Genomic DNA, 72,089 nt, shown 5'->3' with positions numbered 1-72,089 from the left:
CGTAAAGATATCGGGCTTTGTTTTTGCAACCATCGGGTCAAGGAGTTAAATGACTTGTGGCGGAAGCGGGTAATGGTAAAAGATGCTTCAAAAAGGAGATGTATTTAAAATGTGTGCTATTTTGATGTGGACAATACATGACCTTCCCCGCACGAAACATCTCCGGGTTGTAAGACTAAGGGGAAATTTGGTTGTCCAGTTTGTGGTCCAAATACTTCTTCTTTTTGGCTTCAGAATGGAGGTAAACATGTGTACATGAGAAGTAGATGTTGGCTGCCTTTGACGGATGAAGCCAGAAATGATACAAGAGAAAACACCTTTGATAAAAGTTGAAAGCTAGAGTAGCCACCAGCAAGGCTAACGGGGATTGAGGTTGATATCATGACGAAGAATTTGAAAGTTTAAAAATTGGAAAAAAGGCAAACAGAAATAGAATGTTACCGAGTGTGATAATGACCAAGAAAATGATGGTGGCTTGTGTTTTACCAATAGTTCCATATTCTTCAAGTTGGATTATTGGAAGTACATTGAAGTTCGTCACAATCTTGATGTCATGCATATCGAGAAGAACTTTTGTGAAATCTTGATTGCAATGATGATGAATAAAAAAGATAAAACGAAGGATAATGTCAAGGCACGCAAAGATTTGAAGCGTTTGAAGATTAAAAAGAGGTATTGGCTATCCCAGGTGAATGGAAAAACAGTTATGAAGCCAGGTATTTTTTGGCTTAACAAAGTGGAGAAGAAATGTTTTCTTGATACTTTGCGTAATCTGAGTGTGCCTGTTAGTTTTAGTGGCAATTGGTCTAATATTGTCAAAGTTGATTTAGTGGATTTAAAGGGGTTGAAGTCTCATGACTACCACATTTTGATGCAACACTTGCTCCTAGTGTTGATTCAGCATGCCTATAGAGATAGCAGAAAGAAGGAAGCTCGATCCATCATCAATGGCATTTGTACTTTTTTTGTTGCTTTGTGTTCTAGAAGAATAGACATTGAAACTCTCAATGTACTTGAAAGAAATATGATCAAATGTTATAATGCCAGCTTTTGAGAAGCACTGCCCCCCCATCACTTTTTGTTATCATGATGCATTTGCCCATTCACCTTGCCCACCCAGGCTCGTGGAATGTGGGCCTGTTTGGGCTAGATGGATGTATACATTTGAAAGGTACTCATTTTGTACTTATTATCTTTCAATTTTGTTTCTTTACTTTTCGTTACTTCTTAATGCACTATTTGTCGCTTAAACTTTAAAGGATGATGAAGACTTATATGATTATGACTCAAACAAAGCACATCCCGAGGGTTGCATTCTTTGGCTACTTGAAAGAAGAGACCCTTTATTCATTGTGCAGTATATAAAGGAGGGGTGGTATTCTAGAGAAACTTGATAGGTGATAATTGATTTTAACGATTCTAACTATCTATGTGTGAACACAAATAATCAAATTACGTAAATACGTGTTTATATCAATATTCCTACTCTCAATAATGAAGTAATATCGAGAGTCGATTCGCTCCACTCTTAAACCCTCAAGACTTAAATTGAATTCAACTAATCAAACCCAAAAGGAACAATAGTGAGAGTAATGATTTGATGTGAATTTTCTATTCTACCATTCCCAACAATTGAATCTAAACAAGACATAATATAAAGATTTGAACTTTATTTGTTTAAACTCAATTTGAAACTACTCATGCAATAATTGAATTAAACTAATAATGACAAATAAGTAAATCTAAAGATTTAAGCTAATAAATAAATGAAAATGAAACTAGATTATGGAGAACTAATTAACTTTATTTATCTAATAGAACAATAAGAACAAGATATGATTGAATGAATAACAACTATTTTATTTATCTAATGAATGATATTCAATGATTTAAATAACTAAGCTAAAACAAAGAATGAAACTAATTAATGGAATGAAAACTCAAGAATTAACTAATCTAGATCTAACTTTTTCTAACCCTAAACTCCATTAACATTAGCTTCCTAACCTAACTGCCATTAACAAAGAGTCAAGCTTTTGTTTTATACTTCCAGATCCAAAAATCGTGCATGGGCTTGGAGCCATGTTTTGGGCCGAAAATCGGGCCCAAAACCCAATTTCTTTAGTCCAAAATGGGCTCTTCAGCTGCAGTTGGCTTCGACAGATGTTTCGTCCACTTTTGCTCCTTTGATTGGGCCAAGGCTTGGACCATTGGAAAGCTTCTTTTTCGAGCCGGTCATTTTGACATAAGCTACTCCCAATTCGGAGATCCGAGTCCAAAGATACGGCCTTTGGAAGTTCTAGCGACTTGTAATCGCTTTTACGCCCGTGTTGACTTTTTCAGCTTTTGACCGGGCTTTACAAAGGCTTTGTCTCCTTGAATCTTGGCCTTTATTCACAGAACTCCTTAGCAAACCCACCTTTGCTCCTTTATCTCGCTAAAGTGGCACATTTCTCGCACATAATAGACTTTGAAGCCTGAAATGCATAAAAACACGAATCGATTAACTCTTAATTATTACTCACATAATTGGTCTAAAAGTATGATTGTTAAGGGGTTAAAACTACAGTTTTGGGCTCTTATCAATAGGGTAGTAGAAAATGAAGCAACCGGTTTTGCCTTTATTTGGTTGATAGTATTCCTAATCACATAGTCGGCACAGATTGGGGCCGCTTTGGTGTGGGCCATGGCTGGGTTGGAAGGGGTTGAGTATGAACAAGCACGTGGTTGGGTTTTAAAAAGCCATGTCAAATATGATTATTGGCATAGGTACGTATACCTTCACATTGATTGAAATTACACGTTAGCTAAAATGAATGCAATTTCTGATTTATTGAATAATTTGTAGGAAGTACACCAAATTCATTGAGGACAGTAGACAAACTGGAAGGAGGAGGGCAGGCCAGTCCAGGGTACCCTTGTCTAATGATTTCAAGACATGGTTGAAAAAATAGCCTGAGTTTTTAGAATCAAATGATGTCCAATTCAAAGACATTGTTAGAGGACCTACAAGATTTGCAACAACGTACGCAAAATATTGTGTGAATGGTTTTCTCTTTGTCACCAAAGACCATGAACGAATGCAAAGAAACCAAAACAGTGGTGTTAGCACAAAGTGCATGACTACTCTTCAGTCTAGTTCTAAGGACAAAAATCCAGTTGAGGACGATGTTGAATACTATGGTGTTCTTAGGCAAATTGTTCAGTTACGATATCGAGAGGGGTACAAGACTATTTTGTTCAAGTGTGATTGGGTTAAATGCACTCAAACTGGTGTGAAAATGGATTTAGAAGCAAACCTTAAGTTGGTGAACTTGTCTAACTTGATTAGTTCAGACCGCATGGCTGATAAACCATTTATTTTTGCAGAGCGTGCTGTACAAGTTTTTTATTCGGGCGATCCTATGGATCCTGACTGGCATGTAGTCTTAGAGGTTCCAAAAAAGATGTATTCAGATCAAGATGAAATGTGTCTCCTATCAGATGATAGACCGGTGAATATTAATATAGATGTATGCCCTTCCAATACCATGGAGGGATGAGGTAGTACCAACTGACCCAGAAGATATGTTTGTGGTTGTGGAGAACAAGAAAACTAAGAAGAGAAAGAGATTTAGTAGACCATGACTTAGTAGAGTTCTTTTTGTACTGTTTTTTTCCCATGCTATATATTTTGTTGAATGGTCGCCATGCCTTACAGAATTTTAAGTGGTTATGTCCTTATATATAAATGAACTACTTAGCTTGAACTATGTATTGATTATTTAGTTGAATGGATGCATCCCTTGCACTGATTTATTCTCGTCTTCATTGGTTATTTATTATTTTGTTATTTGCTTCATGGAATGTCTATTTGCTTTAGTGAACATGGACTCTCACTACTCAACACCAAGTGATTCAAACTCACTGGACGATAGTCAGCTTATGAAGGAATGGGTAATGACTTTCAGTTTTACATTTAACATTCTTCTTAATATTTTTCGCAATGGACAGACTTAATTGAATATTGTTTGTTTGTGCAGATGATGATGCGCCAATATCAGGTTCATCAGCTGCTTCTAAAAAGAGAGGCCCTTCAATTGGCATTGAAGAAGTTGAGGGTCAGCCACGTCCGAAACTCATAATGCAGACTAATAGAAAAGGCCAACCAGTCACGCCCATAGAAAATGTCACTAAATTTGGCACAAGATTGGGATATATTGCTCGCCGAGACATTCCAATATGTCATAGTGATTGGCAAAATATTGATAAGGAACTCATCAAGAAAGTAGTTAGTACTTTGGGACGCCAATTTGAGTTTGAATATGAGAAGACAATTGATATTGATTACACATGGCAAAAACTGAATGAAGCATGGAGGAATTACAAGCAACGCGTTGTATGAAGATTTTGTCAAGATGAGGATCCTTCCTTGGTGAAGGAAGTCGACCTTATAATATTCCATTGGAGGATTGACACCAATTTGTTGATTATTGCAATACGGATAAGTTTAAGGTATGTGTCCGTGTTTATAAATATTGTTTTATGTATTGTCATAGTTGGTTAATTATTTCTTTTCAATGTAACGTGCTCTTGGTTTTAGTAATTTTCAGTTTTTGATGATTTGTCATTACATTAAAATATGAAGGCCATGAGTGAAAGGAATAAAAAGAATCATGAAAGCAACAAATTATGCCTTCATGTCTGGGAAGAACTCATTGGCTATAGCTTGACTGAATTGGCTTTTGGGGAAAGGTATTCTGAATCAGAAATTACTAGGACTGAATCATATATGCTTATTCACAAACCAAAGGAAATGACTCACGGAGACAAGAATTAATGGTTAGTGTGTTATACTAGTTTTAATTTTTTTAGTACATAGTTAATTCTTTTTTAGTACATAGTACATAGTTTTTTAACCGATTTTGTTAATCTTAATAGAATTCAATTAAGAATCATGTCATGGAGCATCTCGAGTCCCAAAATGATTTGGCTAGAGATGCTGTTGCCAAGGTATAGTTATTGGCATTTCATGGTAACTTGTTATTTGAGTTTGTCTACTTTCTCAATGTTGTTCAATCAAAACAAGTTGTTGGGCGAGATTGCGGTGGGTCGCTTTGGGCCTGATGGGGGTTTGTAAACTGTGTTGTGAAAGGGGACTCTTTGATGAAAAAAGAATGATGGTTTGATGATGGCAAACTCTCAAACTTGAGAGGAGGATTGAGGCCATGGAGGTGAATATGGATGCTAGAATGATGAGGCAGATGGAAGAGGTTAGAGCCATGTTCATGAGCCAAAGAGGAACTTGTAATCGACAATGTTACATCACCTCATTCTCGTGCTAGTCATCAAAGCCCAAGTGCTCGGGTAAATATTTAAGTTGTCATCATTTTATTGAAAGTAGGTAGTTGGAAGGGAAATGTGGTATGAGACCATAAGCACAAAGTATATGAGTGAGTGTCTAGTTTGAGGATGTGGTATGAGTTTGTAAGTACAAAGTCTGTGAAATTGACATAGGGTCTTAGGAACACTTAGAAGGAGCCGACATAGACCTAGTTTCCTTTGGCTCCCCCATTTGTACTCGTCCGAGCGCAGGTGGCATCCATTTACATTGTCAGGGTGGTTGGTTCTCTTGGACGACTTTTACCAATGCGTGAATATCAAAGGGATATTTCCGACCGCGCTTATAGTTAAATTTTTTTTCTCGTGATTTGCATGCGCTAGGATATTTTGATTGTAGTGCTTGTAGTTAAATTTTGATTTTCTGAATTTGCATGAGGCAGACCTATCTCGAACCATGTTTTCCTACCCTCTTACTTTCATCGGGATCATAACTTTACACCTTTAGTTCTTATTGTCATGGAGGCATTGCCGATAGTTGGAAGTGTTAAAAATTGAATAATATCCAACACATAGAGGGAGTAGACTAATAACACGCAGCCGGTCTTATACATTAATATCTTGTTTAATTCCTATTCAGGTAGTACAAGCTAACCGAAATGAAACATTTTTGAAAAAACCTCTCATTTCAACTCTTTGGGATTTCAAAGTCGTTTTTCAAGCTTGATATAATGGAGTCTTTCCTATTTACATCCGAACTGCGGAGCGAGGGACACCCGCATGCTTTGTGGACTAGATTTTGATGTAGTTCTTGATGCTTTGTCTTGAACAAGACCCGACAAAGAAGGTGGCTTGTGACCTTAAGAGGTGGAAATGGAAGGTTTTAGAAGATAGCAACTCTTGTTACAAGGCCGCTATGGCTTGACTAAGCCTACTTCTAGATAGTGGAGTTTAGGGGAGGCTGGTTGAGCTAGTCTCGCCGCTTCCTCTGCCTTTGGTGCTGATTCAACAAGATCAACGAAACAACGTAATCAACAAATGAATCGACCGCCTACCTAACGTCAACTCTAATGGTACTAACCTTTAGTTTGCCGTAAATAGTCAAAGTAGTCACCGAGGGCGAGGGCAAGAGGAGATATGATCCTTGGTTACCGCAGAATAGTCCCACCCTGTGCTTCTAGCTTTACTTAGGTTTTTTAAGTCAGGTCTCTCGAGCCTAACAAGTTGCTGAGTTCGGCTTTCGGGCTACCTACTTGAATATTGCTTCTTCTTTTTTTCTGGTGGGGAAAGTCACTCCGCGGTACCCTTTGAGGAATGAATCATGACCTCAACTATAAAGCTTCCCACCAATTGGGCAAGAGCGAGGAAGGACATGAATGAGGTAGTAGAAGCAAAGGTATATCGCCCTATCGGCTTTCTCCCTCCCTCCACGTGGTAAAGGCTGAGTTTGAGGGGTTCGCGCATTACCTCTCCAAGTTAATGTCCGGAGCAGCCTATGGTCATTTTGGTAGGGATGAGGCTGATTTCACATGGGAAGTTGTTAAGCCCTCAAGTGGACAAAACCACCAAGCCTAACTATCGGGGAACTTGATGGTAGCTGTCTACGCTGCAGTTCTCTTGTCATGAATAATGTGTTTGCAACTTGTCGCTATTTAGATACTATCTTTTGTCTTTATTTGACAACTTTTACTTTCTTTTCTTTTGTTTTATGTTGCATGTAATACCAGCTAGTGAAATTATTTGGATTGCCTCGAGTATAAACTAGATAAATACTGCATTTGTATGGCATGTGGTACAAGGTTCTATGGCTTTATGTATCACGGTTTAAACTTGAAATCCAGATTTTAATTAAAATGTTTTCTTTGCAGCTGGGAAATGCGCAATACATTGGCAAAGATTGTGGAATTGCGCGTGGAGGTTGGCCGCTTTGATATTGTTGCTAGAGGTGTTGTACAAGACGCCGATCCTAAACATGTAGTATGGGGAAAGGACTTTGGAAGAAGGGAACTTCAAAATTTTTGTCCAAGTTGCGGCGTGACCATAACGTTAACACGCGCATGCCATCATAATGGATGGGTAAGGACTCTTGGTCGTTAGGCAAGGAGGTGTTATATGGCCCAAGGAGTTGTTGGTGTTTGCATCCCATAGTTCGTCCTCTTGAACTGTTTATTGAATGAACTTTTTGTCTAAAACAATATGTGCTCTTAGGCTTTTTGCATGGTTAGTCTGTTGGGTGGATGTATGGCTAGCTTGGTCGGGGATGTGATGTGAATATTTGGTAATTTCAAGATGAAGTGAATATGTTTTTGCCAAAATGAATGTTACTTGAGATATATGATTTGTGTTTGCAGATTTTGTAAGTTGGTTTGTGGTTTGGTGTTACATAGGATCTCGTATCAACAGGAAAACTCTTTTCAATTTTCATGATACAATTTGAATTATGCAAATATATATAGAAAAAAAAAATTAAAAAAAAAAAATTATTGTAAACCGACGGACATTATCTTTAGCTGATCTCATATTTACAAAATGGACATCGTCGGTCCATCCTTGGGGACATTTACCTGTAGGTAGGTAACCAATGCCTACGCAGACAAAATCCCAAACCAAACCGTCGGTATAGCCAGATAGGTAACCAATGCCAACAGATATTAACCCATATAAAACCGTCGGCCAGAAGTTAACCAATCTTGGACGGATAAGATCCCTAATTAAACCGATCCCAATAGATAACCCGGCCGACAGACGGTGCCCGGCGCCGGATGTTATCCATGCCATAGGCTATGCCGACGTAACAAATTAGGACGGCTCGTGTTATTCGATGAAGTTCAGAGGCTTAGATCTAAGGCTACGGCTTTTGTCCCAGGTATATATCAATTATTTTGTTGAATGTTGTGGTAACCTTCTAATGTGGACATTAAATTCTCTGATGACATTTGTGAATATTGAGGTGGATCAAGAACTCAATTTGCTCTAAAAGGATATAATTTGAAGCAACATATATTAATTATTAGCCATTTGCTCACTCATTTGAAACCCACCTTGCAAATGTAGCAACTTCCTAGTGTTTATTAATTTTGTATTTCTGATTTAAAAATGAATTGGCGATATCATACATGAAGTTATAATGCAAAGTTATTCTCCATTCAATCACCTTTTAAATTTCATATCAAGAATTCAAGACAAAGAAATTTGATGATTTAAGATGTTTATTTATATTACAAGGAAATGAAATATGCATTGATAATTATTATGTACTAGCATTTGTTATGAATGTTTTGCAGTTTTTCGTTGGGTCATTGCGATTTTCGGTTTTTGAAGTGGATGATTTCGATCAAAGGGAAGTAGCCCTCAATTTCCTATAATGCTTATAGTCATCTAAATTTATCCCTAATAATATTCATCCAGGATTGTTGAAGTACAAAGCATTATGTAAATATGAAGAGAACAAAATGAGTTTGGGTTTTTCTTTATTTCTTTTTCTTTCATGCATGTTTGCTTTTTCCAATCAATCGGACTTTGAATGTACACAAGATCGCACAATAACACATACAAATAGTGAGAGAGAGATGGTTGAAAAGATAAAGAGAGAGAGAGAGAGAGATGTGGGTTTGATCGAGGCACGGAAGAGTACAGTTGTTGAGGGGTAACCTTTACTATAAGAGTCAAGTTTTAATGGACTCCATGGTGGTCTCTCTCTCAGGCTTCTCTTTCTCATTAATTCTGACATTTCCTACAAAGATCACCTGCCCAAGCCTTACTAGTTACAAATAGGATTCCCTGTTACTACAAGAAGTCCCTTCTTTTTGTTGGAACCAACTAGAGTAATTCAATCACAGTGGTTGGAGTTAAAATTTCCTCAGATCTCTGTTTGTTCAGAGACCTTTGGGAGTTTACGAGGTTGTGTTTGGTTAGGTTTACACACCAAGAAAAACGCAACTCTTCAAAGAAGTAGAGGCTTTGGAGCCATTGTTGTGAGTGGAGTAGAAATGTTCCTCCACCGTGAAATGGGCGATTCAATCTTTTCCTTTGGATGAAAAGGTGGAGCTTAGAATCTACCTCTAGTTATTTTAAAAGCACATAAATACTCAGAAGTTTAGATTGATACTTGCTCATTAGCCCAAGATTCCTAGCTAAAAGTTATTAGCAATATGTCCGCGCACTGTGCCAAATAATTTTTCCGATATATGTTCATGTTCAATATTGCATTATGTGAACTTAATATCTAACATAATCTTATATCTATGTTTGCAAATACTGCATCTAATTTCCACAAAGGGAAATTATTCTTCGCGGTTCGATTTAATGAAACAAGAAAAATGTTGTTTCATATATCTTAATAATTGTAAAACTCGTTTTTATCGGTCTGAAATCGCACCTTTAATTGAAATCGATTATTTTTATACAAAGCTTCCTTTGGTTACATTTCATGTATATTCACAAATCATTCTTTCTACTTATATAAGAGGCGCAGCCTTGGTTTTGTTCTTATAGGTCCTCTATTTTGTCACATTTTTTCTTTCCTAATATCTAGCTTGGCCCCACTGCCAAACAAAACCTTCGGGCTACTATTTTTTCCCTTTTAATTTTTTAAATGTTATATATACTACCACGGGAAAAAACATAAGTGCTTTGTTATTAATTATTGTCATTAGTTTTTCTTAGCAATATTTGGTTTAATTAATTTTGAAACTCTTGCATGTAAAAATCAACTAAAAATTGTTGATTCCTAACAAGACGCTTATAACTTTGGGAAATGCTAGAATGTCACTTAATTAAAATCATAAAACATACAATTTGGAAAATAATCACAAATTAGAGTATGATGTTATTACTTATCACATGTTATTATATTATTTCAAGGTATTTTTGAGATCCCCATGGGTTAGAAATCAAACCGGATGCAACCGCTAAACGACAAAAAGAATAATTAATCTAAAAAATCAAGAAATTGGATGCAAATGCATTAACTTAATCAGAAATCGATGCAAATCCATCGTACTAACCTCAAAGAATAAATGGCTAAAATCGAAAAATTGGATGCAAATGCATAATTAACGAAATCAAAAAATAGATGCAAAATGTATTGAACTAATCTCAAATAATAATTAACATAAAATCGGAAACTAGATGCAATTACATTGAACTAACATAAAAGAATAATTAAATCTAATAATTAACGATGGGAATCGTAAACTATATGCAAATATATTGTAACTTTTAAAAAATAATAATTAACGGGAAATCGAAAACTGGATGCAAATGCAAAGGAACTAACCTCAAAAAGAATAATAATTAACGGAGATCAAAACTGGATAACAAATGTACTTAAATAACATCAAGAATAATTAACGAAAAAATTGATAATTGGATGGAAATGCATTGAACTAACCTTTAAAGAAATAATAACTAATAGAAATCAGGAACCGGATACAAATACATTTTAACTAACCTTAAAGAATAATTAACTAAAAAGTAAAAAAACTAGATGCAAATATATTGAACTATCTAACCTCAAAGAATAATTAACTAAAAATAAAAACTGGATGTGCAAAATGCATTGAACCAACCTCAAAAAAATTAACGAAATCCGAAACTGGATTTGCAAATGCATCAACCAACCTCAAAAATAATTAACGAGAAATCTAAATTGGATTTTGCAAATGCATTGAACTAAACTTAAAGAATACTTAACGGGAAATCAGAAACTAGATGCAAATGCATTGAACCAACCTAAAAAAAAATTAACATGAAATTGAAAACCTAATGGAAATGCATTGAACTAGCCTCAAAAACATAGTTGTATTGGGGAATGTCCGACAAGTATAGTTTTACAGCTTAAAATTTAGTTTATCATATCTATTTTTTGTATGATTGAGAATGACTTGCTATTCAAGTAGCTTCAATATGATTTTTGCCTTATTGGGCATTCTTATAGAACTTTAATCAAACTTATTTTATTAAACAACTATTAAACAACAAAACAAGTCGAAATGTTTTGGGGCTGGGGTTTTTTTTTATCGAGAGTGGGGTTTTAACGTTACAAAAAATTTAGATGAATGATTAATATAATATTCATATTTTATAATTTTTGCATAGTTGAAAATTTTTTCAAAATAATTTAATATAATGACAATCTGCTCAGGGATCGGTTCGAAAACTGATAAACATAATGAGTAGTTTACCTACTTAAATGAACTATGAATTCAAAACGAAGTAAACTAAAACCTAAATTTACTGGCTATTATCAAAGATTCTACCGGATGTAATTGCACTAAGTGGAGTAGGAAGTTCGCTCCACCCTTAGTTCTGTTAACGGATTGTTCTCTAAGTCTAAGAAACAGCCTTAAGTCAAATGAGAGTTTTATTTAGGGGTGATTATACTAATGCATGCATACTTAAAAAGCAATATGTTGAATGTCACTATTTAACTATATGGAAATACTAATGTTCTTGAATCTAGATAAAGAATTAGAGGGGAATTGAATCCACCCTCTAATCCAACTTAACAACCTAGCATGATTGTCGTGATCTCATTCCACGCTTTCACTCGCTAAAGAAATTTCGAAGTCTAATCCCTGTTCATGGCATTTCTCAACGTGGATACTAATCCAGCATGTGAGGTCAGCTCCACCCATTCTCATGGCTTAAACACCTAATTTAGAGTGGGAATAGATTCTACAACCAATTCTATACTAACCACTAAGTTTTCATCAAGGCTTCATCAACCCCTCTAATGGAGGAGGTTTTAGCCTTGATTCATCAAACTAACATTTCCCATTGAATCTAAACTAAACATAATGTTAGAATTTGAGGTTTACTTACTTAAACAATAATAATGAATCTAATTTAATGACTGAATGAATTAAGGACAAGAATTTAAATTAGATCTAGAAATGGAAATGACAAAATTTAAAATGGACAACTAACTATTTTATTTATCTAATCAATCAAGAACAATGATTCAAAGATTTAATCTAAAAACAAGAATTGAAATAGAACTAAACTTAATTTAATTAATAAAACTAGATCTAGAATTCTATATATTAATTTAGGGTCTAACTAGCTACCATTAACAAAGAGCCAAGCTTTGTTTTTATACATCCAGATCTAAAAATCGTGCATGGGCTTGAGCCACGTTTTGGGCCGCAGAATCAGCCCAAAACCCAATTCTTTTCGGGTCCAAAAAGGCCTCTTCAGCTGCAGTTCGCTTCAACAGGTCTTTCGTCCACTTCTGCTCCTCTGATTGGTCATACTCGGACCATTGGAAAGCTCTCTTTTCCGATCCGTCGTTTTGACATAGCGTAGCCCAATTCGGTGGTCCGGAGTCCAAAGATATGGCATTCGGAAGTTCTGGCTGACTGTTGCTCCCTTTATCTCGCTTAAAGTGGCAATACCGCATTACAATGACTCGAAGCCCGAAATGCATAAAACACGTAATCAGTATTAACTCTTACTTATTATTCACATAATTGGTCTAACAAGATGATTATTAAGGGTTAAAACTACAGTTTTGGGCTCTTATCAAAAACTAGTTTAGTTGAATAGTACTATATGCAAACATGTGCCTATTTTGTATCTGACAAGTTTTATTATTCCTTATGATGATGAGCTAATCCCCACCGAGGGTTATCTTCGCTCGTGAAAAATCAGGATTGACTAAATTTAATATTCTAGAATCACTACTTAGGAATTAGGCATAGAATTAACATCCGGTCCCAAAAGGCGAGGTACAAAGTTAGATTGTCGATGCTTTCCGACAATTGATGTAGCGACCAAAATGTCTGTGGCGACCTCTTTGGTGTCGAACAAACTCTCCGGTCGTCCAGTGAACTTGTGCAGGAGCTGAAATAATATACCGAGATGAGGTATTATCGAAACTCCTTATGCTAGTGAAATGCGACCTAGAGATGTGGGCATGCACTGGGATCAATTTCGGCGTCGTCTCCTAAGCGAGCCGCGAATTAGAGATGTAGTGATTTGGTAATAAAATTGTTGAAAAATGATTCTTGCATGAACATGATTAACTCTCTCCCTGTTTCTCTACTTTTGTTTACCTATATATAATCACCGTAGTAATTTATTTTATTTGCATTACCGTTATTTTAATTAAAACCAACTAAAAGAAACCTAAAAATCCTACTCACTTAAAGTGTAACTCGGTTGTGAACTATCCGAGCCTAAGGTTTGGGCCGATCCCTTACTTTCGACCTATCCTACCAATCCCACGTGAGTAAGGTAACTTGACTAAAACGCACGACTATCACGGACGTTGGACTTTGGACTTTGGACTTGACTGTGGACCCGGACTTTGGACTGCGGACCGCCGGACTTAAGGAAATAAATGGCGAAAACCAATAAGCGTGTGTAAATATGTGTTTTTTATCAAATATTTCGGCCGCATCCGAAGGACTCGACTTAACGTAATAACCGGAATACATCCATAAAACCCCCCCCTTACCTCCTCATCTTTTTTAATTTTCATTTTACATCGCTACAATACTAACTCTCTACCGTAATTTTTTCTACTAACAAATATCGCGGAGCCAAGTTTTGTTTATTTTCATTAGCACGATCCTAAATACTCCGTAGGAATTTGCACTAAACGGACAAAAGAGTCGGGCCGAGACCTAATTAGTAACGCCGAAACTAACACAGATATCAACACTCGGTTTTAGTCTGAGCCACTTTCCTTTTCGGTACTTTTTGGGCTTTTGGTCCTGTTTTTTCTAGTAAGATAAGCTTGGGAGTAGTCGACCGCTATCACGAGGAATCGCGGGGCCTTGGTTTCAAACTCTTAAACTCCTCAAACTTTGTCGGGGATATTATTTGCTATAACCTGTTTTTACCTCGTATATTTGTATGTTGGCATGAGAACTATGTGCATGTAAATGTGGTTAGTCATCACATATTCCGCGTAACACAATTAATATGATTCGAATATATTTTGATATATCGCGTGGCGTCAAACCACCCTACTTAGAATATTTTTGTATGTGTATGTTACATCAATTCACGACGGTATTCAATTGCATGAGTTCGTTCTTGACATCCCTCTAGCTCACATATAACTTACATATAGTTGCGCACGTATAGGTAATATAGATTTGCATGGGTAGAATGTCTGCGTAAATTAGTATATGATTTGTTAGTTCTATTTTGGCATCTATCATTTTTTAATTGCATATTTAAGTAACGTCTCCATAATACACTAATTCACGTAAATTAAAATTAAAAAAAAAAATTTAAAAAAAAATTAAAAAAAAAAAAAATTAAAAAATAAAAAATCATAGTCATCTTAATAACACCCCCATAATACACCATCATAAATCATCATCCTATTCCATCGATTACCTAGGAAACTTGAGAAAAAATTGAGGTTGCCTAATTAAGGACGCGTGCTAGCACGAACAACCTCCATCAATTCTCTCGGGTAACTTTGGGCTGGCTGGAATATTCACACGTTATCCTAGCTTCCCCTCGCCGAGCTAGCATTTCGGGGAAGGCGTGCTTCAACTCCCCCTCCTTCCTAACTTCTAAAAACTCCGGTCATTATTCGTTCCTTATGAGCACTAAATTAAAATTTATATTTGTATGAGATCACGGTCCGTAAACATAAGGAATTAGAACTTACATATCATCGTCGAAAATACAAGAAACAAACCGTTTATGTTATCTCCTAGGCATAGTTCCTCCTCCGTAAATCAACCTCGTCAAACATCTCCGTTTTCCATTATCTCCTTTAATTATGGCTGAAGAAAATCTCCGCGGTCGAGAAACCCTTTCGATTTCTATCTTGCGGCCTTTACGGGGAAGGACTCCGCTTCTGCATTAAACTCGATGCGATTGTAGGTGATTTTTCGTATTCCGCCAAACATTTTCGGTTTGTTACATTTTACCATGGTTTAGACCATGAAAAACCGTCAATCATCTTCGCCGGATGCAACAAGTAGTCACCACTTTCCGCCATCCGACGTTACCCAACGAACAAGTCTTGCTTAGGTTGTTTCCCTTCACCTTAGGCCGATAAAGCTTCGGTTTGGCTCATAGGGACAAGCGCGCGAATCCATTGACACATGGGCCAAACTTGTTCAAGCATTCATGATAAAGTTCTATACTCGAAGAAAACTACGAAATGCTTCAAAAGATTCAATTCTTTCGCCAAACACCCCAGGAATCCTTTTCGAGGCGTGGAGCGATTTCTTGATCTACTTCTCGAATGTCCCCATCATCAACTCGACACCGATGTATTAGTCCGTTCATTCTTTAATGGTCTCTCGACCATCAAAAGGAAACATTAGATATCATGAACGGCGGTTGTTTCATGGACAAGGAAATTTCTTGAAGCATACACTTTTCTTGAGAAGAAAGGCCTCACAAAGCACCCATCGGGGAAACACCGATTCTTCTAGGTCTTCTAAAGACATTCCTACCAAAGTTACGCTCTATGTTCGAGGTCAAACCCGATCCGAATTAAAACTCTAATCGAGTCCCTAAACAAAAGGTTGATGCTCTTTCGGTACAAGTAAATGAACAAAACCCAAGCAGTCATGGCCGCCAACGCTTCCCCATGCCCTCTTTGTTTAAGTCCCGAAACACGCCGATTCTTATTGTCCTTTGGTATACGAAGTGTCCTCCCCAACCTTCAAGAGGTTTGTGCTTTCAATATCCCTAACACCTTGGCTTAATAACATCCGAATTTAAAGCGGGCACCCCCTTCAGCAACAACAAGCTACTTCAGTGGCAACAACGCGTTCTGTCACGACCACCCGCGAACTACAATTCCTATCGTCAAGGAAATCCTCCACAATTTCAGCAAAGGGCAAAGTAATTTTCCCAACAACGCAAATATGGGATACCAAACAACCACAACCTTGTTCCCGCTAACCAAGGATATGGCTACCAAAATCAACCCGCGTGAATAATAACCGTGAACTAGTTCCCTTTGCTCCTTAGCATAATCCACCGCCGATAAAGCGGGTGAAACTTTCCCCGACATACATGAATCAACAGAATCAAATCCTAGCTTCTATCCAATCTCTCTCTTCACATTGTTAGCTCCGGGATAAAAGTCAAAAGTGGGCGTGTTCCCCGCCAAGCAGGTTCCAAACCCTAAGCCTACAAAACACGCCTTTGAACTCAACAATGCACGGGGACCTAGTAATCCAAGCGCGGGGTGAGGTAAATGCCATTACCACTCTTCGTTTCCGGCGAACCATCGACAATAATGTACGTATGCCGTGACGAGGAATCGACGGAAGTCACGACTAACGTCCTTCCAACTCCTACCTCGCCAACCTATAGCGGACGAAGTTGTACCATCAAAATCTACACCCACGCCCCTAGAAAAGATACCCTTGATCCTTATCTGCGATTTAGGCCAAAAGCTCCGTTCCCCGCCCGTTTGGTAAAGAACAAACATGACCTAACATTTTGATGAGATCCGTGAAACCTTCAAAATTTGACCATAAACTTACCTTTCCTAGATGCGCTAAAGCATTTGCCCAAGCATGCTAAGTTTTTTGAAGGACATGTGCACCACCAAGCGGCGCATTTAATGTACCTCTCAAAAGCGTTCCTCCTCGAGCGGTTTCCTCGATTACCACTACTAATGGTGTGGTAAAGCACAAGGACCAGTCGACCAAACTAACTGTACCATGCGTTAGGCGACAAGTATACCGCCATTGCACTTTTAGACCTAGGTGCGGTGTTAACCTACTTCCCTACTACTTATTTAAGCGGTTAGGTCTTCATGAATTGAAACCTACCAATATGACTCTGCAACTTCGCGGATCGCTTCCATCAAGTACCCAAAAGGCATAGTAAGAAGCGTTGTAGTAAAGGTCCAAGATTTTTTACTATCCGGTTGATTTTGTCATTCTAGATCTTGAAGTAGCCCGTGACTCCATCCCTATCATCTTGGGACGTCCTTTCCTTGCGTAACCGCCAACGCCTCATAAATTGTCGGGACGGTTCAATGACATTGTCTTTCGGGAACCTTTCTGTCGAACTCAATGTGTTCAAATTAATGAAACAGTTTCCCGATCCTATAATGGAGGGCGAGATTAGCTTGGTTGATAGTCTGGAACATGATTATTTCGCAAACTCTTTTCCCCCAGACGAGATACACCAATTTCTTTCTTTTGATAATCCGGAGTTTGACGATGACTTCGCACATAAAGGGATGTCCATGCATTATTAGAGTCGGTACCACTATTGACCACCCTTATTCACGGTGCAAACTAATTGGAAGAACCGGATTCGCTCTTTTCCATTGAAGAGATGATCCCTCCACGAATCCTTGATCCCCAATCCTCCAACTCGGATTTAAAACCTTTACCCCTGATTTGAAGTCACGTGCATCTCGATCCCGATGGTAGTCACCCTATAATAATTTCTGCTCCTTGACTCTGAGACGAAGAGGCACGTTTGATTCATGTCATTCGTGAACACCGCTCCGCTTATCGGATGGTCCTTAGATGATATCAAGGGAATAGACCCTAGCATATGCACGCGATCGTATAGATCTTGATGGCGGCACAAAGACATCACGAGAACCCTGTACCCCGCCTTAATCCCGCCATGAAGGAAGTAGTGAGAGAGGAAGTTTCGTTTACTTGATGCGGGTATCATATACCCTATCTCAGATAGTGACGGGTTAGTCCCGGTCCACGTTGTTCCCAAAAGTCCGGCATTCAAGTTGTGCAAAATGAAAGTGGGTGAGTGCATCTCCACTCGCGTTCCTTTGAAATGGAGAATTTGCATTGACTATCGCGAAACTTAATGCGAACCCGTAAAGATCACTTCCCTCTCCCATTCATTGACCGGATGCTAGAACGTTTAGCGGTCATGCCTACTCTTGTTTTCTTGATGGCTATTCGGATACTTCCAAATTGTCATCGATCCCCGATCAAGAAAAGACAACTTTCCGTGTCCCTTTGGAACCTTTGCATCTGCATGAATGCCTTTTGGTCTTTGTAATGCCCCAGGCACTTTCCAACGTATTGCATGCTTCACATTTTAGTGATATGGTGGAACGTTATATGGAAGTCTTCATGGGCGGACTTTTCCATTTACGGAAATTTCTTTGACGATTGTTTATCCAACCTTTCTAAAGTATTAGCGGCGAAGAAGAAAAACGGTACTCAATTGGGAGAAGTGTCATTTCATGGTTACCAAAGGACTTGTTCTAGGTCATATTGTTTCAAAAAGCGGGATAGAGGTTGATAAAGCTAAAATTGTTAAAATTTCTTCGCTACCCTTTCCATACGGTTCGGGATATCCGTGCCTTTTAGGCCTTTATTTGGGTTTTACAGAGATTCATTAGATTTTTCTAAAGTTGCTTTCGACCCTTAACCAATCTCCGGCTTAAGGATGCGATTATTCGACTTCAATTTCAATTGCAAACAAGCTTTTGATACTCTAAAACCGCTCGACTACCGCTCCTATCATTGACCCCCGATTGGTCTCAACCATTCGAATCGATGTGACGCCAAGCGACTTTGCTATTGGTCCGTGCTAGGCCAACGGCGTGACAACAAACCCGTTGTCATTTACTACGCTAGTAAAACTCTTAACGACGCTCAACGTAATTATACCACAAGCGAGAAAGAGTTCCTAGTTGTTGTCTATGCTTTGGATAAGTTTTAGCTTACCTAGTTGGAACATCGACCATAGTATATCTTGACCATGCCCGATTCGGTACTTACTTTCTGAAAAAGGACTTAAAACAACGATTGTTCATTTGGATCCTTCTCTTACAAGAATTCACCCGGAAATCAAAGACAAGAAAGGAACGAAAATGTCGTAGCCGACCATTTATCAAGGCTGGTTGGTGACATCGATAGTGATTCGGCTATCGGTGATTCCTTCCCGCAGCGAATACTTGTACTCTATTTTCTCCCCATGGCGGCGGATATCGTTAACTACCTAATTCTTGAGGAAGTCCCCTCCTTTTGGTCACGCCCCGATCATAAAAGTTCTTATCCACTGAAAATATTATTTCGGGATGAACCCTACCTCTTTAAGTATTGTTTCGGACCAACTCATTCGTCATTTGCATTCGATTGGGAACACACCGACGTATTATCCTTTGCCATGAACAATCTTTATGGAGGTCATTTCAGTGGAAAGAAAACTGCGGCCAAGGTGTTACAATGTGGTTTTCTTCGCCTACCTTTTTCGCGATGCACCACCTAACATTCGCGTAGCTTGCATTCGTTGTCAACACCTAGGTCGAATTACCAAACGAAATATGATGCCCCTAAATCCTATCTTGATTGTGGAAATTTTTGATGTTTGGGGCATTGATTTTATGGGACCCTTCCCTATTTCTCAAGGTTTTCTATACATTTTAGTCCCCCGTAGACTATGTGTCCAAATGGATTGAGGCACTTTCGCGATGTCGCTCAAATGACCATAAGACGCCGTGAGATTTGTAAAGAAAACATTTTTTCTCGTTTTTGGTGTTCCCAAAGCTATCATCGATGATGGGGGTACACATTTTTGTAACAAAATTTTTGGGTTTTAATGAAAAATATGGAGTTACTCCACAAGGTTGCTACTCCATACCACCCACAAACGAAGTGGCCAAGTGGAAGTCTCCAACAGAGAGATAAAGTCTATTCGAGAAAACCGCCAACCCATCAAGAAAGGATCGGTCTCTCCGCTTATCGGATGCCTTGTGGGCATACCGAGCGGCATTTAAGACACCTATAGGGATGTCTCCTTACCGCATTGTTTTGGAAAACCTTGTCATCCGCTAGATTCAACTTGAGCACCGCGCTTTTGGGCCATCAAAAGCCCAATTACAATATCATCGAGGCAGCGAGAAGCCAAAACCGCAATTAAATGAGCTAGAGGAGATTCGAGTGATGCTTATGATCTCGAAATCCTACAAAGCTAATATGAAAAGAGTGCGCGACAAGCACATTTTGCTTAAGGATTTCAAAATTGGCCAAAGTTTTTCTTGCACAACTCCGGATTACACATCTTTCCCCGGTAAATTGAAAACACGATGGTCTGGTCCTTTCATTGTGTCAGCTGTGAAACATTATGGGGCAATCTCTTTGCTTAATCCAAAAGATAACAGTGAATTTCAAGTCAATGGGCAACGCCTAAAACATTACCACGAATTACGCTCACCAGATGTTGAACAGACTCTTCTTCAGAATCCAGTATACACTGACTAGATGTTTCGTCTGGCGTACTCGATCCTGTTTCTATAGAGGGTACGCCATTTTGGTAGCCGGGCCATCTTCTATCTTATGATCTCCAAAGTTCTTTGAGGTGTGTGGTTGCAAGCGCCGGAACCTTAGTCCACGAAAACTCTTTTACAGAACTGAGTATAAATGTCTTCTGCACCACGAGCAAACGTGCTTTTCGGTAAACGATGGGTACCTAAAATTTCACCTCCTTCCTTCTCTTCCCTTTTCTACTCTCTACCTCGTGAACTTCAGCTAATCATTTGGTGTAAGTCTCACTCATTACCTAATAGAAAATGGTCGTAGTTCTTTTGCTCGTAAACGGCGAAGCGCTGAAGGATGGGCTGGTGTATGCATTGCCAAACACCCCTTCATCTAGGCCGGACTTCCTATCCGATACTAGCCGGTTTAAGGTATACTTTTGTCTAACACCACCGCGGGATAATCTTCGCCGCGCCGTTTCTCCCACAGGATGGGATTCGTCTTGAGAATCTGACATTAAAAGACTCGATTCGTCTTGAGGATCTGACGTTAAAAGACTCACCTTGTAAATATGTTTATTTTGTTACCTTTTCCCTTTGCATTAAGTTTTGCACAAGGGATTCGTGTAAAACCTCAGATGTTGCATACTTGGAACACAAACGGGCAATAGATTCCACCAGACCAACCCTATAATTGGTTACTTTGAGTCCCTTGGGGCGGTTTGAGGATAGCCGTATGTAAAAAGGGCAATTCTATTAGACCGTAGCGCGCACGGTCCAGGATGGTACCGTCCTGCCCCTAACCCCATAATACATAGAGGTGAAGCCACAGTCTGGCTGGATTGGGTTCGCTCCAGAGCCGACATGACAGTTGTCTATGATTTAAGATGGTGACTCCCCTGGACATCCAGTGTTTTTCACGTATATCTCCCTTGTATGTAAATAAAACCCTTTAAAAAAAATAAAAATAAAAAATTGTGACTTTCAAGAATGACTCATACAATTGGATAGAATTTTTTGTGCCGATCGTTTCGATATCTCATTCGTCCAATTCGGAGTCCAAACGAGTCATGGGTACGCATTTAGATTTTTAGGTTTAAATCAGGCTTTAGGCTTGATTTGGGCTTCGAGAAAATTTTTGGCCCAACCCAAATATCGATTTCTCGACCCATTTAAACCCAAACAACCCGATAACACGCGTCACTATTCCACGATTCGTCTTCCTAAAAACCGGATCTTGCCCCTCTCGAATCCGCCTCGCCGCGAGACAGCCCACACTAAAACGGTCTCAGCGAGACCCTCACAGCTCCGATCAAGATTTCCTTCCGTCAGATCATCCCAATTCTTCCCCTCATCAATAATCAATAGCCATCCTCCCTCTTAGATCAGCAATGGCTGGAAACAGACGGATTTGTGTGGAAATTTTTTTTGGAAATTTGTTTGAAAACGGGATGTTTGCTCCATTCTTTGATCCGCGAAATTCACTCTCAGAGGATGGGAGAGTTTGTTATATACCAATGGAGGCTTTATTCTAAGGATTTGGTGATGAAATTCTACGACAATGGAAGCTTTAATGGCGACCATTTTTTTGGATCACCGTCGAGGGTGTGTTTACCGAAGTCACACGGTGTTGCTCTCCCGGGATCACGGGCATTCCACTAGTCGACCCACGGATCGACTTCAACAGCGGTCCAGGTGTACCCACAGACTTCACGACCTAATGCTCGACACGCTTATCGAGGGAGAGTACAACATCGACGGAAATGCAGCAGATCGGTGCTTCGGTCGCGATGGAACCAGCTAGCAAGTGACTCAATGGTGGGGACCGAACGTCATTGGCACCTCGAAGCCTTCCGACATCAACAAGACCTTCCTCCACCTTCTCTCGATCCTTCAGGCGAAAGGGTAACTTCGCGATCGTTACCTTTCTTTTTTGATATTATCACACATGCCACTCTTAGGTCAGCCCCCTTTGCCGTTCTAGTAACGCAAGTCATGATTAATCCGGGCTTTGGTCCGCCACCCCACTACTCCCTATACCACAATATGAGAATATCTTTGGTCTTTAAGAAATGCATACAAGACCCTTTTTTTTTGGGAACCCACAGCACCTAGGGCTGCCGAAAGCACGCTTAGCGTAGGATCCTCTCACCCACCATACTTTGATGAGACGCCATGAGTAAGATCACCCAACCCATAGAGGCCCTACGATGCGCGGGAAGCGATGGTCCGAGAGACATGTACACTCGCCGGTATCGATGAGGCGTACCTTGGGCGAAGTTAAGGACCGATATGACCACTCGCCACGAAGTCGATGACATAAATAAAGATGGGTGAATTCTAGCAGGAAATGAGAGCCTCCATGACTACATTTCAGACGGTATGCTTACCGCGCCCGGAACCCGTTTCAGCGAATGTTCATGGCGAGCCAAAGATCGATTCAGTTCGGGTGATGGATACTCTTGGTGATATCCAGAGAGATTAGCCTCCACGGGGAGCTCAGTCTTGACGGCGTCGCAGGACTCCCCGGTTCTTACGCAGAGCCCCGAGGACTCTACTACGGCGCGAGGATCATCGTAGCTAGTTTTATTTTTTCTGGTCTTGTATAATATTTATATCATATATTTTATTTACGTATTTGCACTTTCTAGCTTAATAGTAGATGGTTCCTAAATATTTTTATCTTGATATATTAGCTATATCTAATAGTATATAGGTAGGAACATATATTGCTAATAATAAATTATATACATATATATATAAATATATAAATATGTCATACTTAAACAACAAATTTTAACGTAACTAACACGTTTAGAAACCGATAATGAAAACGCATCAAAAAAACGGTCAGAAAACGGTCATGAACCACATCTAAAAACGGTCATGAACAACAACTAAAAAACGGTCAGAAAACGGTCATGACCACATCTAGAAAACGGTCAGAAAACGGTCAGAAAACGGCAATTTTCTTTCTATAAATAAGTTCAACTCTTCCTCCATATTCACTCATTTCTTATTCTTTCCTCTACACTTCTTATTCTAAAAAACGTTTTTAGATCACTCCAAGTTCAAGATTCATGGATGCACTAGAAAAGTTTGAGCAGCAGCAGCTTGAATATGCTACTCAAGTTTTCATGCTCGGTTGTTTTGTTATAGTCATGTTGTTAATGTGGCATATAATTCTATCTAATATTTAGGTTTGTAGTTAAGTCATCGTATCATTATGTTGTGTTTCCATACCATTGTACGTTCTTACATCCTATTGTGATAGTATATCTACATTTTCCTTGTCCTTCTACTTATGTTTTAAAAAAAAAAAAAAAAAAAAAACACTCCTTGTCACATGCCCCATTCTTCTCATCCACACTTCATCCACTCTTGCGCATATCTTAGAAGATACACGTGGTCTAACTACCCTGTGACACCTCGAAACGTATCTTTTACATTTTCGGATGGGTGGCTATTTATACCAAGGATAGACACCTCAAAATATTTAACTTCCTTTTTTTTTTCCCAAAATAATTTTTCACCACTCCATCTTTAATGGCCCTCACTCGAAGTTTCGTGCCTGAGCAAAATTTTATGGAAAATTTTCAAAATGGTCTTTTTCATCCTTTTTGACACCTGAAATATTACGCCGAGGATGGTACCCTCTGCTACACCATAACCAAACATTTTATTCCGAGAATTGGTCTTGTTATTCTATAAAGCGGTTATTTCCAAAACGGACAATTCTTTGTCCGTACTAACGGATGCGAAAGCATGAATTGACTATGGAAATCATCTCCGAGGTACTTCAAATTCCTATTACAAACCAAGGAGTTCACCTTCGAGGATTCACCTTTCGATAATATCCGCATCCGATGTTTGCAACTATCCTTCATGGCGAATACAACCGAAAACCGTATTGTTTATCGGGAGATCTTTACAAAAGAACCAATTATCCAGGATCCAATGGGTAGCTCATAATGTCCTAGGCACATCTAAGACTTCGAAATAACCAAACCACTCCTCCATTTACTTCCGGGTGTTGCGGACTAACTGCAATGATTTTTGCATTATAAAATTTCTCGGAATGCGATCGCGACGTGCTAGGAAAAAGGCGGCCCCTTTACCAACCATTGTGACACTTATCATGATACATTGGGGTTTTTCTAGTACTTCTCCTCATACACCTCTTGAACAGCTAACATTCTTACCATTCACTCAAGATGTAGGAACGGATTCGGAACCCGACGTTGTAAAGAACCATGTCGGTGCAGAACCAACGAAGATTGTTCCACCGACAACATCTTTAATGAAAATGCCTTATGCAACGTATTTAATCCCATGGAAGGGCTTCGCTTTGATTCAACAAGGATCGATGACATTATTCAAACGTCGAACATTATTATCACCGGCCTTCTTGAATTTCGGGACAAGGACAATAAACGAAGAGGAACAAGCACAATTCTTGCACTGCCCACAACCAATTCTTGGCAAATCACACTCTCATAATGGAGAACCACGCCGAGATTTTACTGCATTTAAAGCAAAAATGCAACCAAGTTACTGTTACACGGATTGACGGCATAGAGAATCTTATAAACGGATTCCTCCCACATAAGGATCCTCGCCGTTACTTGGGCCAATAAAACAATTTAAATTTTGCAATTTTATATTATTTATCATTTTCTTTTTAGTTTTTAATTTTCATATGGTAATTTGTTTTTACTTAATTATTCTCATCATGCTCTACTATTTGTTTATCCTTGTCTAAACAGTCACATTTTTTCACGAATGGAAGCTCCAAAGATGATTCGAAACAATCTTTTCATTCCTTACTAAATTCTCCGGCAAGATATGGACATCTTTTCGGAGACTACATCACTCAAGTTGGATGGAACTCTCTCATTCTACACCCGGAGCGGACATACTCCCTGTGTTTGGCGGCTTACTTTTATAATAACATGGAAGATCTACCACCGTCGGGGTTTCCGTTGAATGGGTTTACACTACGTATTGGTAACACCCAACACGCTTTTATGAGCCAACGGTGGCTATGGCTCGACCTTCCTCCTCTTCAGCGGATCTCCCCATCCAATACATGATAGAGAATGACCTTAATGACTACTCTAGGGAAGATTTTGTCGCCCGCTATGGCGATGGCCTTGCCCACGCCAAAGAACGTGCGAAGCCGGCGATGGCCGAATTCACTATTCCACTAGCCAAGATGACCATGAATGTGGGAACCGCCATGCTATTTATTCTTCCGAACATCATGGGAGATTGGCATTTTTCCACGGCATCAAAGGAAGCGTGTAAGACATTCCATGCATTGGCCAAAGAACGAACCACCTTCGACATTCTGGAACTAGTAATTGAGAATCTTAAGAAGGCTCGGTCTTTTCGGCAAGATTACATCACCCCGCCAGCATAAAGATGCGGGATAGTGAGGACATATTTCCTCGAGTTTGCGACCACCTTTCAAAGGCGGGTAAAGGTCGACTCTATGTGTCCAACAAACAAGATAATTCGTTCCTTGCGATTTCGGACATGGACATGGCCCGCAAGGTATCTTAAGAAAGTTCGTTTCTTTCCCTAATGATGATAAAATGATAGCTCATCTAGACAATGCAAAGAAAAGGAAGTGGAGTGAAGTCCGGAAAGCTATGATAGATTGGCGGGATCTTGAAGGAATGACATTTCTACTGAGGGACGAGGCAAGGAAGGACTATCCCCAAATTTGGGGTCAGCAATGTGAGTTGATGCATGTACATATTTGTTTTATGTTTTGATGTGAAATAAATAAGTGACCTAACGGTGTGCTCCTCTAACGATTGCTTCTACTTTTATGATGTATAATATATAGTGTGTTACAATAAATTTCGTGGAAGATGTCGACTTTATTTTTGCTCAAAGCCTCCGTGTATACTCTTTCTTCCTCTTAACACTTTGAGGACACAGTGTCCGACTGTTTGGGGGTGGTGAGAACCTTTTGCAAAAATTAGGCATGCATAGTTGTACATAGTTACTTAATGTCTAAATAAACGTATTTAGTGACAAATTCTCGTTTCTCTTTATATGATGAAAAATATTTAGAAATCTCACCCTAGTATCAAAATTAGGACTTGTTCTTAGAAACTTAATTTAATACGTATGCAATAGTTTTTACATCTTTTCATGAGCATTCACGCACTGACTATCATTAAATGTACACATGATAAGTTTTCGGGACCCACGGTTAGACAACTTAGTTTCCATATTCTCGTAAGAATCTAACCAAAAGCCTCAAAATGTATGATATATGAGTAATGACACGTAGAGGAGTAGTTCTTCCGAATAGAGAAGTTCACACGCCTACTTACTTGATCACTACCCAAATCCTAAAGTAGAATTTAGGCATTCTTTGGATCGATATAGCCAAAAATTCGCGACTGTAAAATTTTTTACCGCTAGTTGCCAATCGAACCTTTCATTAATCCTTTCTACTTCACCAATAAAATCATTACCCATCTAGTAACCACAAATAAATAAGCCTACCTAGATGATGAGTATGAGAAATAGGATGAAGTGCAGAAAAATGAAGAGAAAAACCTATGCACAAATCAAAATCAGTTACCTGTTTCAGAAGAAAAGAAAAAAAAAAAATAGAAATAGGTTTCCAAAAATCAAAAGAAATATCAAGGTTAGAATTTCCCCCAAAGATCAAATCAAAAGGGAATACAAAAGCTTGAAAAATCCAAGTATGGAAACCATGTTGGAAGCAGGAAAGAAAAAAGGATTTCTCTAGTATAAATATCTCGAAGACCTTATTCTCTCATAATTATCATTTTTTTTCCATTCCATTTTCTTCTACACTACCACCTAAGCCCCATAACACCTAATAAAGACCTCTAGCTCAATTAGGAATAGGATAGTGTGATAATAAGTAGTAGTTGTGACTTCTCGACCTCGGCTCCTCTGACTGTCATTGAGTATGTGAGGAAACGCGGTGCCCATTTGACACCGGAGATAGCAAAGCTGAGTGGAAAAATAAGAGAGAAATTGTGTTTCACGGATACCGCGGAGAACCTACTTTAAGGACGCTATCCAAAGGATCCAGAAACGGCCCTGCTCGTACATTTCATTATTAGATCACTGCATGCATGCTCATACATAGATGTTTCGATTATTGTATGTATATTAACTTGAATTTCGAAAGAATAAAATCCTTGTTTCCCTAAGCTAGTGAGATGTCTAGATATCCGAGATTAATTAAGGAAACAAGCATTTGTTAATCGAAGTCGTTGTAGTATAAATGAAGTTTATGAGTATCTTCTCGAAAACTCTCACGAGGTTATAACTCGGCCCACTAGGGAATTCCTAGTGGTTCAAGGCCTTGTTGCATATGGTCAATGCAACCGCACTCTGCTGAAATGAGATTTAGCTTAGACAACACATTTTTGACCACTTATCGTTTTATGTCTCTTCTTTGCTAGCGAGGACAAGCAAAGTGCTGTTTGGGGTGGTGTGATAAGCACCCAAAACCGTAATATTAAACCCCAGAGACATAGCATTTTGGTCGATTATGTGTTTAATAATCATGTAATAATTATATTTTCGTGACTTTTGCGGGGTTTCGCAATTAAAATGAATATAGTGATAAAAACGCATCGGAAATGTACGAGAATACGGAATATTTGGAGTTTCCCACTCAACCCCGTGAAGCCGAAGTTTCCAAAAGAACAGAACCAGTGCGGAACGGCCCCACATATGAAGAAGCAGCAAATTTCCGATGCTCAAATCAGATAAATCTAGGTGCCGACATTGGCTAGTGAAGCTGCCAAGTACAAGAATACGGGAATATTTGGAATTCCCGCTCAATCCCCGTGAAGCTCAACAAAGCCTGACTAGAGCTGAAGTTCCCAAAAGAACAGAACCAATGCAGAACGGGCCCACATATAAGATACAGGAAACTTCCGATGCTCAAATCGGATAAATCTAGGTGCCGACGTGGGCTAGTGAAGCTGCCAAGTACAAGAATACATGAATATTGGAATTCCCGCTCAATCCCCGTAAAGCCCAAACAAAGCCTGACTAGAGCCGAAGTTTCCAAAAGAACAGAACCAGTGCAGAACGGACCCACATATAAAGAGACAGGAAACTTCCGAAGCTCAAACCGGATAAATCTAGGTGCCGATGTGGGCTAGTGAAGCTGCCATAGCGACCCGGCGATTTAACTCTCAAGAAGGACAAAAAGTCGTAAAAACGCCAATTTTGGCGCCGCCACTGGACACACTAAGTGGACACATTATGCGGGCCCAGAAGACATGATGAGTCAGCATAGGCGGGTGGCAGAGAATGGTTTCAAATTGATGCCACCTTGCAATGAGAGAAGACACGTACCTGTTCAAGATGGAAATGAAATTAAGCAAAGGGACAAATATAAGGCACAAGCGGACGAAACTTTAAATAAGTTTTGTTTCATAAACAAAACTTAGTCACGTGAAAACAAAACCTCGACATTCAAAGTTTTGAATGTCTCAAATGAAGTAAACAGCCAAAAACCGAATTAAATGATCCTCCAGACATCCGCCTATATATATGAGGGGTTCGCCTTCATTATGAGGCCTTCAGCATATTAATGCTTTAGCTACGTTTAGTTTTTCTTCAGTACTTACCTTCTGCCATTTTTATTTCAGCAGCTTAATACAGTAAGTTATTTTACCCTTAATAACAGTCATTTCTTTTCTTGTTAATTTCTGTCCTGCATTTATTTACTTAATGTATACAGCAAGTTTTATTATTCCTTCTATGATGATGAGCTAATCCCCCCCGGGGGAGGGTTATGCTGCTCGTGTGAAAATCCGGATTGACTCGTTAATATTCTAGAATCACTACTTAGGAATTAGGCATAGAATTAACATCCGGTCCCAAAATGACTGAGACTGTACAAAGTTGGAGTGCTGATGCTCCATCCAGATACCACGCTACGACCCAAAATGTCTCGCTAGCGACTTCTCGGTGTCGACTGACTCTCCAATTCGGTCCGGTGATGTGAACTTGTGCCAGGAGCTGAAATAATATACCAGAGATGAGGTATTATCGAAACTCCTTATGCTAGTGAAATGCGACCTAGAGATGTGGGCATGCACTAGGGATCAATACCTCGACGTCGTCTCGAAACGAGACGGAATTAGAGATGTAGTGATTTGGTAATAAAACTGTTGAAAAATGATTCTTGCATGAGCATGATTAACTCTCCCCTGTTTCTCTACTTTTGTTTACCTATATATAATCACCGTAGTAATTTATTTTATTTGCATTACCGTTATTTTAATTAAAACCAACTAAAAAGAAACCTAAAAATCCTACTCACTTAAAGTGTAACTCCAGTTGTGAACCTATCCGAGCCCTAAGGTTTGGACGATCCCTTACTCGACCTATCCTACCAATCCCACGTGAGTAAGGTAACTTGATTAAAACGTACGACTATACGGACGTTGGACTTTGGACTTTGGACTTGGACTGTGGACCTCGGACTTTGGACTGCGGACCTCGGACTTAAGGAAATAAGTAACTGAAAGCCAATAAACGTGTGTAAATATGTGTTTTTATCAGCCATGGGCTAAGCATGGGATGCAACTTCAGTAACAGGTAGTTTACTCATATTATCGTGCTTTTGGCATGGCTCACACCTCTCGGATAGGTGTTTTGCATCCTTTTGCATCTCGGGCCACCAATAGCCTTGTATTTATAGCCTTACGAGCTAAACTTAGCCCCTTGGTTTTCGTGATAAGCCGGAGTGAATTTCTTCCAAAACTTGAAGTCCTTCCTGTTTTGAGAGGCATCGCAACATAGGGTTTAAGTCCGAGCCTTTTGCGATATAAGTGCAAACTTCGGTCAAGAACAAATATCACCAAAACTTCCATGCATGGCGTTTGATTCTTTCAATGAAGTTTTGGTTCGGCGGAAGTGAAGAAACTTGCAAATAGTGGATATAAGGAAAACGCCAATCTTGCGATCGGAGATCATCACCGGCTCGATAGTATCATATCGGGAACTTCAGGACTATCATCTGCTTCATGTACCAACTCACTATCTGAGTAAACAATCCATAGGTCAATGGGATTAGGAATTGCGTTTGCAAGTTGGTCTTCATCGCCTGATTATGGGGGTGGCGAATCGTCTTCCATAGATTCTTCTTGGCGCAAGAAATCGTCAATAGGAGAATCATCAATCGGAAAATCAGCTATCAAAGAAGCTAGAGCATGTCCTTTTTCAGCAGTACAACTTTCAAAGACAATGCTATATGCACTAAGATAATTTTCCCATTCGGCTAATCTGCTTGATTCTTGTGCATTACGAAAGACCTTGCGTAAGGGATACTCATTATAAACTCTGACCAACCTCCCCTGGAAGTATGGTTTTAACCGACGAGCGGCATGAACCAATGCAAGTGCAATTTTTTCCATCTTTGAATAACGAGACTCTGCTCCGGTTAACGCCTTTATCGATAAAAAAACGGGTCTACCATCATCGATTTAAAAGAACAAAGACTAACAGCTTGAGTTGTAGCTGCTAGGTATATGCCAATATGTTGACCCGTTGAAGGACTTGTCAATATAGGAGGACTGACCAAGTATTTCTTCAATTGTTGCAATGCCATCTCGCAATCAACGTTCCAAATTGCCGCCCCCTTTAAAGTCTGGAAGAAGGGATGACAACGATCGGAATATTTAGATATAAATCTATGAAGAGCGGCAAGACGACCAGTAAGCTATTGAATTTCCTTCTTATTTTTTGGTGATGGCATATCAATAACAGCACGTATCTGATCAGGATTAGCCTCAATACCTCTACGAGTCATGAGGTATCCCAGAAATTTTCCAGAAGAGAGGCCAAAAGAACATTTGGCGGGATTGAGTCTCATGTTATACTTGTTAAGCCTATCAAAAACAAGTTGAAGATCGGAAAGATGATCACCAGTAAGCTTCAATTTTACGACTATATCATCGATATAAGCCTCCATTATTATCCCCAGCAGATCGAAAAAAATTGTATTGACAAGCTTTTGGTAGGTTGCACCAGCATTTTTCAGACCAAAAGGCATAACAGTGTAGTAGAAAATGCTTTGGTCGGTAATGAAGGCGGTGAACTCTTAGTCATCCACATTCAAAGAGATCTGGTAGTACCCTGAAGAAGCATCCATGAAAGATAGGCGTTGGAATCCCAAAGTGGCATCCACTAGTTCGAAAATTCGTGGCAATGGATACGGATGAATCGGACAAGCTTCGTTAAAGTTTGTAAAGTCAATACAAATTCTAATTTGTCCGTTCTTTTTTGGCACTGTGACGACATTAGCAAGTCATTTTGGGTAAGTAACTCGTCAGATAAAGTTAACCGCAAGTAGCTTATCAATCTCCTCTTTAACTTTGAGCTTCCGATCGGTGCCATTCTTCTTGGTTTTGGCTTAACGGGCCTGAAACTTGGATCAATGTCAAGTTTATGACAAAGCAAATGTATGGTCTATTCCCGCATTTTCTCAATTTTCCAAGCTTAAGATACGTTTATTTTCACAGAATAGTGGAAACCAACTCTTTTTGTTCTATTTCGAAAGTTTAGCGGAAATAAAAGTGGTTTCTTCTTCGTTGAATCTCCTACTTGCACTTCCAAAAGTCGATCCACTGAGAGGCCCTTGCACATGAGCCTCAATATTATAGATGGAGGGCACGCTTGGTAACTATAACAGAATCAAGGGGCACTTGCAAGGATCGTATTACCTCGAACTTTAGATTTTTTATAGTCATCCATTGCTTTGTCATGACAGGCATGGGCAGATACCTGGTCACTACAAACCTTGCAAATATGCCCAGAGAATGGGAACTTGACACACTGATGAAATGTGGAGACTACATCCCCCATGGAATGTATCCAATCTCTGCCCAAAATTGCGTTATAGTGGGATCGACAGTCCATCAATAAGAAATCAAGCTCAACTTCTTTGTTCATTAATTTGATTGGTAAGGTAATTCTTCCAACGGCGAAGATGTTGTCCCATCAAAACCGATGATAGGATTGTCTTGGCGATGATCATACCCTCGAAGTTGCATCCGAGAATAACATCCACTGAAAATGACTATTTGGAGGTGGCCCCTGGTTTCGATCATTACCCGTTGAACACGAGAAGCACCTATAGACCACGAAATTATAAGCTGCGCGTCATAGTGAGGGTGATATACACCAAGGAGATCATCATCAGTGAATCGGAGGGGCTCTTCTTCAGAAGTCTCAGTCTGAATTCCTTTGACAAAATCGACTTTGTTGATACGGTTAAACTCACCAACATAACTAACTTTCAAACGCTTTTGATTCTTACTCTGACTTTTGGAAAGAGACTCAACATGAGAATGGGAAACATTAATGACATGCTCATAAGTTGCAACAACTGCCTGTTTAGAGTCTTTAATAAGATATTCATTTAAAAGTCCTTTCTCAACTAATTTCTGAATCCGACCCCGGAGAGAGCAACAAAGTTCTGTCTCATGGCAATAGTCATTATGGAATTTACACCGCAAGGCTTTGTCCCTTGTCCCTTTGGTATCTTCTGAAAGTGGATAAGGCGGGGAAAGAAGATTCCCACTTTTCAACTTCTCATATATAGTAGTACTTGGCATTGGCGGGTCGGTTTTAGCTCGGGTAGAGTCTTTCCATCCGCGATTGAAACTAACTTGCCCGATTGTCATTCTTTCCATCGTTATGTTGTTGATCCGATTGTTTTCGCTTAGAATTCTTGTTGTCGGAAAAATCTTTCTTGCGAATATCTTTGTCTCTTTGCTGCTTTACGATAGGTTCTCCTCGATCTGGATGTGTTGTTCAACCCCTAACATACAGATCGTCATCGAGTTTTAGGGACATCTTTACTTAGAGAGTGGTAAAGATCCCTTACAATGAAGTTCGAACTTCGCCTCTTTCATAATATAATGCTTCTTTAAAGGCTTAAAAGAAGCATCCATGAAAACTTCTAGAACATCTGCTGCTGCCTTCGAACCTAGTAACAAAAGTACGTGAACCTTTCGACACGTTGTTGCTTGATGTTCAAAAGTGAGTCGACATCCTTTCGCGTCTTGCAATTGTGGCGGAAACGATTAACAAATTGATTTTCTAGTTCATTGAATTGGTGAATTGATCTTGAAGGCAATTCACTAAACCAACGTAATGCTTCTCCCTTTAGAGTTGATGGAAAGAGCTTACATATGAGCGGGTCATCTCCACCCCATAACACCAATTTATTTTTGAACGATAGAACATGCAAGCCAGGATCTCCTTCAGACTCATCATAAAGTTCAAAATTGGGTTGTTTAAAGTCGGGATGGTGGTAAGCTTCTTGAATGTCGATCGAAAACTTATCAAGTACGCCATCATTGACTGTCAAGTTTTTCATTCTTACATCCCTTGACTCTCTATCGTTAAGTTCTTTTGCAATCAACTCTTTCAAAGCATGTTGTTCGTTAGAGTTAAAGTATTGGCTCGAACAATTTGGGCCCCCGTCGTGCCCATGTGGAGAAGGATACCTTCCATTATCTCTTATTAGAGTTAGAGATCTTTGGCGATACCCATGATCAGCTCCGACCGGTGATTGTCTTTGTCTATCCCTGTAACCAGCCTGTCTAGGCCGGTAGTCACCCTTGGCCGGGTGGTCAGAATAATTATACCACTTCTCCATGTTTTGTTGCTCTTGTCTGGATTGCCCGCCTTCCCAGTCATGTCGGACATATCTCGAGGAGGACGGCGGTCTTCCCTGAAATTGCTTCTCAGAGGTAAATCTTCCCTTTGAGATCGGACATGTCTAGGGTAGTAATTATCCCTGCCAATCCAATTCTCCCCATAAGTACGGGTAATAGGGTCATTACTCTTAGAGCGTAATCGGTTGATTGTGTTTGAGAAATAACACGTTCTTTGAGGACGATGAAGTGGTTCTTCAAGACGTCCCATATAATGGAATGACTGCGTCCCCTTAATGGTCGCCTTGATGTTGTTGAATTTGCAAAGCATCTTCCCCGCCTTTGCCTCTTTGCCGGCTTTCTTCTCAAGTTCCTATTTAAATTTTTGACTCGTCGTAACTCCCTTCAACCGTATTAAGGGTGAATTGGAACATTACTATCACCTTTTCCGTTAGTTGGCGTGAGAGTAATGTCCACGTCCATATCCATGTCAACCGGAAGGATCGACATGGACAGACGGCGGACCGCGATGGAGGATTACCGACTTGTCGGTTTTCTTGTTGCAAGGTCGTTAGGGTTGGTGCGGCGGTTGTACGACCTTTTGCGATGGCGAGGCGGTGGCGGTTCCGCTACTTCTGATCGGATGTTGAGAATTAATCCTACCACTAGGATCAACTTGATTGTTCAACGGTTCTTGCATTGGCGATTTGAATTTCGGGGTTGAAAGTATTATTAGCGGAGGAATATGTCGACTATTTGGTGCGCTTCTTGCTTTACCATCTTGATTGTTTCGCGTGATAATGAATTCTAAATCCCCGGAGACCGGCGCCAATTATGTTTTCGGCAAGAAACCCGCTTCAACACAACGAGCAATGGTAATAACGCACTAAGAAACAGAGGAATTTGATGTTAGGGGAGATGGCCGAACCAAATAATGGTGCCTCACGCACCCCAAGATCTATTATCTAGGGATCAAGTTTCAATGTAGTTCCTTATGAAAAATAGTTTGGTATTTATAGAGGTAGAGTAGAGAGTCCTTGTAGCTCAAGTAATTTTGTATCTTGAGTAATTGTGATAGAATATAACTATCAACTGATAGCTATCTCTTTGATAAGAAATGAATCTGGACATAAATCAACGTACATTAGTGGCAAGCCATGTGGCTAAGGTTCAGCCTTAGACACATGAGTTAATGGGCATGTACATTGATCCATGGTATTGCGAATTGGGCTTTAGTCCTGTCGATTAAACAAATAAAATAGAGACCCCTACTAATGGACGTTTGCCACGTATGTGGGGGTCGAAACACTTATCATACATTATGTGATGTATGAACAGTGATAACAGAGAAAGTTTATATACGACAATGCATAAGCTTATATACGACAATGTATAAGTTGTGCACGACACTATATAATAGAGAAAATTTATATACGACAATGTATAAGTTATGCACGACACTATATAACAAAGAAAATTTATATACGACAATGTACAAGCTTATATACGACAATGTATAAGCTGTGCACGACACTGTATAAGTCCGTCCACAACTAAACCACACACTTGCAGAGAGAATCATATGTTTTTAACATATCAACGCACCATCCTTGAATTAGAAATTATTCATAGTGATAGAAAAGTAATTAAATTTTGTGGAGGTGAAAAAGAAATTGAAACTGACTTATCGTGCCGGTTTTTTTTATTTTGCTAGACTTTTAGGTATTTTGTAGACTTATCAGTATTTTCAGGAATAATTAACTTTTCATGGATGGTCTAGATTTGATCTTAAACTATTCACGTGGACAGTGGAAGATTGGCTGATTACGTGGACAATTAATCCACATTGGCAAACTCCTCAAATGGTCACAATGGTGTTGTGGTCAGTAGAAACTAATTCACTGATGGGAAACGTTAGTTTGGAGGGGGGGAGGGGGGGGGGGTGTATTAAAAAATAGAACTTCTCAAACAGGGGGGTATCGATCAAATTGACCCTTTTAGATATTATATGTAAGAGTTTTAATTTTGGCTGGCTGTTAGAGTTTTAATTTTCGGTGAACTCTTTGTCAGAGTTTGTATCTCTCAAGTTCTGTCAGAGAATTTGCTCTCAAGTAGGGGCTCAACGATATTAACTTTCCTTACTAAATGCGAAAACATCAAGTTGGAGCCTCAAAACTCTAAACTACAAAATAGGATGCTCTGACAAGAAGTGAGAAAAATTTGGTGATGCTCTGACAAGAAATGAGAAGGGAGTAGTTTCATATTTCTCCTTTGCTTCCTTCTAATGCACATTTTCCTAGTCACAAAGGTACCTGCCGTCGTAAATCCTTATCAACTTGGAAAATAAAATCTTGAACCAAAACAAATGATGAAGAGATAATAGATCTATTTCACACTTGTAAGAAATACATGTTCAATCAACATGCACAGTGACAAATACAACAAAAGTGATGAAACTATATTTGTTATACAGGACCACACAAGAAAACCTCTTACATTGATCAATCTCACCCCGACACTAGTTTCACAATATTAATGATAATCACATTAGGAATGAGTCCTATAAGCTGCCCTTTCAGTGACTTTGATGTACATGCAGGAACTTCTACAAAGCTCCATCCTCTAGGAGCAAGGAAACATCTTCATTTAGTATCGCAGAGATTGAGCACTCGGCAGCTTTTCCTCCTTGTCAGAAAACTCAGCACTGCTTGATCCAGCTAACTCAGCAATGCGAAATCTCTCTCACCATATGACAACAAATTCTGTTCAGGGAAGCACTTGCATTACTTGATTTCCATATATAAATGGTACTTCAGATAGAGACGGCAACAACTACTTCCTTCACTCTTAGCCACCTTGAACTTAACCGCACTAAATCAACCAAAGCATGCTCTATTCCTCCTTCCACGTACTTCCCATGCAAATCCAAAAGCCATCTATAAATACCCCTTAGTCCAGCACTCCCACTTGATGCAAGCCCAACACTTCCTTTTCCGCAAACCTTTTAACTACTGAAGCACTAAAATGTCGTAATATTAAAACTACAACAAACAAACAAACCCCCAAATCTCAAATTTTCCAAAACATCAAATTTCAAATATGCCATAGGGAATCTATCAGAGAAAAGAAGCTCTTTAGGAACTACAATCTACCCGAGTAGACCACTACATCCACAACACAAACGTATTAAAACAGTGTTGCAAGTCAAAATTAAAGGTATGAAATGAAAGAACAGCGAGAGCAAACTAAAAACTTTGACAAGCTAAGAATTTTGAGCAAACTAAAAACTCTGACAGGCTAAGACTCGCAAGCTAAAACTCTGACAGGCTAAGAACTTTGAGCAAACTAAAAACTTTGATAGGCTAAGAACTCTGAGCAAACTAAAAACTCTGAGCAAACTAAGAACTCTGAGAATACAGACATCATACAAAAAGCTTATAAACTCCAATACATAATCAAAACTAACAAAAACAAGCAATGCATGAAACTAACAACCCCAACATCAAAAACTCCAAAAGATTTAAGCAAACCTTTCTCACAACCAGAAGTACATTGACAAGAGATGAAAAGTTAACCATTAGGATAAACACTAAGCTTCCCTATAGCACCACCATAACGTTGACTAGTACAACCACAAGTAACTTCACATCTTTTAAACCCATCAACAAAAACTTAATTATAAAACTCAAACTTAATCAAAATTATAAACTTAATCTAAATTACCTTCATTTTTGGAAAAAAAAAAATTGTGATTAGCTTCGTCCTTCCTTCTTTTGTAATGGAGATCTTTTGCAGTCCATGTGGTCGAGCTGCAACTGTGGAGATATTGAAATCAAATAATTATGTTGAAATCGAGCTGCAACTGTAGAGATATTGAAATTTAATAATTATGTTGAGCAAATTACCTTCTTTTTAGTTGAAATCGAGAAATCGAGATGTTTGTTGTTTGAAAATGAACCCAATTCAAAACCCTTCATGAGTTTGTTTATGTGAGTTTACGAAAATTTGGAAATTTCGTATTTTGTTTCGTATTTTGTGAGGTTAATTCCAAAATTTTGTTTTTTAATCTTGATCAGGATTGTTTGGATCCAACGACTGATTTTTGGCAGTTTTTTTGGCTGTTTCGGAAACTCATGTCTCCCTAGCCAAACCGTATATATATTATAAAGCAACAATTAACAAATAACTCCATTTAACACAGCTCTTCTAACTGCAGGTCAAGTGATGCAATTTGGGGATTTGTAGTGTCTTTGAAAACAATATGCTACAACCACCAGATAGGAGAAATAACAACATCCTTTTCATGCTCAACTTTTGACAACTAAAGAACATACAAATCTTCAAATTTCAGTCTTGCATATCCAAGACTTCTTAACTTTTGTATGAGTATATTCTCTACATCTACCTCAAGTATTGTGCTGTTTTTCAAAATATTGCAAGCCGCGACTATATTTAGACCAGTATTCAATGCTATGCGTTGCGCGATGTTTGAACTAGTGTTATCAAAGGAACCTCCGAGTATCGAAGCAACATTCACCGCGTTGCTATGAGACTTGCAAAGGGCAGAAGGACCAGCGACATACAAGTGTCCAAATTTAGCAGAGTTGCATCCAATCCACACAAAAAATTGTTTATGAAGGCGAATGATCTGAAAGTGTAGAGTGTAACTTTCCAGATCCTGTAAAACAATTTATTTTAACCCCATCTTCATCAATAGTAGCAACTTGTGGGTTTTGGGTTGATGAATAACTCATATCTCCCTGCGCCATCTTTCAAGGGTTTTTTAATATCTTAGCTTTATTAAAGATTTTGTATGACGAGCGATTGATACGCCATATAGATATTTTCTGCTTGAGATTCCTTCAATAAGATTTTCGGTTTTGAATCTGTTTGGGGAGAAGAAAAATAGATAGGAATTTAATTTTTAGTTTGGTTTCCTTTATTGTTTTTATACAAAAAAAAATCGTGGGAAGATTTCGTGGGGACTTTCTACTTCTTAAATTTGTGGTGGCTGACGTGGGGCTACCACCTATTTATACACACCAGTAGGTTAAAATAGTATGCCATGTAAATAGGTACGTCTAGCATTACTGGTGGGATTAGTGAAGTCGACCGAGCATCCGAATTTTGCGCTGTTAGTTGGTTTGGAATCAGGTGATCCAATATAGTGTTGGGCAAGGCCCAAAATTTCGATATCGGTTAATATATCAACTTGTGGGTTTTGGATATATGGATATATCGTATATCTCGGTTCTTTTTTGGTGACCAGTCAAAGTTTCTAAAATATCGGATCTCTCACCGATATATCTCGGATCTTCGCCCGATATATCTCGGATATATAGAATATTTCTGGAAATTTCAATATTAAATTATTAACAATTTGGGAAAAGTCAAGATATATATCGATTATTTAAATATCGATTATCTACGATATAAACTTTCATATCAAAAAATATATCTGGGAAAAAAAGGGTTCAATATTCGGTGGATATATCTCTAAAAAATCGATGGGGTGTACCAATTTTCGAGATATATCAGTAGATATCGGATATCTGCCATATATTTTAGGTACGTGTTAGTAGTCTAGCATTCTTGGTGGGATTAGTGAAGTCGACCGAGCATCGAGATTTTTGCGCTATTAGTTGGTTTGGAATCAGGTGATCCCCATATAGTGTTGGGTAGACCAAAAAAACAATTATTACAAGTGTGTTATTGGTTTTAAAAAAAAAAAAAACAATTATTACAAGTGTGTCATTGGTCCAAAGTGAATTTTTCCTTTTCAATCCTTCTCTTATCTTCTCTTATCTTCTCTTCTACTATTCTAAATCTTAAATCATGAAAACTATATCATAACACTAACATTAAACACTAGGGCTGAATATGCACGTGACTAAGGTTGAATATGCATATGTACAGTGGCTGAATGAGAAAATTCGAAAACCCCAAGCTTAAACGACCATTTGGAGGTCGTTTCGTTACAGCAGACACCAAACGGTCTGGTCACACCATCTGGACTGAGTCCAAAACGATATGGTTATGTCGTTTGAGATTTGGACTTAGAAAAATCCCCAACGATATGGCCACACCGTTTGGACTAAGTCTCCAACGATATGACCACACCGTTTGGACTAAGTCCCCAACGATATGGCCACACCGTTTAGGATTTGAACTTTAAAAAAATATAAAGTTTTGTTTTTTGGCCTATTTACCAGTGTGGGCACATCGTTTGGACTAAGTCCCAAACGGTGGGCCAAGTCGTTTGGGACTTAGTCCAAACGATCTGACCACACCGGTAAGTTTTTCTCTAAGTCCAAATCCCAAACGACATGACCACATCATTTTGGACTTTAGTCCAGACGGTGTGACCAAACAGTTTGGTTTGCATAACGAACGACCTAGCTGGGTTGTTTAAGCTTGGGGTTTTCGAATTCAACTTTTTAGGACCAATGACACACTTGTAATAATTGTTTTTTTTTAGACTTTTTGGGACCAATACCACACTTGTAATATATATATATATATATATTTTTTTTGGGTCTGCCCAACACAATATGGGGTCTGTCAATAACAAATACCTAAATTAATAGCCGTAATTATATTTTGTTGAAACCCACCACAACCACCTTAACGAACGCTATTTATATTGCAAGAACCTTCCAAATTTAGATTTAGATCCAGAGTATAGAGTTTATTAACTCTATATAGTGGCCCTAACCACTTTGTTTCCTCATAACATTATTGATTTGTTGTATGCAAGTAAACCGGTTCTATACAAATTATACCAGAGAATTGAACTCGAGCTGACCCAAGTATGTTGGGTTTGGATACATTTTTTCTAACCGTATTTAAATTCGGGTCAGATTCGGATACATGTTTTGGACAATTTTTCACATTTTTAGTGTTACCCGATCAGGTTTGTGGTTCAGATTGGGGTGAAATATTTGCAAAAAAATTGAATTTGGGTTCGGATACTATAAAAAAAATCGGTTTCGGATATTGACATATCCGTCCCGAACCTGACCCTACCTTATTTAAAATCTTAAATGAACAAATGTGGTTACCAAAAAAACAAAAAAAATATTAAGTCTGGAGTCTTTTTTCGATAACCAATGAGTCTAGTATGGAGTATGGTTATGGACCTTAGTCTTTACAAAATATATCGTCACGGCCAAGGCATGAATGTGTAGGGCTGTTAATGAGTTTCAACAACCTGATAACCGATTTGAACGTGGTTTTGGGAATTTGGTTTGCCCTCTTTCGAACCGAACTGATAAGATGACATTTTAGTAATATTTACGATTAATTTTGTGTAGGTTTTATCAATTACGTGTCTAAAATTAATTGATTTTATAGTTTTCGGTTCGGGTAAGTTTGGTTTGGTTTGTGAAATATAGGATTAGGATAGGATTTGGTCACACTTCTCAACAAAATATCCGACTCTGAACCCGACCTGTTGAAAACCAGTCCGGGTAACTTGATACCCGTTCAAACTCAAAAAGTCGGATTTGGACCGGGTCTCGGGTACCCGTTTGGACATCCCTACCAAAACAGAATGCATAAAAGGAGAAACCTTCTCAAGGTTCCCAGAAGGATAGGTTCATAGGTTGAAAAGAAACGAGGCGGAAGATTGAGTCGAGATTCGAGAAAAGGCCTGCTCTTAAGGCATGGGCCGGAGCCTAGGATCCGCAAACCCAAGTAAGGATATCACGGTACTACCCCTAAGGCCCACAGTATATGCAAATAGCCCAACGAGGGCAATTCAGTGCCAAGCCTGGAAGCGAGCATTTAGAGAGAGAGAGATCTGAGGGTAATTTATTTAGAAGATGATATCTCAATTCTTCGTTCTTTCTCAGAGAGGAGATAACATCGTCTTTCGCGATTGTAATTATTATCATCTCATTTGTTTAATATTCCATCCAATTTTTAATTCACAACAAATCAACAATCTAATGATTAGATCTAATAATGAATGTTTTATTATATGGCAGATCGAGGTGATGTGCCAAAGGAAGCGCGGAAATATTTTTCCGGAAAGTAAAGTTCTGGAAGGATGACGAAGAAGAGGAGGCTCCTCCAGTCTTTGTAGGTATTTGTTAACTTTTTAATATATATTTCTACAAGAGATTGGTGTCGGTATTCTGACTACTTGTATTTGTAGAACTTGGATGGAGTGAACTACTTTCATGTCAAGGTTGCTGGGTTGTTGTTTCTTGCAACCACTAGAGTTAACATGTCACCTTCTCTTGTGTTGGAGCTCCTGCAAAGAATAGCACGTGTCATTAAAGATTATCTTGGAGTTCTTAATGAAGATTCTTTTCGAAAGAATTTTGTGCTTGTTTATGAGTTGCTTGATGAAGTCATTGTAAGTATTTTTTTTTTTTTTATTATTCCAAATACAATTTTCCTATGTTTCTCTTGATGTTTAGGAATCAGGAGGACGATTAGTTACCAGAGTATCATCGTTTCTTTTGTTTCTAGGATTTCGGTTATGTACAAACAACATCCACAGAATTGTTGAAGTCTTATGTATTTAATGAGCCAATTGTAGTTGATGCTGCACGTTTGCCGCCCCTTGGTCCAGCTGCCATGTTTATGGTACCTTCATTCTACACCCTCATATTGTATTTTGGAAAATAATGCACTCTGCTGACATCTTATTTTGATTCTAGCTAGATCCAAATTGAGGTTTGACTTGTTATACTTGCTTTTCTGCAGCAAGGCAGTAAAAGGATGCCGGGGACAGCTGTTACGAAATCTGTTGTAGCCAATGAGCCGGGGGGTCGGAAGAGGGAGGAAATTTTTGTTGACATAATTGAGAAAATAAGTGTTACATTCAGCTCAAGTGTAAGTAAATGGGTTATTTACAATGTAACATGGACACACCGTATTTCAAAAAAAAAAATCCGTCTTGGATACGTATCCACGTGTCCGTGTTGGACACATATTGTATGTGATATACCTCAATTTTTCATATTTTGCCATGTCTGACACTTCGTATCCGTGTCGGATGCGGACACACCTACCCATGTCAATGTAACTTAGGTTATTTACTAGGTTCAAATCATGTTGCGTCACCAATCACAGTACTTATGATACTGCTCAATCTTAAGATACTAATGAGAATATCAAGAATGAACTGCAGTTAAGGATTCCTTAACTGAAATAACAATCCAAATACCTTGAGGCTTCCACCCTAGTGTTCCCACAGAACAGACAATAAGTCTAGAAATGCTCAAATCTTGGTTTATGCGTTCTTTTCGGGTGGATGATGTCCTTTTGTCGTATGTAATTCTCTTCTTCCAGCCTTCTCTCTTCATCATCCTCCTCCTCTCATCTCCTCCCCTGCTACGCTCACACCCCTACTGCTATGCAGTTATTCTAGTTTATTTTCGATTAATATTATATATATATTTTTTATACAGGGTTACATACTTACGTCCGAGATTGATGGCACCATTCAAATGAAGAGCTACCTTAGTGGGAACCCAGAAATACGTTTAGCTTTAAATGAAGATCTGAGCATAGGGAGAGGCGGGAGGTCTAAATATGGTATTTCTTTGTTTTACCTGCAGACCTATTCTATTTGTTTTTTTCCCCAGAGAAAATTTTGTATATATATTTTAACTTTAAATTTCTCAAAAAAGAGTTTAAGTTTTCAGTTCGACTGATGTCACATGCACACAATGTTGTCAGTAGGTTTATTCCCAGTTAGTGTGTCGGTGACACCTTTGATAACACCCTTCAACAGATTTCACGTAAAACTGGCACCTTGAGCGCCTTGGTGAGATTGGGTCCTTGGCAGTGCCTTTGACAATATAGCATATATGGATGTGTGTCATTTTCACATATCTCCACTAAATATATTTCTACCGACTGCTGCTGTTCCGTACAGATTATGCTAGTTCCGCTGGAGCAGGTGCAGTAATACTAGATGATTGTAACTTCCATGAGTCGGTGCATCTTGACAGTTTTGACATGGATCGAACTTTGACATTAGTAAGTTGAAATATTGAATTAATATCTATTTGGCTATTATTTTGTTGAAGGTTGTTAGTTGGACAGAATACCCGACTACAATCTTTTAGTACTTACTAACACCACTTCTTAATCCTATTTATAAATTTCAGGTACCTCCTGATGGAGAATTTCCTGTCATGAACTACCGCATGACACAGGAGTTCAAACCTCCTTTTCGTATTAATGCATTGATTGAGGGCGGGAATTTTAAGGTGTATACAATTGTCTTCTTCTGATACTTTCTTTGTTTTAATCAATAATGACTTCTGGTCTAGTTCTATTCTAACAATTTGCCACATTTGGTGATATGGTTAGGCTGAAGTGATTCTTAAAGTACGCGTGCTGAGTTCTCCTCGAACATAACTGCAAACACAATCGTAGTGCAGATGCCACTTCCTAAACATACAACTAGGTCTTCTTTCTTCTCTGTGATTTATTTACTTCTTTTTATCTTTTCCATGCAATAACGGCAGTATTGTAATTTGACAAGGTTGTTTGATGTTGTGAAATAGAATATTAAACTTTTGATCAATTTATTGTTATTGTTTTGTGGTTCATGCATAATTAATATAGTTAAGGGCAAACACTCAACACAAGGAGTTAAGCTCGCTGGATGCTGAGAAAGATTTCTAATATACTTGACCTTGTAGGTGTAATTTAAAAATATTTCTTATATTTAGATTTGGAATTAAAACTTAGGTTATTGCCTTTTAATCCACTTGTGGACAAAAGGTAATATTTTTTGTCAGTTAAAAGGGAGAGACTGTGAATTTGTTTTGGGTAATAATTTTCAAGTGCTACAACAAGTTATTGTAACTTGTAAACAGCCTTTAAGATATATGTAATATCCATTTGTTTTTCTTTGTTCCTTTTTTTGAAAGGTAAGTAGAGGTATTTTATACATTTAGAAAACCGTAGCTATACATAGAGGGTAGGATGAGGGATCCAACCAATACAAGTAATCTCAGATAAAAACAAAGAAATGAGAAAAGGCTACGATTACAAAGACCTGATCAAAATATGCTGTTTATTAATGGTTGGACAATTTGAAAATTTATAGGTGAGTATTATATACTAATGTATGTAGTTAACACGAAAGGATCTTTGTTTTTTGTTTTTGTTTTTATTATAATTATAATTTACTTGGTTGTTGGATTTGATGTGTTAAATGCTAGGATCCATTTATGTGAGACCATTATCAGTATTTATATAATACCCATTTTAACACATTTAAAGGCTTGTAAAGATTCACAGAATTCTTCTTCCTTCGATGTCAATATGTTGGGCTTGAACCCACTATTTCCTTTGGCCAAGCGCCATAGCCCTATCCATTGAATGGTAAAAATTGCTTATTGGACCGGTCCATTAGAAGTCCAATATACATTATATTTATCAGTTCCATCTATATTACATTCATTTCAACAATGCCAACTAGTGTCTCTTGAAATTGAATCGTTTGCTAGATAATGAGGAAATACTGAAGTAGTGAAGTATCCATGCAGTATTAGGTGACAATATTAATTTATACCAGCTGTTTAGATGCGCTGAAGTCCCCTACCTCTGAGAAATAGTGTTACAGATTGAGTAGAAACTTCGTATATGGCTTTACTAGGTTTACAGATGTGCTGCAATCATGGTTCTAATGTGTATGTAACAAAGTTACTGGCTTGTAAGAGCTAGAAGCAATCAAACCAGAAGGTACCCATTGAGGTGGGAAAGCTGTTCAGTGGTTGCAAACTCAGACCCAATCTCACTTTTACCATTACTCATTTACTAGGCAGTAACAAAAGTAGCACATGCAAAAACATGTAAGCAGATCCCTTTGTTCTTAGCAAGTCTTTCTTGGGTCTTCTGGAATTCAACAGGGTTAGTTTTGAGTTGGAATCTGGAGCAGTTGGGAACACAACAGACTTTAAGGAAGCAAATAAGAAACTTGAATGGGGCTTGAAGAAGGTATGTTTACTAGATATTGAAGATTGTCCTTCCTTTTTCTTCAAGGGTTTTGCTTAACAAATAGGTGCTCCATTTATTTTTGAAATTAATTTTTGTGTGCATAGCCTTTTAAAATTTTTGATGCAATATGTTACAGATTGTGGGTGGATCTGAACATACTCTACGTGCAAAGCTCACATTTTCACAGGAATCACATGGTATTGGATAGTAATTTACTGGCTGTGGACCGTTTGCTCTTCTTTTCCTGTTTGAAGAAAAAGAACAGAAAAACATTATATATATCTTCATTGGATCTATTGAACAGTACAGAAAACGAAAGTGCTTCTCTTTTGCTCTTTTCAAACTTTTGGTCTTATTTATCTTTGGAAACAGGAAATATCATGAAGGAAGCAGGACCAGTGAGCATGACTTTCACAATTCCTATGTACAACGCATCAAAGCTTCAGGTAGTACATCTCTGGTGTTATGATGTCTATCTGTATGAGTCTGTATGACTAAGTTTTTCATAATTCAAAAACTAAATGATGGAGCATCGTTTCTTTTCTGGAGTTCATCTCTTTTTGTTCACCCTACTTAGTTTTTCCTTCCTTTGCTTTACCTAATGTATATTACTTTGTTCTTAAAATTGTAACCTATTGTATGTCAACCTTTCTTTAATAGCAATGAAGTTATTTATTTATAAAATAAAGAATGGAAAAAATAAAGTGGGGGGTACAGTATTTTTGTGGTTGGGTCTACGACTTAAGAAATCAATTGTTGCAGTAACTAGATTACGTATTAATAAAAATGATTAAGAAGTATTTGGATTTTTTTTTCTTTGTTTTGTGTGATGAGGAGCACCGACCCTAGGTCCAACACGACTTTTTGTTATGAAGAAACCCATTGACAAATCATACCTTGAACCTATAATTCAGAAATCATAATGATGATGTAAGATGGTTGTAAATAAATTGATTTACTAGTTTTCGTGACTCCACGAAAAGAACGATTAATAATTTAAGTGTGCCATACGAAAATTGTCTCATGCTATTTATTATGTTATATTATCTCTGAATATGCACACTTCTATGTTCTTTATGCAGGTAAGATATCTGCAGATAGCAAAAAAGTCCAAGACCTACAATCCATATCGATGGGTGAGATATGTCACACAAGCAAATTCCTATGTAGCTCGTTTATGATAGTCCTTCGTTGCCTCCACTTTTTTGTTTGTTTTGATGTGCTTGTTGACAGCATAGCACAGGTTTCACAATTCTATCAAAAATCCATCCAGAAAAATGTAGTTTTATTACTATTTGCAGTTTCTGCTGGTTTTATGTACTCATTTCTACTGAGCACTTCTAATGCAAACTCAAAATGCGGATGGGTGTCAAAATATTTTCTGTTAATTTAAGTGTACCGGTATCAACGCATACTAATGGTCATCACAAAGTGGTGATATTTGAAGCATTGACTTTGCGTGGTTGATGCTCTCAGAACAAAATGATATGAAATATTGTGAGATTCTGTGATGTCGGCAGATATTTCATAGATTGGCTTCAATTATTTGTGCACTTGTATGTCTGCATGTGTGGGTGGTTGTGCGGCCTCAGGCATTTTTTTTTCGATGATAACCTCTGGCAACTTTGTGACAAAGGAAACCGGGGAGCTATTTCTGTGTCACCTGTGGTCTGTGGAACTATTTCTTTCTTACAGATGCAACAAACAATGGTTGGAATAACCTGTGGAACAGTTTCTCTCTTACAGATGCCACAAACAGTGGTTGACATAGTAGAAGGATGTTAAGCGTAAATTATCCTGAAACCCTTCCAGTCAGATTTTAGTTTGAAATCATTGGTGGCCGCTTAAAATTTGACCCTCGAAGTTCTCCGCATGTAACAATGTACCGACACTACAAAGCTGGATTCTACCGCATTAATGGTCTTAGCCTGTGAGGATGGACTTTCATTTTTATTAGTCGTAGAGTTTGTAAAATAGCCCAATTAGGGGATCTCCATTGGGGGTTGTAAAGTGTATAGAGTGAAAATTTTACACCCCAAATATAAAAAAATTCTTTTCAATGGGGGTGTTATACCGAGTATTAGTTGATAGAGAGGGTGGGGAATTTCCCTCCCATTTATCGCCTAATAAAAGCTCGACACTTCGACGATCGCCCCGTAAAAAACATTGGGACGTCACTTGGAGTGTCGTCCCTATTTATTTCCAAAGTTACAATTTGAAAATTTTAAACTCGGACGAGTTTAAAATTGAACTTTTTTACACTTTTCAATTGGAAACAATGGACGAGTTTAAAATTGAACTTTTTTACACTTTTCCATTGGAAACAATAGAGAGTGGATATTTATGAACTCTACAATAATTTATAACTGGAATTGTAAAATCCTAATGGCATCTAGGTGGCGCCTATGTGGAGGTATAATTTTACACTCCCCCTATTGGAGATGCCCTTAGGAAGAAATTTATGGTTTCCATTGGTGCAAATCCTGTTAGAAAAATGATTTGCTCAAATCGATTTAAATATGAATGAGTAGTTTGTCTCCCAAGTTACCCCACTTAAGATGAAATGGGTTTTTTTGAAACAAGACGTAAATGAAAAAACCTTTTCAAAATGATGCATTTGTTTGAACAATTGCATTATGCCGAAAATGTGCGACCTTTCAAATGTGTATCGGTTTGAAAAATGCATCATGCGAAAAGGTGCAACCTTTCGAAATAGGCACCGGTTCGAAACAAATCTTATATGCTTAAAATGGTGTGTCCTTTTTCAAACATGTGATTTTTCAAAGAGTTGCTTTACTTTTTCCCAAGAGTCACCGTGTTGTTTGTTGAAAAGGCACCACTCACCTATAAATAGTGGATGAATTTGGAGAAAAGACACCGGATCACAAAGAGTTCGATCTTTTCTCTTCTCCCTCCCGTTTTAGTCAAATACTATGTTGTGTTCACGAGTCATAGAATTGAAGTGCTAGCTTTCTATAGAAGGAAACCGCTCTATCTTGGGAGATAGTTTCCCATCAACCTTCAAGCACCGCGGAGGGGAAAATCTGTCTTAAGGACATAGTGTATCTACACTAGGCCCGGATTTAATTAAGAAGTACAAGACACTTACAAGACAAAAGGTTTGTATAGTTTGGTAATTGGTAAAGAGTAAGTACAATTAAGTTGTATATTCCTAACAACTTAAGACAGATTTTCCCCCTCACGGTGCTTGAAGGTTGATGAGAAACTATCTCCCAAGATAGAACGGATTTCCTTCTATAGAAAGCTAGCACTTCAATTCTATAGACTCAAATAACAACAACATAGTATTTGACTAAGAACAGAGGGAGAAGAGAAAGATCGAACTTTGTGTGATCGCGTGTCTTTTTTCTCCAAATTCATCCACTATTTATAGCGAGTGGTGCCTCTTCGAAAAGAACACGGTGACTCTTGGGAAAAAGTAAGCAACTCTTTGAAAAGTCACATGTTTCAAAAGACACACCATTTCTAAGATAAAATCAATCGTTTCGAACTGTGCCTATTTCGAAAGGTCACACCTTTGCCGGCATGATGCAATGCTTTCAACCGGTGCACATTTCGAAAAGTCGCACCTTTTCGCAAGATGATGCAATCGTTTCAACTAGTGCACCATTTCAAAAAGGTTTTTCTCACTTTACGCATCGTTTCAAGATAAAACCCATTTCATCTTAAGTGGGGTAACTTGGGGAGACAAACTACTCATTCATATTTAAATGGATTTGAAAGCAAATCATTTTTCTAACAATCCCCACATGAATGAAAATTTGGCTTCTTTTATCATAAACATTGGATTTCGTTTCTTTTACAAATGAAAAGATACCACATCGTCAAGTAGCATGGGAGGCCTTGAACTTGCCTTTTAGTGAAAGATGATCGGATTTAATTCGACGATCGTAGACTTCAATTAATGTCCTTGAACTGTCCACCGCTTGTATAAACCTAGACAATCATCTTCACGCAGTACCATCTCGAATACTGTTGGTTCTCACGTTTGTGTTCATTTTGGCCTTGAACACTTCTTGGTTTCAGATAGTGCTTTTGAGACATTTGCCTTTAAAATTCTCATAGAAACGGCCCCACTTCGCACTAACATAGGTGATTTCTATAAAGAGTATCCTGCAATACTCCACTTGGATAACATAACTTTCCAAGATATAGTAAATCATTAAAAGCTCGACTTATCCCGGTTCTCGCATGGCAGATATGCACCGGCCTTATATAGGAATGGGTTAGAGTATAATATTACTTCCAATTGCTAATCGAGTCACAAACATAATTCAGTTGGCCCATTGAACCTAGATCTTGGGATCTCCAAATAACTAGGTTGGTTTTTCCATTATGATGACTCTTGGTTGATTATCTCTCAAAGGCTCAAGCCCATTCCCTTGATAATCTTTCTACTTGCTCTCTTGTTAAACCTTTTGTAAGCGGATCCCAATGTTATCTTTGACCTTACATAGTCGACGAGATAACTCCATTTGAGAGCAATTGTCTAACGGTATTATGTCTACGACGATATGTCGAGACTTCCGCTTATACATGCTATCGCGGCTCTACCAATAGCAGATTGGGTCGTCACAAGGTATATACACCGGCCTAATGTGGAGTGGAGCCCTTTAGAATATCCTCTAAGAAATTTCAAGCCACTCTGCTTCTTCTCCGCTCCTTTGTCCAATGCTATGAATTCTGATTCCATAGTGGACCTCACTATGCACGCGTTTGTTTTGAGGATTTCCAAGAAATTTATGCATCTCTCCTAGAGTAAAACACCACATTTGATGTCTTTTGAGTAATGCTTCAACAAATTTCCAATTTTGAATTGATTAATTCAAGGAGATTCATAATCCCCCACATTTTCCAATTTCTCATGACAAAGTCAATAAATTGGAAAACCATTTAGATATATGTTTAGCAAGTGAGGTGCCTTGTTAAAGAATGTCACATATCATTCCTATAGTATCGAAACACGTCTAAGACCTCAATTTTGCTTACAAGTATGCTTACAGAACAATATCTTAAACAATCTTCTTTATTGGCACTCTTTTGGCTTAATAGTAAAACGCGATACATCTTACAAATAATACAATATTTTTAGAACCCTTTTAGCACTAGCCATTCCTAACATCTGGAATGAAGCAAGGATTCTCGGAATCTTGGATCATAATTCCCTCCAAGTATGGCATTACCACCACCTTGTTTGCTTTCAAGAAGTCCATTCCAAGAATGACTTGAAAATGGTCTAAGCGAGCTACCATCAGGTCCACCTTTCCTCGCCAGTTGTGCATCTTAATGTCAACTTCCAAAGCGAGTCCTTTCACCGGTTCGGCTTCTTGGTTCAAGCCTCTCATAGAGCCTGTACATTCTGCTAGTTTCAATCCAATAGCCTTGTATACATACTCAAAGATTAACGTATGAGTTGAACCAGTATCTACCATTGCTAGTAGACACCCGTAGTTGTTGAGTTCCACTTCTACGAACATAAGGTCATCATCGGGGACCAAAATATTCATACCATTCAACGAACTAGTAGGTAAAGCAAATGAAATAGGAATAGCATTAATAGGAGAACCTGGTGGTGTTGTCATTTCTATTCAAATAGAAACACACCTTGTTATTCTTTTTAAAAACGTAAAACAAATTCTGAAATAAAAATTCACTCACAAAATAATATGTGAACTTGCTATTGTTAGAGAAAGAATTGGTGTCGAAAGTACCTTTTCCGTAAGAGACAGAACCAAATTCTCGTTCTCAATATGCAAAAGTTACTAAACATAAGACTTCTAGGAACAGGACAAATCCTTTGAATATTGTTTCGTACCTTTAGAAACTATTTGATTTGAAAGTCGAGAAAACAATTATCTAATAGGTACAAAATCCTTTTAGTATTTGAAAACGTCAATATAGCATATGCACGTTTGTCTTTCTGATCTTCGGTTATGACACATGTCATATATGGAGTAAGTCTAGCGGTTAGTGCGACATTAGACTCTCTGAGTTTGTACAGTTAACTGTCGTATTCACAATTGCCCCGTAAAAGTTTTAAATCGTACTTGCCAACAGGTGTGGTCCCATGGTCTAATGGTAATGACATATCCTTGTCTCTTGGTTTGGACAAACAGTTTTAACCACCCGCCACGTGTCTTGTTACCAATTAACAATTGCTGACTGTTCACAACATTAAAGTGTGCATTGACCAACCCAAGTTTGTTGGAATTTTTTTTTTTTTTTTTTTTTTTTTTTACGTCAAACTTAGTTAGTTCTTAGTTGCCAACGGTTAAAAGAAAACTAATAACCAACCTTGTATGCACCGACCCAAACGTTCCTTCCTTTTAAGAAATCATTGAACCTTTCGGATGGATATGTAAGACCAAGACATTTGTCATATACCGGCCCAAGCAATAAAATTACTTAACAAAGTCATGTCCCGAAAACATACCGACTTTCTTTGTGTTACTAAATTGTATTAGTATTTACTCAGACACTTTCATATTGTCTCACACCAATAAAGATTGTTAGTGCATTCAAAGTTAACAATAAGTATAGCCTAAATTAATTCAACCAAATTAATTCAAGGCAATAAAAAAGAATCTGTCTTAAAGAAACAGTGCATCATGCCGAAAAGGTGCGACTTTTCGAAATGTGCACTGGTTCGAAACAGTGCATCATGCCGAAAAGGTGTGACCTTTCAAATAGGCAATCGGTTCAAAAAATGATCTTTTATGCCGAAATGGTGTGTCTTTTCGAAACATGTGACTTTTCAAAGAGTTGCTTACTTTTTCCCAAGAGTCACTGTGTTGTTTCGAAGAGGCACCACTCACCTATAAATAGTGGATGAATTTGGAGAGAAAAAGACACCAGATCACACAGAGTTCTGATCTTTCTCTTCTCCCTCTGTTCTTAGTCAAATACTATGTTGTGTTCGCTGAGTCTATAGAATTGAAGTGCTAGCTTTCTATAGAAGGAAATCCGTTCTATCTTGGGAGATAGTTTCCCATCAACCTTCAAGCACCGTGAGGGGAAAAATCATCTTAAGGACATAGTGAATCTTCACTAGGGCTCGGATTTAATCATTGGTAAATTAAGTTCATTAGTTGAACTAAAAGGTTTGTTTGTTTGTTGATATTAAAGGTTTGTTCATATCAATTTGATTTTCTTGTTTACTTAACAATAAGTATATTTTTGGAATAAGTTTCCTACAAATCCAATCACCTCAATTGGAGATGAGAAGCAATCCATTAAGCGGGGGAAATAGTATTTAAGAAGCAAAAGAAAGACGCTCCGCTCTTGCAAGAATGGACTAACAGGGTCAGGGTAGAATGGCAATCCATAACCACATCCAATAGGAACTCGGAACTAGTGTGTTTAGCGGTGGAAAGAAACGTAAGCTCATGAATAACCTAGCTAAGAAGCCAAACATCCTAGCTTCTATTTCAAGAACAACTAGTTTACTCGTACAAATCTGTTTATTTATTCACAACGATTAACGGTTCTATTGAATCTAAGAAATTGGTTACAATGAGTAAAGAACTTACAGAACTCCCCCTTGCTAATAGTAGTGTTCAAGAAAACGGCACGAATAACAGTCCGTCTGTTTATTTTTCCTGTACTTCTTCACCCATCACGACACAAAGGTTAGTCTTTACTCAATTCTCTATCACTAAAGTTTAGTGCTGCTGTCTTTTCTTTTTCACTTATTGTTTCCCTTTTTAATAACGACCCAAAATTTAGACGTGATACATAAATTTTTTAGTACGTAATACATAGAATTTTTTGTCGTTCTTTACTAAAATTATGATTATATTAACCTTTGAACTCAGGGAGATTTCAGATATACCTTCCTTGAGCTTAATCGCGGGATCACACTACATTCCAAAGAAAAAACCCCTAGGTGAAGACGCGCATTTCATATGCGAAGAAGCACGAACAATTGGAGTTGCAGATGGTGTAGGTGGTTGGGCCAAGAAAGGTATTGACGCCGGAAAATATTCACGTCAACTTATGCATAATGCAGTACGAGCAATAAAAGGCCTTGTGATTATGTTGATCCACAAGACGTGTTAAACTTAGCCTACTCAAATACTAAAGCTGCAGGATCCGCAACAGCCTGTATAATAACACTTAAAGATCAAGTACGCTCCTTTTTTCCCCTCGTATGATTAATAAAACATTAAAGAGCGAGAACTGATACATTGTTCTATAATTATAATTTATTGAACTTAACATGTTTCTGGCTGCAGAGTTTGCGTGCAGTAAACGTTGGAGACTGTGGCTTTAGAGTGATCAGGAATGGCTGTTGTATCTATCGTTCTCCGGTACAGCTACGGGAATTTAACTTCCCTTATCAACTGGCCGGGAACAGCGATCCACGAAATAATCCGGGTCAAGCTGAGGTAATAATTTATCAAAAAGAAAAAGACTAGACGTATAAATGTTTGTGTATATCAGTTACTAACCCATGCATGATTCATCCCAATACTTTTCAAGTCGATCCTGACGGTAAAATCAAATGGGTGATATTTTAACCACTTAATTAGTCCGTGATAAACCTGAGCAAACAAACATTATAACATAAATGCCTCATTATGTTTCTACAATCAACACTTCCATTAATCTTTTGTAATGTTCATTATAACAGGTAATAAAGGTTGATCCAATTGAAAATGGAGATGTAATAGTTGCTGGTTCAGACGGCCTATTTGACAATATGTTTGATTACGAGATTCAAAATGAGGTGAACAAGAGAAACAAAGATAGACGTGGAGCACAAGAAACAGCTCAAAAGATTGCTATGTTCGCATTACACAAATCGTGCGACAAAATTGGTGAAACACCCTTTTCATTGGAAGCTAAAAAGGCGGGAGTTGCGCGTCGTCGTGGAGGGAAACCTGATGACATCTCTGTGATTGTTGCATATGTTTGTTTTTGTAGAGAAAAAAACGTTTCCTCTCGTTGGTATCGAGCGCTCCCCGCCCTCGACTTTGCCTGGCAAAGGGCGCGCACCGCGCTTATGTCTTGGTCGACCTCTAGACGATTGAGCGCTCCCCGCCCTCGACTTTGTCTGGACAAGGGCCCGACCCGCAGCAGATTTCGACTGTTTCAGAAAGTTTTTTTTAAAAAGTATAAATATAAAAAAAATGCATAGATGGGTAACGAACTATACCCTTAATCAAACATTGAGGTTTAAACTTTTTTTTGAGCAAGTTTGGGTATCAATGTCTACCACGTTTTGCAATGTGTAGTTCTGTTACACTTCCGTCCATTTATTTCACACGTGTCACACTTTTCTTATTTTTCTCTAATTACGTGGCCTTAGTTTCCAATGTGGCTATGTTAACTTGACATGTGGTACGCCAGCCAAAACAACATGAAACAAAGCCCGAAACACAACCCGACTACTTCTGTCTGAGTGCAAAAAAAAACCCCAATTTCTGTCTGAGCGCGAAATAAAACCCTAATTTGAGAGATTTCCAAATAAAAATCAAATTGTGCACGTTGGAGGACGAATTCGAAGAGAAAGGACAATTAATATTCAATTGGACTGTGATTTCGTTGGAGAATCAAGTATGTTACTTCTACCGAGTAATTTTTATTTGTGGTTTGTGCAATTTTTTAGGGTTTCAATAGAATAATAGTTGATTTTGTGTTATTTATCGTAAAGCTTCTCGATTCCCACTCTAGAATAATAGAAAATTAGTTTATTTGTTCTTAGTGCTCATTTGAATAATAATGTTGAAATTACAATAGTCAATCAATTAGTTATGTAGGTTATCAGTAAAATAATATTAAAGTGTACGTTTTGGTTTGTTGTTTGTTAATGTGGGGGTATATTAGAATAGTTAATCAATTATATTTGTAGGTTTTAGTCAAATAATATTAAAATTTTCTTTTTGTCATTTTGTTTTGTTTAGTGGATCATATATTGGAAGGTTTATTTCCAATGGAACCAGATTTTTGCATAGAACTTTACTATGGGGGGGGGGGGGGGGGGGGTTTGTGTCTGAGCCAATACCTTATTATAAGGGATATACACTAGAATACTTTTACAGAGTGGATTATGATAAGTTCTGTTTCTTTGAGTTACTGGATATGGTGAAGTCTGTAGGGATTACTAACATGATTAAGATATACTATGCCCATCCTAGAAAGACTTTCGCATCTTCTAATAGATTAGTCATTAATGACAGTAGTACAAATGAAATGATGAAAATTGCAAGGGTGACTGGTAAGGTTGAACTGTATATATTGAAGATGGTGAAGATGGTGGACATGGTGGACATGGTGAAGTCTTTATTGAACCTAAAGACTAGCTCTGAAGATGAGATACACTATGTAGATGATGAGAGTGATGAGGATGTGAGTGAAGCTGCAAGTTTGGATCATCTAAGTGATATAGATGGAGAGCTTGTTGAAGTGAGGCAGAAAAAACTACTAGAAGTGAAGAATAAGAAGAAGAAACAAGTGACTGAGGGTACTGATGGTGATGAGAAAGGTGCTGAACCAACTGATGGAGATGTAGAATGTGAGCCAATTGTTGGAGATAGAAGTGAAGGTGGTAGTGGACCAAGTTGTGTTAGTGTGGGTGATACAACAATTAAAGACATTGAATGTCCAGATAGTTCTGACTATGACAGCTCTGAAGAAGATGATGAAGGTGAAATCAGCCTTGGACAAAAGTCTAAGTTTCTCATATTTAATCCAAGCATTGATTACAAACTTGTTGAGTTTCAGTTAGGGATGAGGTTTGGGACTAATGAAGAACTGAAAAAGGCTTTGAAAAACTATGTTGTTGCAAAAGGTTGCTCTGTTTGGATGACTGTGAATAAAGAGAGTAAAATACTTGTTGAATGTCTTTGAGGGTTGTAAGTGGAGGTTGTGGGCAAGTAAAATGCAATTAGAAGATAGCTTCGGATAAAGAGTTATAACAATGTGCACACTTGTTCTAGGGATTTGACTATCCAACTTGTCTGATTCCAAGTGGTTGGGCATGACTTTGTATGAGATTTTTTCAACCCAAGGTTGGAAAGTGAAGGATATGATACAAGAAGTCAAGCAAACATTCGCGATTCAATGTGTCAAAATTCAAGTGTTATAGAGCTAAGCAACATGCTTTTGGACAAATTGATGAGGTTATAAAAAAGGTGTATGCTAAGCTTTGGGACTATGGTGCTGAAATATCAAAGCAGAATCCTGGTTCAACTATTAAGATTTCAATTGAAGAGACAATGTCAACCTAACACTAACCTGAGAACCCTATGCTCTTGTATCCAGCAGTGTTTGAGAGATTGTATATTTGCTTTGATGCTCTCAGGAAAGGTTTTATTGAAGGTTGTAGGTTTGTTATAGGATTAGATGGTTGCTTTCTTAAGGGTTATTGTAACAAAGAACTATTAACAGTTGTTGGTAGGGATGGTAATAACCAGATGTATCCAATTGCTTGGGCTGTTGTGGAAGGAGAGAACACTCAAAGCTGGGGATGGTTTCTTGACTTGTTGATAGATGATCTACATTTAGCTGAAGATCTTGGTTTGACTTTGATAACAGACTAACAAAAGGGGTTAGACAGAGTTATAAAAGAGAGATTGCCTTTTGCAGAACATAGATGTTGTGCAAGCCATATCTATGCAAATTTCAGGAAGACTTTCTCAGGTAACTTGACATTCTTCCTTTACATTAAGTTTTTATTGTTTTGTCAGTTTAAGAAATTAATAGAAATTCAAATTAATATGAGTTATGTTTTATTGTAGGTGCTCATTTCAAAGTTTTGTTTTGGCAAGCAAGTAAAGCTGCAACTCATGCAGAGTTTCAGAAGGTGATGTCTGAAATTGCAGCATATGATCCAGATGCAAAAGAGTATTTGCTAAAGAAGCAAAATCCTCAACAGTGGAGTAGATCTTATTTCTCATTTGTTTCTACTTGTGAAAATGTTGAAAACAATATGTGTGAGTGTTATAATGGTGTGATTATTATGGCGTGTCAAAGGATATTATTGCAATGTTGGAGGATATAAGGGTGGGTACAATGGTTAGGATGCAAAAGAAGAGAGAAATAATAGAAGGTTGGCATGACAGCCTTACTCCCACTACAAGGGTGAAATTGGAGGAAAACAAAATGCACTCTAGGTATTGGGTACCTCAAGATATGGTCAACATGCATTTGAAGTGAGTCATGGAGATGACAAGTATGTGGTGGACTTAGCAACTAAGAGTTGTGCATGCAGGATGTGGGAGTTGGTTGGCATACCTTGTCGTCATGCAGTAGCTACAATTTATGCAATGAAGGAGAACCCTGACATATATGTACACAGATGCTACATAGTTGAAGTTTACCGAAAGGCATACAATCACTTCATGAAACCCTTGAATGGTGAGAAGTTATGGCTGTTACAAACAAGAGAGATTATCTTGCCTCCTCTTTCAAGGAGAATGCCAGGTAGGCCTAAGAAAGCAAGAAGGAAGGAGTATCATGAAGTACTAGGTAGTAGTGGTAGCACTAAGTTAAGTAGAAGGGGGACATTGATTAGGTGTTCAAAGTGCAAGGAACCTGACCATAATAGGACAACATGTCAAAAGGATGTCAGTGCTGAAGGTGAAAGTTCCAAGCCAACCAAGAAAGCAAGAAAAGAAAAAGAACTAACAACTACTCCAACTGAAGATCCAAGTTCAAGGCCAAAAACTAAGAGTAAGGGAAGAACTAAAACTAAGGGGAAGGGGAAGGAAACAAGTACTGCCAAGGGAAAAGATAAGGAAGCAACCACTGCTAAGGGGACAAATAAACCACCAAGCACTAGTAAAGGGAGGGGGAAGGCAACATCAAGTACTATTATGGGTAAGGGAGATGCAACACCAAGCACTGCTCAAAAGGACAAGGGGAAGGCAACAACATCTAGTGGGACAGAGAAAGCATCACAGAATGAGTTTAATACAAAATGTATTATTCTGAATACACTGGGCCTCAAATGCTTAAGGTAATATATAGTTAGAATTTTTTTTATAGTTATGTTTGATGCTGCCATTCTCTGTAGTGTAGAGCTTAGTTTCTAGAGTTTATTGTTTTATGCTTATGTCATAAAGATTGTAGGACAAGAAGGGCCACCTATTACAATTTCTAAAGGACCATCATCGGGGGACGGACACGGGAGCTCAATTTTCAACTGCTATAATGGGAAGAGTTTCAAAGAAAACAACTGATACAACATCAACTCAAGTATCTGCTCATCTTGGTACACAAGGTTCCACAACTACAAATGCGGTACCTGCAAAAAGCCCTAACAAGAAAAAACCTACAACACTGGGTCTCAAAAGAACTAGAAAAAGAACTATCGATACAAGAGCAACTATTCCAGGTGTGAATACAAGATCTGCTGCAAGCCCAATGAAGCAGCAGTGGAAAATTTGATGTTGTAGCTTGGTTCTAGGATATCTTATGTTGATGTTTTATGTTTATTCATGTATCTTTATTTTGGTTATTTTGGAGTTTGTTCTAGATGTTTCTTTTGGGTTTTGGATACATGGAAAACATTAAAATAGTGTGTTGATGCATGTTGATCTTATTTGGAGGATATAAAATATTTGTTTTACTGCTTGTTTAGGGTTTGGTGGGTTTCTTTTCTATTTTATTTCATTTTATTTATAGTTTGAAATTTTCTTCTAGTTTTGTTTCAGATAACCCCATGCATAGGGTCAATTCAATTCCAAATTCTCGTAATTACCCAAAGAAGTACTCCCTCTGTAGCCTATACATTGCCTAGCCTATACCATTCAATTTCAACTGCATCTTTCCCTTCCTAATACTAAACTGGTGGACTTCTTCAATGTTATCCTATCTATAAAACCAAGATAAACTAACCATTGATGAACATCTCAAAGAAAACAAAACAATGGATACTGGCAATAAGAAGGAGAATAATGGTCAGGGGAAGAACAAGGAGAATACTAGTAAGGCTAAGGGGCGCATTGCATCATGGGTTAGAACTGGTTCAAGAATAGAGAGAGTTACAAACCCAAAACCCAAAGTTGAGGGTAGCAGCAACAACATGATGAAGACCAATGTAGTTTACAAGGAGGGAAAAAAAGTGTGCCAACAACTGGAAGGAACTAAGGTGATTGGTGAAGGTCCTCTTGTTTTTGTTCCATCAGAATCAACCTCCTATAGTTCATGTTCATGTGGGCAATGTGATAGTGATAATTGTTATAGCTTGGACAGTGGGAGTGCAAATGACTGTGGGCAATCATATTCATCAGAATCAACCTTTTCTAGTAATGCTATTTAATGCTATGTAATGCTATGAAAAAAATGATTATTTAGAAATCTCAAGCAGAAAGCCAGCAGAAATCCATGTCACTGCGTTCATTCTCATTAGAAATCTTTCTAGAAATCTCATTACAAATTATTCTTACAAATTCAAAGAAAACACCACCAAAATACAATCACTACACAAACAAAGATAGCTACTACCTTCTTCAACCTCCATTCAAAATTCTTTTTCTCCAAGTTGGCCCACATAAGTGCATTCATCTTCTTCAAATCCATAATTCTTAATTTTAATTGTCTATTCTCAGCGATCAAAACATCTTCATGATGGGCATCTTCATGATTTGCTTGTTTTTCATCATCCCAGATGAAGAACCCACATGTTCTAGTCTTGGCCTCCCTATTATACTGTCCACAACCAAAAAACTTCTTTCCTAGATTTTGGGAATCTGGACCAACCACTCGTATTGGAGAAAGAGCACCACAGTGGCAAGATTTGCGCGAATTGATTGAGTTCTTCGAAGATGACATTGTCAAAGTAGTGTGCATCTAATTTGGGGGAAAGGGTGGTGGAGCAAGAACTAAGCGGGAGTTAGGGTTCTTAGTTATACTTTATTGAAATTTCTAAAATTTCTAATTTCTTTGAATTTTGAATTTTGAAATTTCTAATTTCTTTGATTTTTGAAATTTCTCAATTTATTTGAAATTTCTTAGTCTATATACCGTTTGAAAAAGATTGAAAAAACCATCAAAATAAATAAATATACCATTTGAAATCGCACCTGATTCGTGCATGTGTGGTTGCCTAATCAATCTTGCATTAGAAGTATTGTATCAAACCCCTTTGCCATATAAGAAAAAGCCACATTGGAAATTGAGGCCACGTAATTAGAGAAAAATAAGAAAAGTACGACACGTATGAAATAAATAGACGGAAGTGTAACAGAACCAAACGTTGCAAAACGTGGTAGACATTGATACCCAAACTTGCTCTAAAAAAAGTTTAAACCCCAATGTTTGATTAAGGGTATAGTTCGTTACCCATCTATGCATTTTTTTTTTCTATAAATATAGATTTTTTCTGTAAAAACATAATCTAACCAAAACCAAGAAAGAGAGAGATTATAAGAGAGTAATTCTTTGTGAGTTGAGTGTTCATTCTTTGTGACTTGTGAGTGAATTGAGAGATCTTGTAATATGTTACTCTGGACATCTAGTCAAGCTTGTAACTTCCTTGATGTGGACGTAGGCAAATTGTCGAACCATGATATATCTCGTCTTGTGGTTTGTTCTTCATTTACATTAATAGTTTTACTTTATATGCTTGTTATTTGATATTGAGAAGTATTAGGATATTACTTGGAGGGTGTTGAAGTCTTGTCAAGTGAGAATGATCTATCTTTGTATATGATTAATTTATTTGTTATGGATAACGTTGTTTCCGCATTGTTCTATTCACAACAATTAGTATCAGAGCCAGGTTTACGACCTAAGATTTTGAGTTTTGGTAAAGAACCATAGTGCTCAAAATTTGTGTAGACAAGGTGTTCGATTAAATTTCGAAGTGAATTTGTTTTTTGGGTTATTGTGTGTAAGTTAAAAGATGGTTCCCAAGATGTCAAATGCTAAGTTTGAAGTAGAGAAGTTTAATGGGAAGAAGAATTTTGGGATTTGGAGAGTCGAACATCCTCATCCAACAAGGTTTGCACAAGGCTTTAAAGGGGATTAACTCAAAGCTGTGAGTATGAGTAATGATGATTGGGAAGAGTTCGATCTTCAGGTTTGTTCATCAATCCGGTTGTGTCTTGCTAATGAGGTCATGTATAGTGTGATGGGAGAAAATACCGCTGCCGGTATTTGGCTCAAACTAAAGTCTATGTATATGACCAAGAGCATTACGAACAAGATGTACCTTAAGAAGCGTTTTTATCGGTACATGATGGTCAATGGTTCAACGATGCAAGAGCGCGTTAATGAGTTCCATCGACGTCTAGCGGATTATTTGAATGTTGGTATGAAGATGGATGATGAGGATCAAGCGGCATGTTTAATATTCTCTTTGCCAGAAAACTATGAGCATCTAATAACTACATTTATGAACAGAGAAGACGTTGATCTTGACGAAGTTCAGAGTGCACTTCTTTCTTATGAGTTGATGAAGAAGACACGTGAAAAGAATAGCAATGATGCAGGTCAAGGGCTAGTGGCAAGAGGAATGTCGCATGAAAAGGCTTCTACAAGCAGTGAGAAGTCTAGTCCAAGTCAAAGAAGCCTTTGACACATGTGAAGTGCTACAATTGCAATGAAAAGGAACATTCCAAGTAATTGTCCTCACCCAAAGAAAGAGAACAAGAGAGATGGTAAGAAGAAAGGTAAGGCAAGTTATGTTTTAGGCTCACGAAGGGGACGAGTTGAGTCTCTATCTGTCCACACAAGACTATATGGCCGAAAGGTGGATTCTTGATTCCGGATGTTCCTACCATATGTGCCCGAATAGAAAGTGGCTTACTTCTTATGAGAGCATTGATGGTGGTTCCATTTTGATGGGTAATGACGTTGCTTGTAAGACGGTATGAATTGGAACTATATGGATCAAGATGCATGATGGTGTAGTGAGGACTGTAACTGATGTGAGGCATGCTCTTGAGCTAAAGAAAAACTTTATTTCTCTTCGTACCTTGGATTCCAAGGCCACACGTGTGTGGGCGAAGGTGGAGTCCAAAAGATTGTCAGTGGCTCTTTAACTATTATAAAGGGTAAAAGACATGGAACCTTATATACTTTGATGGGTAGTACGGTGATAGACGATGTAGCAGTGGTTGCATGTAGTGATGATGATTCGAAAGTGCACTAAGATGTGGCATATCGCGACTAGGGCATATGAGTGAAAAAGGGTTTGTATGAGTTAGGCAAGCGAGGGTTCTTGAAAGACTTGAAGAAGACAAGTATGGGGTTTTGTGAGCATTGCGTCTATGGGAGCTTGAAGCAGAGTCAAGTTCAAATCAAGCAAGCACCACGACAACATGCATTCTTGACTATGCACATACGGATGTTTGGGGACCCTCCGAGTGGCTTCAAAGGGAGGTAACCGTTATTATGTCTCATTCATTTATGATCATACCCGCTATGTGTGGGTGTATATGATGAAAACGAAAGATGAAGTGTTTGAGACATTTAAGAAGTGGAAGGCAAGGGTTGAGAATCGTACAGATAGGAAGGTAAAGACACTACGATCTAACAATGGTACTGAGTATACCTATAGGTCTTTCCAAGAGTTTTGTGCGCAACAGAGAATTGCCAAACACTGGATAGTCAGGGGCACGCCTAAGCAGAATGGAATGGCAGAGAGGATGAATAAAACCTTGCTTGAAAGAGTGAGATGTTTGTTGTCTAATGCCAGTCTAGGCAAAGAGTATTGGGCAGATGCAGTGTCCATGGCGTGTTACCTGTTTAATAGGTCACCAGTTCCAACTATAGATTGCAAGACACATTATGAGGTGTGGTCAGGTAACCCAGCTGATTATAGTAATTTGCGAGTGTTTGGATCGACTGCTTACTACCATATGAGGGAGAGCAAGCTAGATCATAGAGCTAAGAAAGTCATATTCTTAGGCTTCGCAAATGGGGTAAAGGGATACAAATTGTGGTGTCTAGAAGACCACAAGTTCCTGGTCAGTAGAGATGTTACCTTTGATGAGAGTTCCGTGTTATCGTTCAAGAGTTTCGGAAAGAGTCAGCGTAATGGTGAGTCTATAGAAGTTCAAGCTACTGAGCTTGAGTTGTCTGATGCAGTAGATGACTGGTTGGTTCATGATGATGTACCAAATCATGAAACCACACAACAACAGGAAGAAGAGCAAGAACATCCGTAACTTGTAGTGGCTGGCCCTAGGCCAAAGAGACAAGTTAAAAAAGTGCACAAGTATAGGCACGAGAAGCCGATGAAACACTATGGTCAGGTGGATTTAGTGGCATATGCACTGAATATCGAAGATGATGAGCCAGATAGTTTCAAGGAAGCTATTAGAGATGCTCATTACAGAGATTGGTTGGTTGCTATGCAAGAAGAGATGGAGTCTCTTGATAAAAATTACACATGGGACCTAGTTTTATTGCTAAAGGGCAAAAGGACTATTGATGATAAATGGGTGTTGAAAAGAAAGAGGTCCTTCCCCGAAGTCCGACAAAGATCGGGTACAAGGTAAAGAGTGGTAGCAAATGGTTTCTCACAAAAGAAAAGGAGTCGACTACAATGAGGTATTTTCCCATGTGGTCAAACATACTTTCATTCATGTGTTATTGAGTTTAGTTGCTCACTTCGACTTGGAGTTAGAGCAACTTGATGTGAAAATTGCTTTCTTGCATGGGGACTTGGATGAAGAGATCTATCTATATGAGATAACACGAAGGGGTTTGTTATTGTTGAGAAAGAAGATCATGTATGCAAATTGAATCGGTCACTGTATGGGTTAAAGCAATCGCCTAGGCAATGGTACAAGCGTTTTGACACATTCATGATGCAACATGAGTATACCCGAAGTAAGTATAACGGTGTGTTTACTTTTCGTAGTTTCGTGGTAATGACTTCATCTATCTCCCGCTTTATATGGATGACATGCTTATTGCTTCCAAAAGCATGGTGTAGATAGACAAGTTGAAAATCTCAACTTAGCTCGAAGTTTAAGATGAAAGACTTAGGTGGAGCCAAGAAGATATTGGGTATGGAGATTGACAAAGATAAGAAGGAGCGACGGATAGTTGTATCTCAGAAGAAATACCTTCAAAAAGTAATTTCTCGTTTTGGTATGGAGAATGCAAAGTCGATTTCTATACCTTTTATTTGGGCATTTTAGGCTTTCAACTAAGTTCTCTCCTAGTTCGATTGGAGAAACAAAAGCATATGACTAATGTTCCTTATGCTAGTACAGTGGGCAGTTTGATGTATGCTATGGTGTGCACACACCCAGATATTTCACAGGCAGTTAGTGTTGTAAGCAGGTATATGGCAAATCCTGAAAAGCAGCATTGGTAGGCAGTAAAATGGGTACTAAGGTACTTGAAGGGTACCTTGGATGTGGGATTAGTTTATGGTAGAGGCACTTGTTATGCCAGTGGGTATGTGGATTCAGATTATGCAGGTGATCTAGATAGATAACGGTCGACTATTGGTTATGTGTTTATGATATATGGTCCACCGGTTACTTGGAGGTCTATGTTACTGGCTACAGTTGCTCTATCTACTACTGATGCAGAGTATATGGCAGTGGTAGAGGTAGTGAAAGAGGCACTATGGCTTCGAGATCTTCTGGATGATATGAGTATTGAGCAGAATAGTGTTGCTTTATATTGTGATAGTCATAGTGCTATTCATTTGGCGAAGACCCAGGTTCATCATGCTCAGACCAAGCATATTGATGTGCGTTATCACTTTATACGGGATGTCGTTGATGATGGTAATGTAGCACTTGAGAAAGTGGACCCCCCATGACAATCCTGCTGATATGTTGACAAAGGTTGTCACCGAAGTTAAGTTCCAACACTATTTGGACTTAATTGCTCTAAATCCTACATGCTTGAAAGAGCCCTTTGTGGGCATGGCCTTTCGGGGCGGTTGACTGCGAGTTCCGGATGAATGTGTTCTTCTTTGGATGTGTTCGGCTCGATTTTATGTGTTAAAACCTCACCGAGGTGGAGAATGTAGAGAAAAATGTGTTTCCTCTCTTTGGTATAGAGTGTGCCCCGCCCTAGACTTTGCCTGGGAAAGGGCGCGCACCGCGCTCATGTATTGGTCAACCTCCAGGCGATTGAGCGTGCCCCGCCCTCGACTTTGTCTAGACAAGGGCGCGACTCGCACTCCACCGTATTTCAGTAAACTTCAACTGTTTCAGAAAGTTTTTTTTAAACAGTATAAATATAAGTTTTTTCTGTAAAAACCTAATCTAACCAAAACCAATAAAGAAAGAGATTATAAGAGAGCAATTCTTTGTGAGTTGAGTGTTCATTCTTTGTGAGTGAATTGAGAGATCTTATAATCTGTTACTCTGGACATCTAGTAAAGCTTGGAACTCATAGTGTGGACGTAGGCAAATTGTCGAAGCACAATATATCTCGTCTTGTGGTTTGTTCTTCCTTTACATTAATAGTTTTACTTTATATGCTTTTTATTTGATATTGAGAAATGTTGGGATATTACTTAATTAGAGGGTGTTGAAATCTTGTCTAGTGAGAATGATCGATCTTTGTGTAGGATTGATCTATTTGTTGTGGATAACGTTGTTTCCGCATTGTTCTATTCACAACAATTTTAAAGGTAGAAAAAAAATAAAACAAAACCAAAAAAAACAATGAGAATGGCAACGAAATATTGCTGCATAGATAAGGATGGAATTGCAAAAGAGTGATTGTTGCATATTGTTTTGTGAGGATTTGCAAAATACATTGTACATTTGTACTTAAATATAAATAATATTCCTTGTGCAAGTAGGATACATGTTTTATTTTTGGAATTTTTGAATTTGGAAGATCAAACTTGGAAATGAAGTCGGTCATCGGTCAAACACCACTTAAACCACGACAAAAGCGACCATATAGATATTCCATACCTCATTATGCTAAAGTTTGATTGGTTAAAATTTTATCCCATGAATTTTTAGCGAATTCGGGAATTACCACACCCTAACCCTCCAAGGCTCAAAGCAATAATGAAAGTAGTCACAAATATCAAAGAGCTACGCGAACAGTTTTCCGCTACAACTAACTTAACTTGGGGTTTAGGCGCCCATTGCTATTTGCTATTTTAGATATAATGAAACCATTCCATTACTACCAACCCCCAGATGCATGGTAGCACTTTAACCCCGGGTCTTGGAAGTTGGAAGTTTGAACCTGCTCATTGTTCAAGACTAGGCACCCATGCCCGGATGCCCCTTCCCGCTAAGTGGTCATCCTCCATAAACTAGGGTGTCAATCAAAAGGAGACTAATTAAGTTGAGGCCTCCTTGAAATTTGCAGCTGTTGTTGCTGTGTATTGTTTTTAAGAGCATCTTTAGGAGTGATATCAACCTAGCACCAAACACCAAATTTTCAACAATTTGGTCTTTTTTCAACTTCAGGAGAGCTACATGTTGATGAAAACACCAAAAAAATACCAAACCAAACACCAAATCGGCCAATATTTGGTTCCAGGTTTAATGCTGTATCAAATCACTCACGCGGTTTTCCCAACACCGCGTGGGCTTGGGCTACTAAATGGGCTTCTATGGCGCGGATTTGGCAAAACCGCATGGGCTTGGGCTTCTATGGGCGCGGTGTTGGCAAAACCGCGTGAGCTTTTTATAAAAATTAGAACTGTGGTGCATAGAACTTGAAAAATTATGAGTTTTGCATAGAAGTTAAGAAATTAATAATTGTGCAATTGAAGAAATTAAAAATTGTGATTTAAAATCAAAAAAATTAAAGAAATTAAAAACCTATTATTATGATGATTATGATTATGATTATGCAGTCCAAAATCTATGATTATGATATAATCATATAATATAAAAAATGATCCAAAACCTATCATATTACATCAAATTTATTTAGCTCTCTTCTTACGCCCCTTACCACTCGATCCCTCTCCTCTCTCTATTTGGATATTCCTAAGCTGCTCTTCTAAGTTCCTAACCTGAGAATCAAAATCTTCTCTGTCTGCACGAAGGTTAACTACCTCAGCCTGAAGTTCCTCATATCCCTGATGTTGTTGCGTGTACACCTGCTGAATATCCTCGTACGCTTTTCAAGTCTCGTCATACGCATGTTGGGATTGCTAATATGTCTGAAAATATGCCTCCTCCCTTTCTTGGCTATAATGATACACGACAGTCCTCATCCTATCAAACATACAAATATGGTTCTCATATCTTTCCCGAATCTTAGCCTGAAAATCCAAGAAAATACATTGTGAGTACATATTATATATATAATTAATAAGAAAAATAAAATAACTAAACTCACCGTGGTATACTGATCAATCTGCGGCTCTAACTCATGACAACGAGCACGAGGCACCTCAGGAATGGAAATGTAAGTAGCCTCCCCATCAAGTCCACACACTGCAAACATCTAAGGATTACTGATAGACACATGAGCTGGATGATATGTATTCAGAGGTTGTGGATTGTAAACAGACTGTGGTGGATGAGGAATACGTAGCTCACATCTCATCCCTTCCAGGCCCACAAACTCGAAGTTGCTAGCCCGACCAACAGGGGGCAACAACGGACCCATGGAGACACGGTTCCACTATCTATAATACTGATCATCAGTCTGCTCAATAACAAAAGAAGACGCATCTGGCCAAGGACCACCACTGGCATGAACTTGAATTCTACCCCACGACTTCGCATCACTAACATCTGGCATGGGAGCATATGGAACTCCATAACGTCCAGTCATCTGTCGCCACAGTACCAAACCATACAGTCACGTGCGGCAAACACAACTCTATAACGTGACAATACACAAGCATGCTGCACAACTGGATCATCAAAGGCAGTAGTCAAACGCCAATCTCCACTCAATAGATGACAATGATCTAATATCAATCTGAGCACGAGCCATACAGACATTATTTCTAATATGCCCCCTGTTACGAGTCAAGTGAGGCCCTGACCAACTACCAAATCTAGGGCGAGTATCAGCAATCATGTCTATGTTAGGACAAAGAGTTCGAAAGTACTCATAAAACCAAATCTCTAAAAGTCCCGTGAATCCACGCAATCGGGGACTTCTACTTCCGAATGTCTGTGAAGTTTTATCTAACGCCACTATCAATGTGGCATATACTGAGCTACCCAGGTCATAATCTCTCATAACATGCAAATCAGATACATAAGCATAATATCCAAGTCGTATTGTAGAATGACCATTGGGAAACATAACATGCCCAATAAAAAACATCAAAAAAACCCTAACATATCATATACATCAACACCCTCACTACCAGATAGAACAGTCAAAGCTAACTCCGCTCGTGTATCAGGATCTAAGAAGGGGTCCATATATGCAGTCTTAATATGAGATAGCTTAATACCAGAAGAATCATAAGCATCCGCACCCAAACGAGGAAAACTCATAAGCATATTATCCATATTCTCATAATTTGTATGAAAATGTATCGGTTGGCCTATACCAATACTCAACCCAGAAATCATAGTGAAGTCTAGTGGTGTGAACCCTAACTCCGTACAAGAGAAATGAAATGTATGAGTTCTACTCCACCATCTTTCTACTAAAGCTATGACTACTGCCCAATCACCCTTCTCATAATCTACATCAACCAAAAGAACCAAAGGTGTATACAAAATATTATCTCTAATATGTACAAACTCATCCAAACTCTTAATAACCTTCCACCACTCTCTAACACCATGTAAAGCCGATCTAACTCGGTAGTCAATAACATACTGATATTATGAAAAAAAATAATGCGTATAAGATAAATAATTAATTGGTCCAACTCAACTAATTAATATTCAAAATATTTAATCAAAACTAATTAATTACCTGAGTATTAGCCATTGCACTCGGCACGTGTTTTGTATCACGTGTAGAAGAAACAACTTCCATATCAAGTGCTTCACCGGGTGCAAATTGCCAATCGAAGTCGTTCATCTGATACTCCAGTACATAGGGATGTCTATCAGTCGGCGCGACATCCTCTGGTTCTTCTCCCCCACTGTCTTCTCCCCCACCGTATTCTACTTCCTCAGGTTCTTCTCCCTTATCGCCAATGTCGTCTGTGTACTGCCAATCATCACCATCGAAAGGTTCAAAAAGATCCATATCAAATTTTAAGAGTTTCGGTAGGTTTTTGTTTTTTTTAAACTAAGGAGAGGGTTTTATAATTGTAAGAAGAGGTGAAAGTGACTGAACCGCGCGGCTTTGGAGCTGTTTATATAAAAGTAGCATGCGGTGTTCTGAAAATTGCGTAGGGTTGGGCCTGTCAGTTGGGCTTTAGTGGCGCAATTTTGGCAAAACCGCGTGGGCTATATGACGCAGTTTTGGCAAAACCGCGTAATTGCTTGATGAAATTTTGATGTTGCTCCTAAAGTTGTTTGGTGTTTTTTTAGTAGCTCTCTTAAAGATGCTCTAAAGAAACTCTAACCGCTAATTCAGTCAATCGTCATCTACCGTATGAAATATACCAGTAGATGTTCCAGCTTCATGAGAATGACCCGTCAAATTGTCTCATTTATTAATTAGTCATTTCAAATTCGATCTTCTTCTTCTAGAATAGCTCCCCAATTAACATGCTGGAATTTGAGATGAGATATTAGGAATCAAAGTTCCCAAGTGATTAGTCATTTGCAAACTTCCTAAGTGATTAGTGGTAGTTGTCATGTAATGGGACTTGAAATTTCTAAACTAGGAGAATGTTTAGTGTTGAATTCTTGAAACCAGAATTTTTACAGTCAAGTCGCCAACCCATGTTTGTCGGCTCATTTTCCATTGGATTTGGGTCGGGCTGGGCTTGAATATCTTTTTGTCATAATGGATGAGGCCTTTTATGGTATATATGCAACCGGATCAAGCCAACTTATGATTTGAATCGAATTCCCCTTCAGATCATTGGTCTTCAAACCAAGCGCAAAGACTAAGGCTGCGTTTATTTACTTGATCACTTGAGGAAAGGAAAAGAAAACCATGAGTGGTACTATGGAATAGAAAAGAAATGATTGTAATAGATTTTTCTTTTTGATGCATCTATTTGGTTACTTCAGAAAAGGAAAGGAAAACCTAGGAATGGAATCTATGATGTTTGTGAGGCCAAAACTTAATAAATGAAAGTAATAGAAAACTACATTTTTTTATTAAACTTTATTTCCTTTTTTTTTTTTCTTTTCCATGGGTGTTTATTAAGCAAAAGTTAAAGAAAGGAAAATAAAACTAGTCTTTTCCTTTTACTTTTTCTCTCAAATCCGAAGGTTGAGTGATGCAAATGTAGAACATAATTGGAGCTTTTAGATGCTTGGAAATGAGGATTTTAGTTTATGGAAATGTTACTTAACAAGTTCTATTAATTAGAGTGTGCTTTCAAGGTCAATGTAGCAATATCAAAATAGGATAAATAATAATATGGACGAAAATAATTATTTAATTAAGTTTAGTAAGTTATTTATTAGGTTTAGAAAAGTAGGATTTTTTGATGAGTTATGTTTTCTTAGACTATAAATAATTGTAATCGCCTCATTAGAGGAGAGTTTTTTTTTGTTATTAAAAATATTGATTAGAGAGTCGAGAGCTATTTATTTTGTGTTCTTGTTTGTGAGCTATTTTAGATCTAAGCACCATGCTACTACTACATTATTGAGCCACGAACTCGAAAACCCTTTCCTTTCCATTTCCACAGAGGAAATACAATTTTCTTTTCCATAGCAAACAAACACACTTGTATTTGTTAAAATTTTATTAATGGAAAGGAAAGGAAATAAAGAAAGTGGTCCACTGTGGAATGGAATGGAATGGAAAGAGTTTTAAGTATATGTATGTTTGGTAAACTATGGAAAGGAAAGTAAAACTGAGGAAAAGAATAATCCTGTTTGTTATCCAAAAGCTGTGGAAAGGAAAAGAAAGCTGGAAACATGAATAATTCATCCATATTACTTATCATTTTTCTC

The 72,089-nt window shown here is 38.2% G+C and overlaps 1 protein-coding gene and 1 long non-coding RNA gene across 3 annotated transcripts; one reads left to right on the top strand and one right to left on the bottom strand.

The window, feature by feature from the left end:
• Positions 1-36,557: 36,557 nt before the first annotated feature.
• LOC147519448 (uncharacterized) lies at positions 36,558-39,210 on the bottom strand. Of its 2 annotated transcripts, XR_015212200.1 has the most exons (3): positions 38,097-39,171; positions 37,915-38,006; positions 36,558-37,355 (listed from the first exon to the last, which is right to left on the bottom strand). It is a non-coding gene; the product is annotated as an uncharacterized LOC147519448 (long non-coding RNA). The 2 variants fall into 2 exon arrangements; XR_015212199.1 differs by having other exon boundaries at positions 36,558-38,006; positions 38,097-39,210.
• A 2,746-nt stretch (positions 39,211-41,956) lies between these two features.
• On the top strand, positions 41,957-47,536 carry LOC147519447 (Clathrin adaptor complexes medium subunit family protein). The gene is given in 15 exon segments (XM_086591038.1): positions 41,957-42,072; positions 42,180-42,194; positions 42,197-42,273; positions 42,350-42,553; positions 42,670-42,786; positions 42,907-43,035; positions 43,614-43,740; positions 44,084-44,187; positions 44,319-44,420; positions 44,524-44,544; positions 44,547-44,620; positions 46,074-46,161; positions 46,298-46,358; positions 46,534-46,607; positions 47,244-47,536. Coding segments are annotated over 15 exon segments (1,350 nt in total). The 5' UTR covers positions 41,957-42,014; the 3' UTR covers positions 47,343-47,536.
• The last annotated feature ends 24,553 nt before the right edge of the window (positions 47,537-72,089 follow it).

This window comes from Coptis chinensis, chromosome 2 (genome assembly GCF_015680905.1).
Source record: "Coptis chinensis isolate HL-2020 chromosome 2, ASM1568090v1, whole genome shotgun sequence".
NCBI lineage: Eukaryota > Viridiplantae > Streptophyta > Magnoliopsida > Ranunculales > Ranunculaceae > Coptis > Coptis chinensis.
The sequence above is the reverse complement of the archived record's forward strand: the minus strand, read 5'-3'. Positions and strand labels throughout refer to the sequence as shown.